Source organism: Megascapheus bottae, chromosome 9 (assembly GCF_031878675.1).
Source record: "Megascapheus bottae isolate mThoBot1 chromosome 9, mThoBot2.hap1, whole genome shotgun sequence".
In the NCBI taxonomy this organism is placed as follows: Eukaryota; Metazoa; Chordata; class Mammalia; order Rodentia; family Geomyidae; genus Megascapheus; species Megascapheus bottae.
In genome coordinates, this window is record NC_143517.1 from 67,099,376 (window position 1) to 67,167,045 (window position 67,670).

The 67,670-nt window shown below is 58.3% G+C and overlaps 3 protein-coding genes across 5 annotated transcripts; 2 read left to right on the plus strand and 1 right to left on the minus strand.

Moving 5' to 3' along the window:
• The first annotated feature begins 639 nt into the window (after positions 1–639).
• On the plus strand, positions 640–7,343 carry Ptp4a3 (protein tyrosine phosphatase 4A3). Of its 2 annotated transcripts, none has more exons than XM_090338736.1 (5): positions 640–998; positions 3,241–3,333; positions 5,189–5,322; positions 5,895–5,969; positions 6,803–7,343. In XM_090338736.1, the coding sequence occupies exons 1-5, from the start codon at positions 894–896 to the stop codon at positions 6,918–6,920; spliced, it is 525 nt and encodes a 174-aa protein (XP_090194862.1). In that variant the 5' UTR covers positions 640–893; the 3' UTR covers positions 6,921–7,343. The 2 variants fall into 2 exon arrangements, with proteins under 2 accessions (XP_090194862.1, XP_090194863.1); XM_090338737.1 differs by having other exon boundaries at positions 5,192–5,322.
• Positions 7,344–9,177: 1,834 nt separating this feature from the next.
• Positions 9,178–46,995, minus strand: LOC150059301 (maestro heat-like repeat family member 5). Its single transcript, XM_090339480.1, has 30 exons — positions 46,851–46,995; positions 42,483–42,667; positions 40,974–41,119; positions 40,117–40,245; positions 38,617–38,776; positions 38,151–38,194; positions 35,581–35,688; positions 35,280–35,396; positions 34,839–34,958; positions 33,861–34,007; positions 33,516–33,638; positions 32,802–32,881; positions 31,051–31,186; positions 29,635–29,730; positions 29,258–29,362; positions 28,132–28,261; positions 27,766–27,932; positions 27,042–27,191; positions 26,558–26,712; positions 17,879–18,035; positions 16,983–17,161; positions 14,711–14,848; positions 14,236–14,350; positions 13,269–13,412; positions 11,387–11,563; positions 10,634–10,789; positions 10,063–10,185; positions 9,838–9,940; positions 9,673–9,747; positions 9,178–9,291 (listed from the first exon to the last, which is right to left on the minus strand). Exons 1-30 carry the CDS (start codon positions 46,928–46,930, stop codon positions 9,191–9,193), a joined length of 3,846 nt encoding a protein of 1,281 aa, XP_090195606.1. The 5' UTR covers positions 46,931–46,995; the 3' UTR covers positions 9,178–9,190.
• A 3,471-nt stretch (positions 46,996–50,466) lies between these two features.
• On the plus strand, positions 50,467–53,231 carry C9H8orf90 (chromosome 9 C8orf90 homolog). 2 transcript variants are annotated; one of them, XM_090338738.1, is made up of 2 exons: positions 50,467–50,546; positions 52,750–53,231. In XM_090338738.1, the coding sequence occupies exons 1-2, from the start codon at positions 50,483–50,485 to the stop codon at positions 53,229–53,231; spliced, it is 546 nt and encodes a 181-aa protein (XP_090194864.1). In that variant the 5' UTR covers positions 50,467–50,482. The 2 variants fall into 2 exon arrangements, with proteins under 2 accessions (XP_090194864.1, XP_090194866.1); XM_090338740.1 differs by having other exon boundaries at positions 50,468–50,538; positions 52,739–53,231.
• Positions 53,232–67,670: the final 14,439 nt, after the last annotated feature.

Sequence of the window (67,670 nt, forward strand, 5' to 3'; positions counted from 1 at the left end):
GCCACCTGCCAGCCCTGGCCGCTGATGCTCTCCTTGTGTGCACAGATGGGAAACTGAGGCCCAAGGGGGGGCGTCTGATTCTCTTTTCCCTCCCAGACAGTGCCTGCGATTGATGGCGCGGTGTTGGCGGGCCGACTCTGAGTACTGCCAATCTCAGCATTGCAGCTGCGCCCGGTGCTGAGAAGACCCCGGTGGCTCGGGCTCTCGCCATCTCCCCTGCCTGCCTGCCTGCCTGCCAGCCTGCCTGCCGATGGTGTCTGCCAGGCCTAGGACCAGCTCTGCCGCCTGAGCCTGGGGTCACCCTTCAGAACTTGCCCTACCCCGATGGGATAACCTGATAGAGGCCGCCCGCTGCAGCGGCTGCCTGTGACCTGCCCCAGGGCTCAGTCTTCCTTTGGGTCCTGGGTGCCTTGGACCCCAGCTTTGGGCGAAGAGGGCTGTTCGTTGTCTGCCCATGCAGAGGGGGCACTGCAGGGACACTGCCTCACTGGACACACACTGGCAGCCACAGTCGCTTTGGGGTTTTTGTTTCGTTTTTGTCATTCCTTTAACTTTTTCCCCTTTTGTAATTACCAGCTCTGACACGGGAGCGTGAAACTGCCCAGTCTGCCGTGGGGTTCCTTTGTTCCCTCTCCTGCGCGGTTTAGCGGGGCTCCCTTCAGAATGATCTAGCCCAGGGCAGCGCCCCCTCCCGCTCCCCCCAGGAATCTCCACAACAGTTGTGTGGCGGTGGGGATGAGATTTTAAAAGAGTGATTCTTTTTGTTTTGTCTTTGGACAAGCACGGGGCTCTCGTTCGACTCCGTTTGGGGGGCAGGCGGGCCTCTGCAGGCTCGGGCCCCCGGCCTCTCTGCAGCCCCCGGCCTGCCGGCCCCCCACCCGCCTGGAAGAGCCATGGCCCGCCTGAACCGCCCCGCCCCGGTGGAGGTGAGCTACCGCAACATGCGCTTCCTCATCACGCACAACCCCACCAACGCCACGCTCAGCACCTTCATCCAGGTGAGGCCCCGCCAGGGCAGGGCCCCTTCCTGTGGCGGGATCTGGGTGCTTGGGGATGGGGCCTGGGGGCCAGATGGGCCCCTAGAGAGTGATGGGGTAGACTGTGGGCCCCGAGCAGTGAGTGCCCGGGCCATGGCAGCGGCCCCTGCAGAGGCCCTGCTCTGGCTGCCTCCATGGAAAGCCCCATAGGCAGGTGGAGAGAAAAGGTCAGCTACACAGCCAGTCAGGCTGTAAGGAGCCCTCAGGCTCTGGGAAGCTTTGGGTTAGGCCAGGCAGCAGTGGTTCCAGGCTCAGAGGTCAGTGTGAGGACCCAGGCGAGAGTCACATATGGCCGTGAAGAGGGTGCTGTGGAGAAGGGCATGGAGAAGAGGCATCCTGGAGAGGCAGTGGGTACCTCTGTCTGCGGGCCACACCTTGCAGATGTGAGCAGATGTGTGTGTCAACCCTGAGCCGGACGGCGACTGACACTGCCGGCAGGGCCATGTGGGGTGGCCACTGTGGGACTCCTGCTGGCTGGAGGTGGAGGCCTGCAGAGCCTGAGCTGTGTGGGGCGCCCAGGGAGCTTGTCATCTTCAAAGCAGGGAGAATGATACGGAGGAGGGAGAGCGCATCCCACTCTTAGGAAGCCTGGACCCTGGCCAGTGAGCTGAGGCCCCGCAGAGAAGGAAGGACTGCACCTCCTGCTGATACCTTAGAGGTTCCAGCTGGGCTGGGAGGCCCCGCAGCGAGAGTGACCACACTAGAACTGAGTGTAACAAGGATGGAGGATGAAGGCTCAGTATGTGATATGCCAGGGCTCAGAGTGTTGCTAGGATGAGGAGAGCTCAGTGCGTGAGCAGAGTCAGGGCTCAGAGTGTGAGCAGGATCAGGACTCAGTGTGTGAACATGGTCAGGGCTCAGTATGTGAGCAGGGTCAGGACTCAGTGTGTGAGCAGGATCAGGGGTCAGAGTGTGAGCAGGGTCAGGGTTCAGTGTGTGAGCAGGGTCAAGACTCAGTGTGAGCAGGATCAGGGCTCAGTGTGTGAGCAGAGTCAGGGCTCAGAGTGTGAGCAGGGTCAGGGCTCAGAGTGTGAGCAGGATCAGGGCTCAGTGTGTGAGCAGAGTCAGGGCTCAGAGTGTGAGCAGGGTCAGGGTTCAGTGTGTGAGCAGGGTCAAGACTCAGTGTGAGCAGGATCAGGGCTCAGTGTGTGAGCAGAGTCAGGGCTCAGAGTGTGAGCAGGGTCGGGTCAAAGTGTGAGCAGGGTCAGGGCTCAGAGTGTGAGCAGGGTCAGGGCTCAGTGTGTGAGCAGGGTCAGGGCTCAGTATGTGAGCAGGGTCAAGGCTCAGTGTGTGAGAGGGATCAGGGCTCAGTATGTGAGCAGGGTCAAGACTCAGTGTGAGCAGGATCAGGGCTCAGTGTGTGAGCAGGGTCAGGGCTCAGAGTGTGAGCAGGGTCAGGGCTCAGTGTGTGAGCAGGATGAGGGATCTGAGTGTGATCACAGCTGGGGCTCAGTGTGTGAGCAGGGTCAAGGCTTAGTGTGTGAGCAGGACTGGTGGTGAGTCGGGCAGGATGGTGTTTCCTCATCCGAAGGCTGGGGAGGTCAGTGCCCTGTTCCCTGCATTCTCAGAATACTTGGGTTCTGGCCTTGTGTCCGGTGTCACCATCGCATGACTTGCAAGGCCAGTGATTTCTCACCACTCCCAAAATATCAGCCCAGAGCAGGTGGGGTGGAGCTGGCCTGGGCCATGGGGTATAAATACCCGGTGTCTGGCTGTGAGCTGCCTGACCTTTTGCTTCCATACGGGGTTTCCCCAGCACACAGGGCCCCACTCCCCGTGACCCCTGCGGCTGCTGCTCTGCCTGCTGAGGCCGGCCGCTTGGCACCATGCAGGACTGTGACGGGCCAGCCCTCCAGTGGAGCTTGGGAGGGGCTGCAGACACAAGGCCCGCCTGTGGGGGTGTCCTGTTTCTGTTGGGACTCCAGAAGCTTCTGGAAGGAAGAACCTTGCTGCTGAGGCCCAAGGTCCTGAGCCATGGGAGGAAGGGCACAGGAAGGGGCTCTGTGAGCCGTGGAGCTGTGGGTTGGAGTGAACGTAGGTGAGGGGACAGTGGCAGCAGCCCCAGCAGCCACCATGCCTGTAGCCCAGCCTCCGTGCCAGCATTGCCGGGCCACGGGCCTCCTGTGGCTGAGGGAAGGCCCAGCAGGCCCTGGTCCCAGTCCAGAGCCCCTGCCCAGCCCTCTCCTTCCTGTCACCCTGCTAGGACCTGAAGAAGTATGGGGCCACCACCGTGGTGCGCGTATGTGACGTGACCTATGACAAGGCCCCGCTGGAGAAGGACGGCATCACCGTGGTGGTGAGGGAGCCGGAGGGCAGGGCCGGGGGGGTGGAGGGGGCAGGGCCGGGGGGGGGTGGAGGGGGCAGGGCCGGGGGGGTGGAGGGGGCAGGGCCGGGGGGGCCCTGGCTGCGAGCCCTGGGAGTGCCCTCTGTGGTTAGATTCCCTCGCCCTGGGGTCACAGGCATGTGGGCACTGGGAGGAGGCGAGCTGGGACCCAGGGCCTGGAGCACGGTGCCCCTCCGCAGGCCTTTTCCAGGTCTAGCCAAGGAGGTGGGTCGCCCCCTGAGTGAGTGTTGGCTGGACTCCTGAGAGCCAAGCCTTCCCACGCTCAAGTGCAGAGGGCCTCCCTGAAGAGTGTCCTCCAACGGCCACGGCCCCGCTGGTGCAGAGGGCCTGAGACGTGGCCAGCGCTCGCAGCCATCCTCCGAGCTGGCACTGGCCAGCGCTCGCAGCCATCCTCCGAGCTGGCACTGGCGCCTGGCTCCTCTGTGCTTGGCGTGTCCCAGGGGCCTCATCTCAGCCTCTCCGCGCCAGCTGCCTAGAGCCTGTAGCTGGGCAGCAGAGGGCATCTGGGGAGGCCCTCCGCGGAGGCTGTGAGGACGGCCCCTGGGGCTGTTTCCTTGGCATCCACGGCTCTGGGGATGAGGATGAGGCAGCTCTGTGGGGTGGGCGGCAGGCCTGGAGGCACCAAGCTGGCTCCGAAGGGCCTGTTCTAGCCTGGTACATGGGGCCCCCTGGCCGCAGGCCCCAGCAGCCTGGTGTTTAGCCATTCCTGTGTAAGGACCCTCTTGCAGTCGTAACCAACCACTGCTGGGTGGGTTGGGGTCAGCCAGGTTGGGCCGAGTCCTGCCTCAGGATCCTGGTCTCGTGTGGGAGCTTTGAAAGGTCTGAGATGCAAGCACCAAGTGCCTCTTAGCGGATACCTTTCCTTCCTGTGCAGCAGGACGGATTTGGGCTAGAGTGGCAGACCACCACAGCACCTTCCTTCCTTCCTCCCTCCCTCCCTCCCTCCCTCCCTCCCCTCCCTCCCCTCCTCCTCCTCCTCCTCCTCCTTCCCCCCTCCCCCCCCCCCCGCTCTCTGTTTAAGGAGTCTGATTGAAACAAAAATTTTATAATCCAAATTACGTTTCCTCGCATAGTTATCAACTCTGTTACTAGAACTGACATCCTGAGTTATTCTACAGTAAAGAGTTATTAAAATTAAAGAAAGGAATGATAGCACATTTCTTTTTTTCTTTTCTTTTTTTGCCAGTCCTGGGGCTTGAACTCAGGGCTTGAGCACTGTCCTTGGACACTTTTTGCTTAAGGTTAGCTCTCTGTTACTTGAGCCGCAGTGCCATTTCCTGTATAGGTGGTACCGAGGGATTGAACCCAGGGCTTCGTGCATGCCAGACGAGCACTCTACAACTTAGGCTACACTTCTGGCACCCTGACAGCACATTTCTGTGTTCTTGCTGACCCAGAGCCTCCTGAGCTGCTGCTGGTCCACAGGAGAGACTGAGGCACCAAACCCACAGGCAGGGCAGGTGCTAGCGTTTCATACCCATAATCCTAGCTACTCTGGAGGCTGAGATCTGAGGAGCCAAGAGTTCAACACTCCAAGTGGGGTTCAAAGCCAGTTCAGGAAGGAAATTCTCTGAGACTCTTATTTCCAATAAACTACCAAAAAACCAGAAGTGGAGCCCTGATTCCATAGGCAGGTGGCCATGAGGCTCTAGAGAGAGTGGGGGGGGGGCAGGAAGGACCCCAGAGGTGAAGGAGACAGGAAATGAAGAGGGTTCTGAGGTGCTTTGTGTAGCTTGGTTCTGGGGGCCCTCACAGGGCCTGAGCATGGGCACCCGGACTCGTCCCTCTCAGCCTCTTCGTCCCTCAGCAGGACTGGCCCTTTGATGACGGGGCACCCCCACCCGGCAAGGTGGTGGAAGACTGGCTGAGCCTGCTGAAGGCCAAGTTCTGCGATGACCCAGGCAGCTGCGTGGCCGTGCACTGCGTGGCAGGCCTGGGGAGGTGAGCTGTGGGTGGGGCTCAGGCAGGAGTGGTGGGTCGGAGTGAGCAGGCACTGGTGCCGGAGTTCACACTGAACCTGGCTTCCCATCCACCCGCCTTCCCGAGTCAGATGCCCATACTCCAGGCTCCCGGCAAGCCCTCGCATAGCCTGCCAGGGCCTCCAGAGTCTAGCCTCACTCCCTTCTGCCCCTCCCTGGACACAGAGTCCCCATGTCCCCCGAGCTGCGCCAGCAGCCCCCAGCTGGCTTGGATGGAAACGAGCCAGGCTGGAGAATCACCCATTACATGGAGGACCAGCAGTGTCGTGAGCGCCCAAGCTCTCCTCCCACGCTTGGCCTGGACATGGGTCTAAGCTTTCTCAACAATTTACCCGCAAGGCGTGGAGGCACAGAGAGGCTGTGGCAGCCAGGAGGGAGAAACCCTGGAGGGAAGCTGGGGTTTGGTCTGGGCCTCCCTGGGGGTGCTTAGGGAACTGAGGAGTCAGAGCCCTGGAGCACTGTGTCCCGCGTCTCCAGAGGCGGTGTGTTGGAGGGCTCAGGGCTCAGTGACCAGCCCTTGTCACATGCCTGCAGGGCTCCTGTCCTCGTGGCGCTGGCCCTCATTGAAAGTGGGATGAAGTATGAAGATGCAATCCAGTTCATTCGGCAGTGAGTGCCTGGCGGTGGGAGGGGTTGAGGGCCGCCTGGCTGTGGGGTGTGGGGGTGGGTACAGGAGTCCGTGTGTGCCTGGTGGTGAGAGGGGTAGTAGGGGGCTCAGGTGTAGGTGTGGGGTGTGGGGTGGAAGGGGTTGAGGGCCTGGGTGTGGGTGTGAGTGTGGGGTGTGGGCACAGGGGGGTGGCATCTGGCAGTGGGAGGGGTTGAGGGCTCCAGGGTGGGAGACGGCAAGGCTGTCAAGCCACTCTGCCCTCAGTGCTCCATTGCTTTTGCCTCTGTGGTTCCCTGGCCTGAGGCTACTCAGGTTGCCTGGTGACTCAGTGGCTCATCCTCTGCAGATGTCCTCCAGCTTCAGGGTCCCTTCACTGGGCAGGGGGATGGATCCTAGCAGCCTGGCCTGCCTCTTGAGGGGCAGAACCACCTGAGCTCCACCTCAAGGCCTCCACCCTCGGGGACACTTTTTTTTGCCAGTCCTGGGCTTGAGCTCAGGGCCTGAGCACTGTCCTTGGACTTTCTCAAGGCTAGAGCTCTACCACTTGAGCCTCAGCACCACTTCTGGCTTTTTTTTTTTTTTTCTATGTATGTGGTACCGAGGAATTGAACCCGGGTCTTTGTGCATGCTAGGCAAGCACTTTAACCACTAGGCCAAACTCCCTGCACTGGCTTTTGAGCTACTCAAGACCTCTACCCCCTTGGTAACCCGAGCTGCAGCCACCAGCTTCTCAGCCTGGTGCCACCTCCTGTGAAACTTCTAGGCTTCTTGTCTTATGGCGGCCTCATGTGGGGACTCCATCTGTGACCCCCTCTGCCTATCTCCCTCTCTGCAGGAAGCGCCGTGGCGCCATCAACAGCAAACAGCTCACCTACCTGGAGAAGTACCGGCCCAAGCAGAGGCTTCGGTTCAAAGACCCGCACGCACACAAGACCAAATGCTGCGTCATGTAGCGCAGGACCCCGGCAGGCCCAGCTCCGAGATGGCTGTGCCCATTCTGCGCTCCCGTCCTGGCCACCTGGCGCCTTCCCAGTCTCTCCTGGGGCTCCGCGAATGAGCCTATGTCCGGGGAGGCCCTAGCTGGGTGCGGCCTCCCTGCCCTGCTGTCCGTCCGCAGCTCTGCCCGTGTGCCCCCAGTGTCCACAGCTGCCTCTGAGGCCGGTCGGCCCCGTCTTGGACTTGAGGGCACCCCCTAGCTGCAGGTTACCCTCTTTGGCCTGCTTGTTGTGGGGCGTAGTGTTTTGTTTTTTATTTTTTGTTTTTTACCACTGGGCTAGCCCTTTTTGGCGACCCCTCATCTGTTCTCGGCACCTCATTATTGGATCCTGGGGCGTCAGATGCTCTGGACCTTTGAAGGCAATAAAATGGGAGCCGTGGCTGCATGTGGATACTGGAGGCAGGGCCAGTTGGGAGTTGGGGGTTGGTGGTCCTGGGGTCCTGGGAGGCCACTGCTCTAGCTGCTGTGTGCTCCCACAGCGCCCCTTGGTGGCAAGGCCCAGCCCTACATGCCTTGGCTGTGTGTGGTAGGATGGGTGGGCTGTTTGCCCAGGGCCCCTGGGGCTGGTCCTTTCCTCTTGGTGGCATTTTAAGTCTTGGACAGGCCCAGGAAACCACCCACCAAACCCTGACTCTGGATTACCCTGGACACTCCTGTCCTCCAGGCCCACCTGCAGTGGCACAGGTCACCAGGTACCTGCAAAGGTCCTTCTGAGTCCCTGAAATCTCCATTCCTTCCCCTGTTGGACATTCACCAGAGGCAACATCCTGCCCCCAGGCCTCTGCCACCTACACTTGCCTCAGGGGTCTTCGGGTGGCCTGGGGAGGTGGCAGCTTTCTCAGGTCCTGGAAGGGGGACAAAAGGGGACACAGCCCCCCTTTCCATCCCAGACCTGCTTTGTCAGGCCTGGCTTGGCCTGGTGTTGTTTTGGGTGTCTGAGTACCTACTAAGTGCTACATCCCCAGGGTCTGCCTGTCCACACAATTGGGCAACACTGTGGTGCCTGCCTCAGAGTCAGAGGGGCCAGGCCTGCCCAGGGCCAGGCTTTTGTGAAGTGTGATACCAGAATGGTGTAGATGGAGCCACAGGTGGGCCTGCTGCCTGTGGCCCAGGGCACTGGAGGGCAGCCAGGGGGGCTAAGAGCAAGCCCACTCCGAGAGACCACTCTATTGTGCAGACAGCCTTGGTACCACTGCTCCTGGATCCAGGAAAGACCCCGGCCAGGTGCCCAGCAGCAGGCTTGGAGGCTGGTAACCGTGAGGTCAGCGGTGACCCATGGGGAGGCAAGAGTACCCCAAAAGCTCTCAGGTAGCTCTGCTTGAGCGACAGTGTGAGAAGATGGCAGCCACCCACATTGGAGTGCTGGACGAACGAGCCCCACTCGTTAATTTCTTGAATGTGCCTAGGAACTGGGCCACTCCTGCTGTGTGGTTTGGAAGGCCACTGTGTGTACTGTCCAAGCCCCAGGGCCCAGGCTGGCTCTGTGCAGTGCACCCGGGCACCGCAGAGCAGTCTAGGGAGGGAGGCTGGGCTGGGGGTCCGTCTGTGCAAGGAGCCAGGGTCTCTGTCCAGCAGGGCTGTTACTGGGCCTTGGCGAGGGGTGGGGATGCTTGGGGGTGGGGGAAGGCTTTGCTGGGGTGTTGTGCTAGGGAGAGCTGGCTGGCCCATCCGGCTTGCTGGGTTCTTGTTAGAAGCCTGGTGGGGGGACACAGACAAAGGAAGGAGCTGCCACGCCCCAGGAGGAAGCCCAGGCCGAGGGACAGCACCCTCCCCTGCACTCGGTCCTTCGTGGTCAACCCAAGGTCATTACCCATTTTACAGATGGAACCGCTGGGGCCCAAATAGCCAGGGCCATGGTCTCAGCCACACAGCGTGGCTAGGAGGGGCCTCGCCTGCCGGCTCTTGGGGCAGCCCTGACCACTCAGGAGGGGGGAGGGGTTGTGGGGAGACCAGCCTCCGCATAGCTCCAAGGCTGAGGCAGAGCAGAGGTGGGGGTGCCGTGGGGGTCACTCAGAGTTGACCTTCTCTCTGGGAGTGGAGGGGCTCACGCAGACGTCCCACCCTCACTGCCCATGGGTAATGGGATGGGGGCACAGACGACAGTGGACAGGTCCACAGTTCTTTGTTGAATCTAGACTTTTCTTTCAAATGGAAAAATCTTGCGCCCCCAAGCTGTGGTGAGTGGTGTCAGGCCGGGGAGGAGGGCAGGGGGGAGGCGCCGGGAAGTCAGTCCTGGGGTTTGGCTGACACCTCCCGGAAGAAGGAGAGCAGTCTTGTGGCAAATTCCCGGATGCCTGGTTCTGGGTCTTTCCTCATCTCCTCGAAAGCTCCAAGGAGGGAAGAAGAGACAAAGTCAGAGGGGACCTGGCTGTGGAGCGGCCCCATGACAGCTCCAGGGAGGGGCGTTGAGGCAGGTCACCAGACCTGGCTGTGGAGCGGCCCCTACAGCCTGGCAGGGCAGGCATGAGCCAGCACTTACACCCCAGTCCCCACTGTAGCAGGAGAGGCCTCCCTTGTATTTACCAGCTTACTCCTCGAGCCCTGGCACTGTTGGCAGGGTTCAGTGTGTGTGTGTGGAGACCTGGTGGGAGGCCTGGGTCCCCGGCTGGGGCTGGGGAGGCACTGGAGGAGCCTCTGATCTCTGAGGCCTGGCTTTTGCCATCTGTGAAATGGGTCTTGGCACGGGGCGTTAGGATGGGACTGCTTACTGCAAAACAGTAGCTTTCCGTCGATGTCATTTGTCATCTGGGACACAGCCTCGGGGTGGTAGCAGGTGGTGTACCCTGTGGGAGGCCGTAGACAGCTCTTGGGGGCTCATCCTCCCGTCCCAGTGTCCCCGGGCCCCAGGGTCCCTCCCCAGCGCCCACTCCCACCTATGAAGAGTGCAGCCCACGTCTTGATGTGGTGATGGCGGCTGTGCAGGTAGCTGAGTGCCTGGGACAAGTGGATGCTGAACTCCTCCTGGCTGCGGGTCATCTGGCCACAGGAAGCCCGCTTGTCACTGCTGGGCTGGGGCTGGCCTGGCCTCCCCAGGACAGGGAGGGGACAGTGTGGGCAGCCTGAGCCCCCACACCCAGCCCGGCACCCTAGCCGCTCACCAGGCAGGTCCAGAGGAAGTGGCGGGCGCTGAGGCCGCGCTCCCAGGCCAGCGTGCAGAACAGCGTGTGCTGCAGCGGCCAGCGGAGCAGGACCGCACAGCGATAGAAGGCGAACTTGGCTTCCTGTGGGGCCAGCCGGGGGGCATGTCACCATTGCCCTCCGGGTCTGGGCCTGGAGTCTACCTCCTCCCTTCAGTGACCAGAGGCTGAGATCCTGCCAAGTCCCCCAGCCTCAGGCTGGACTGTGTATAGCTCTATCTTGGCTCCTTCCAGCTATGTAGTGAGTGTGTCCATTTCCTAGATGACAGGGAAGCCACCAAAGCTAGGCATGGCGGGGAGTGTTCTAGCCTGTGTACAAGCTCAGTGTCTCTGAGCCCTACGCATGCCACGTACAGGGAAAGGAGAAGACAGGTCTGGCCTGCCAGGCTAGCACGGCCCCATAGCATGTGTGCACATAGGTAGGAATTTGTGTGTGCAAATGTGCACACTCACATGGGTGGGTGCATGAATCCGTCCGTCTGTACCCTTGTGCGTGTGCGCGTACACGTCACCACCTGCGGCCCTCACTCACCGTGACGACGGCCGGGCACTGGTCCTTCAGATGCAGCAGCAGAGACAGCATGCTCTGGCATACCTGGGTCCGGAGGCCTCGCTGCTCCCTGCCTGTTGATGTCGCCACCAGATCTCCAAACAGTGCCATGGCCGCTGCTCGAATCTTGTCCCGCTCCTGTGAGGCAGGGGCTTGGAGGAGGTCCCAGTGTCCCCTAACTTGGGGCCTTCCCGTCTTTGAGTTCCCTTGGCAGGGATTTCCCAGCCAGGCCCAGAACTCCGGGGCAGCATCACTCTTCCCACTCATGCAGGGGCCCTGGGCAGGGCAGGCCTTCCCCTCTAGACAGGGATCCAGAAAAGCCAGGCCTCCCCAGGGTCAGGCAGGGCCCCAGGCCATGGTACCCCAGGCCGTCCTCATAAACAGGGCAGCTTGTTTTCCACACCCAGTGATTGTACCCTTTCAATCCAGTGTCCCAAAGCCAGCTGGGTACAGAACTTACGCTCCACTGCCCCCACCCCCATTTTCCTCATGAAAGGAAGACAGCTTCTCCAAACATAGCTTGTCTTAGGGGACTGCAGAGGTGGAGGGGCTGGAGAGCGGCTGGATTGGATGGCACTCAGCAAGATGGGTACCTAGCAGGCCAGCCCACCCAAGGCCTGGGGGTCTGCAGCTCCCTGGCCTCAGAGCCCCCCACAGTGAGAGGGGAGTGGGGCTCCTTGGGGTCGAATGGGAGGGCCAAATGGGACACCCCCCTCCCGGGCCCACGCTCCTCACATCATCGAAGAAGGAGCGGGCATTGACGGCAACACTGAGGCTCGGGGCCCCGGCACCCTGAGCTCCCAGGCAGTGCAGCACATCGGACACGGTTTTCATGACGCCCACCACCATGGGCTCGCTGTTCTGGAAGAAGCCGGTCAGGAACGATGGGATCTGTCTGCGGAGCAGGCTTCTCTGTGGACCAGGGGGTGAGGGTGTGGGGCTGGAGGGCACCCGCCCTGTGCCTACATCCTGGCATCTCTACCCCTTCCCCTCCTTGTCCACATTCTCTAGATCATCACTGGGAAGCACGGTTGGCTGCCTCCAGCAGTTGTGCTCTTGATCAACCATGTGTCCAAACCACGTTAACTTTTCTTTTCCTTTACAAATTTTAAGCAAAGACCAATGTCCTGGTGCATTTGGCCCCTACAGGTGTCCAGGAAGAGTGTGAAGAGGTGTTACAGTTCGATGGCTCAGTTGCTGAGAATGGACTTAATTTTTAACATTACGACATCAGTAAGATCCGCCCAAAACTTGTCTAAACAAATGAAAGCACGTGCTAAGCAACACATGATGATGGATAGGTGGATGGATGAGTGAGTCGGTATAGGGACGAATGGGTGGATGGCTAGATAGGTAGATGGACGGATGGGGATAAATGGACAAATGGTGGATGAGTTCGTAGGCAAAGGAAAGGATGAATGGGGTAGAGGAAGGATGTGAGGGTGGATGGGTGAGTGGATAGGTTGATGTTGGGTATATGGGTATTTGGGGGTGGGGAGAATGAGTTTCTAGAAATATGGAGAAATGCTAAATGAAGGGATAGATAGAAGGTAAGTGGATAGTGGATGGGTGAAAGGATGGGCGGTAGATGGAGAAGTAGACGAGTGGATGGGTCCGTAGAGGTGTGTGTATACATTTATGGATGGATGGATGGATGGATGGATGGATGGATGGATGGATGGATGGGTAAGTGAATGGATAGGTGGGTGAATGGATGGATAAATGATTATGTGGGATGATAGGAAGATGGAGGATGTATCTATGCAAGGTTGGTGGACGGCTGAGTGGATGAATGGATGGGTAGGTGGATGGATGGAGGGATGTGTGGGTAGATGTACATGGAAGGTTGGTGGGTAGACGGAAGGGTGGCTCGTCAGTTGGTGGGTGGGTGAATGGAAACACTGATGAGCAAATGCTGTCCGCACCTCAATTCTTGAGTGCCTACTATGGGCGGCGTGCAGTGGGAAGGGTTTTGCTGACCGGGAGACCCTCATGATGGGCTCGTCTAACTCATCTGGAGATCTACAAATTAAACAGCAGTGGCATGAGCTAGACTGAGGGTAAAGAAGCTTTGGGTTCTCTCTGGAAACTGTCCCTGTATGGCTCCCCTCATGACCACACACTCCTGCAAACCCCGAAGAGCCAGTGTTTCTAACAGCTTCCACAACAGCAACAGAAATGGGGGCTGGACATGTCTCCCCCAGATAGAGATAGCAAAGTAAAGCTCTCCCTTCCCTGACAGTGAGGACGCCTCTGACTAGCTGGCTTTTGACTTGTGAGGGTCACTGCTGTGAGGGTGCCAGAAGGACACCACTGTGCTTGAATTGCAAAGGGCTCAAGGCTGACTGCAGGCTGGTACAGTCTCTGTAAGAACTCATGTCCTATCTATTGTAGAGGCACAGAGGTAGCTGAGTCCCCTTATACTGGGGTCCAGTCTGGGCCTGGTGTGGGGAGCCCACCAGCTGGCTTATTGGTGGGCACCTGGAGGTCTGTGACAGGATGGGTCCCTGGGGAGGAGATACTGGCACCCTCGAGATGCCAGGCGTCTCCGGCCACAGTACTAGCTGGAGGGGATGGAGAGGGCATGCCGGCCCAAGGACCCGGGCGCCCTGCTCACCTTCTCCGGGTGGAAGAGGATGTTTCCGAGGCCCTGCAGGCTGAACACACGAACCTTGGGGCTGGAGTCCTCGAGGCCTTGGGCCAGGATGGTCAGTGCCTGCTGTCTGGAAAGCACCTCCAGCAGGATGGGGCTGTAAAGGAACTGGGGGTCCCAGAGGGCGGTGGCTCAGACTCCATCCTCTCTCCCGGGAAGCTGCACCCCTATTAGCGGTTCTGGGGCCACTAGCTGGGCGGTGTGGGGGACATTGGCCAGCACCCCCTGGGGTCGCAAACATTTGAAATCTACCTGTCCAATCCTTCAGGTACACTTGGAGAAACAGGCCCAAGAGGGAAGGGTCTAGTCTATGTTACCCAGCAAGGCCAGGGCCATCTTATAGCAACAGCTGGCTGTGCCCAGGGAGAGGGCTCCCCAGAAATCTTGCTGCCTGGGTGGGAGCTGGCAGGAGGTTCAGGCTTGGCTGAAAAGCATCTGGTCACCAGTGGCTGTTACGAAGGTGACCCCCACCTCTAAGCCCTGCAAATGCCCAGAGCTTGCAGTGGAGAAGCCACCATGCCTCAGCCCTGCCTGCCTCCCTTGCTGCGTTTGCAGGCCTGGGGATGGTGGGGTGAGTCATGTCAGGGCAGGACAGGGCTTCATTTGTGTTCATCTGTCTGATCTGCACCCAGGGCCCCTCAGCCAGGTGGAGAAAGGATTCTCAAATTGAACCAGGCCGGGCCTGCTGGGCTCTTAGTCACGAAGTGTCTTAGTGGGGATGGGGAGGGTGTTAGCTACAGGCTGAGGGGATCTGGTGGCGCTGCCCTGGACAACAGTGAAGTGTGTGGAATGCTGCAGAGCTGGGGGCCGTCTGGATAGCCTCTTGTTGGAGGGAGGTCTGGGCGGGGCGGGGGGTGCAGTTCTGGGGTTGCAGAGGCTGGAGGATGAGTGCTAGGCTGTTAGAAGGCTCCATGCCCATATTCCACCTTACCTCAATGAAGATGAAGATGGCTGCTTTCCTATCCCGCTCCTCCTGGCTCTGCAGACTGGGCAGCAGGTGGTCCAGCAATGCCTTGATCTGTTTGCACTGGTTCTGCACCATGGCCCTGCAGGAGCGGGGACTGGCTTGCAGTCCCTGTCCAGCCACTCCCAGCACCACCCAGGTAGGTGAGGATGGGTGGCCTCCACCTCTGTGCCAAGTCTGGACTAGGCGTGGGGCAGAGATGTAGGCACAGGCAGACGCCATCCCCAAGGAGGTCAAGGCCGGGGTGGGGCGGGGAGGAACCTGAGTCTACAGAATGCAGACCAGGGCTGTGGGCCTGTGACGGGGGCTGAGGGCCATTTGCCAGTCTGAGGGGTGGTTCACACACTGCCCTGTGGGGGCACCAGTGACCCAGATGGGGCCCCGTTCCTGTGGCCTGCTTGTCCACAAGGGCCTAGGCTCCTGCCCCTCTCCCCAGGGGTACCTGGCAAGGAGGCCCACGCCCTGTGCGTAGGTATGGATGGAGGTGAAGTACTTCCAGATGTCCTGCAGCTCCAGGTAGGCGAAATCATGCCAGTGTCCCGTGGTGGACAGCAGGCTCTTCAGTGCCTCCACCGACGTGCTGTGGTAGAGTAGGGAGCTCAAGGTCTGTCCAGGCTAGAGCGCTCACCCCAGCCACCCCTGCCCCTGGGAGCTGGGCCTGGGCTGGCTCTGACGGTGTGACTTCCTCCTGGGACGGCAGGTGCCTGCCCTTCTACCTGGTCTAGAGTAAGACAGGACAGCACCGAGCCTGGCAAGTCACGCCAGCCAAGCCCAGGTCCTGCTTGAGCCAGAGACTGATGAGAGCCCTCGGGCTCTGGGGGAGGCAGCAGCGCCACAGGGGCACCTGGAGGAGACTAACTGCCAGTACGGAGTTCAGAGCGCAGGGCTGGGGAGGGGCACCCGGCCAGTGGAGGCCCCCCTGCACCTGGAAGTGTGGACTGTGAGGAGGTGTGGCTGGGAAGGGCGGAGGAAAGCACTGTGGAATGCAGAGGAAGTTTCTTTCCAATCCTGAGGCTCTTCCCTCAGACACGGACAAGCATGTGTGTGACACGAGTGGCCCAGGGTGGAGAGTCTGCTGTCTGGTGGCAGGGTGGGCTCAGGGTCAGGGGAAAAAGGACAGGCCTGGCTGAGAAGGACCATGGTGGGGAAAGCCCCTAGCGCACAGGGCCGTTTATGAGTCAGGGAGGTGACAGAGGGACTCGGATCTGCCCTGCCTGAAGCTCCGCTCCAAAGCTCAGGAGACGACTCACTGATGGGAATCAGAAACCATGAAAGTGCCACTGCCTCAAGGCTGCCATCCAGCATCCTGGGCACCAGGACAATGGCCTGCTCCACAGTGGGAGCTCAGACCCCCTCTGCCAGCCGTCGAGACACTGGACCATGATAGCCTGAAGGATGTCACATGGACCAGCTTCTCCCTGGGGCTGGGGAGGCTCAGGCCCAGCCAATCAGATCCTCCAGTGCTCTTGCTTCTCAGGGATTGGTTCAGGAGTGGGCATGTGACCAGAGCTGGGCCAATCGGAGCCAATGTACTTGGGAGGGGGAGCACTCCTGTGTTGAGGAGGACCTACCCGTAGAGAAGCCAGGGGAAGGAGGCCCGGTCAAGAGGGATCAGAGCTGGCTGATAGGGCCGGGGATCTGCTCAACCATGCCTGAGCAGAAAGCCACCCAGGGGCCCCAGGCAACAGGCTCTGATGAATGGGGGGGGGCTGTCACCCATGCATGTGGGAGGCACAGATGCCCCTGGGGTATGGAGGGCCCAGGAGAGATGGACAGCCCTGCCCTTTAGGACCTTCTGTTCCTGGAGTACAGCAGGGATGCTTGGTGTTAGCTAGCCATGGCTCCGTGCAGTGGAGTGGGGGAAGGCAGCCTGTATGATTTATGGAGGACAGGGCTGGGGGTGGGGTCACTCGGCAGGTGAGCAGACACCTGTGGGCAGTAGGCATGGAGAAGAGCTTTGGGAAGGGAGAGAAGCAGCCAGAGCTGCTTTGCTTTCCCTCAACCCGCCCATGCTTTGGGGGAGGAGAACATTTTATTAGCTTATTAGGGAAGATTCATGCATTTTGCACAGCTGATCTGAATAAGAAAAGGAACTTCACGCACATTGGAATTCCGAGGCAATCGAGAAGCAGTGACATTTTCAGTGACAAGCCTTGGGGAGAGCTGTTAAGACTGACAAATTGCATGAAGCACCTCATAATACAAACAAATGAAAAGCCCCAGCCCCAGTGGCTTGAAAGGCTTGCTTATTGGATTTCAGGAAATATGACGGAGCAAGCAGGGAAGCTCGGAGAGCTTGAGCTGTTCCAGGAGAGGATGCCACAGGCTGTCTTATGTACTCTGCTTTGCCCACCCCGGTCCAAGGGGACAGGGCACAACGTTGATGACATTGCACAAAAATGTTCCAATGGCTCCCTAAGTAGCCCAGGGCACCTGTGGCAGAGTGAGTGAGAGTCAGGTAGAGGCACATTTGGACCCAGACATCGGGGGAGCCATGGACAGACAGCAGAGGCTGAGGGTAGAGCCTGGCCTCCAGGCATGGCCAGGAGGACCCAGATGGGCTCTCCCTGCAGGCTTCAGATCTGGACGTCTGGCTCAGGCCAGGAGACAGGAGGGGGTGCGTTCCTGCTGTGCTGGGCCTCTTGGTGTGCAGTACTTGTTAAGCAGCTTGGGCCAGGCATGTCGGTAGGGCTGGCTAGCGGTGCCGGGCTCACCTCTGTGGACTGGGTGTGGTCCCGTCTTCCGGCCGCTGGGCCTGGGTCTCAGTGGGCAGGTTCAGCTCCAGGACATAGTGCACCTGCGTGAGGAGCGCCAGGAATAGCTGGGGGTAGGCTTCACGCACAGCCTTCTTGAACTCACGGGCAAACTGCAGCTCGTGCAGCGTGTTCATAGCCTGTAGGGGAGACAAGGAAAGGGGCCTGGGCTGCTGCCCAGGGGACCCCGAGGACTTCTGGGTCCCAGCCCATAGGGGTGTTGGTTCCTTGACACGGCTCTTGTTCTGTTCGGGGGGATACCGCTAGGGAAAGGGCAGCAGTGACACTGTGCAGGGTTTGGGGGCTGGGACCATGCCTAGAAATGGCAGGTAGGGTGAGGGACGGCTTCTGCCTTGCTGGGGTCTGGCCAAGAGGTAGAGGGCGTCAGGAAGGCTTTGTCCCCAGGGTGACACGCAGGGCTGGGCTTATGGACAAAGCAAGAAGAGGTTCCTCAGGGGGTGGGGGCTGCTTATGTGTACCCCAGAGCCCGTGATTCCCCAGAACTTCGGCACAAGGGGGAATGGAAGGGATCCCCCTGCCTGAACTTTGTCTCCAGGGCTCTCCTGAGACTACTCTGACACAGTGTGGCACACATTGGAAACTGAGTCAGTCCTGGGGGTGGGCTGTGGGGAATTGCTTGGGTCCAGACCCAGGACTGGGGGCCCAGAGCCCTGGGCCAGGAAGTGGGAGCTAGACAGAGATCCAAGCTGTGTGGCTGCTTGAGGTCCTTTTCCTGCAGGGTGGGGCTGGGCTGGGCTTCTGCAGCCACTGCAGTCCACCCTCCTGAAGCCTGGAGCACTGATGCACTCGCTCACAAGGCCAGGCCTGCTGGGGCTGGGGCTGGGGCCCAGACTCACGGCTAGTGAGCGCAGGTAGGACTGCTCCTTAAGCTGAGGACTGCCGCGGGTGCTAGAGGGCACAGGCCGCAGCCGGAGCCAGGTCACCAGCTCTCCCACCACCAGGCGGCTTATCGACTCTTCTGCCCCTAGGGCCCGCCACAGGCGGAAGTCGTGGCTGTGGGCAGAGCGGGCTGTGAGGCCATGCTGTACCTGGGTATGCCAGGCTAGGCCCCCGGGCCCCATGGCCTGGGTCTGGGTGCCTGGCAAGAGCCCTAGGGGAAGGTCTGCTGGGCCTCAGCTACCCGCAGAACTCTGGATTTGGTGCAATGCTTTTGTGCCCACTTCAGAGGGCCCTAGGTCTGCAGAGAGAGGCTTGTCCCGTCTGGGTTCTGGGCTAGGCCTGGTCACTCTGACCTTCATAAGGGCATGGTGCTATAAGGCCAAGGAAGGAGGGACGTGAGGCCATGACCGCATGGGCCCTGTTCTCTATAGTGTTGGGGGCTGGGGGCTGGCCAGAAGGGCTCCATGGAACAGGGCCAGGGTGGGCTATACCGGGGGTGGTATCTGAGTGAGCGTTAAGGCAGAGCCAAGTCCTGGCAGATGCTAAGGGAGTGCATGACTCCAGGAGATTCTACAGTGTGGCCTTGCCTCAGGAGATGGTGGGGCTCTGAAGGCAGAAGCAGCTGGACTGGAGTCCCGCTCTGCCCTACACTGACTGTGTGATCTTTTACAAGGCACTCAACCTCTCTGGGCCTCAGATGGCTGACTAAAAGTGAACGGTGACAGTGGCCCCAAGGGTGGAGGGAGAGGTCGACCTGTGAACACTGGTGCCTGAATGTGACGTTTCTGTTCACTCCCTGGGCCTGTGGGTGTCAGCCTGTAGCCCAGCTGCAGAACCAGCAAGGATGCCCTAGTGGGGGCAGCCCCAGTGAAGCAGGGAGGGGAGAGAAGGGAGGAGGTGGAGGAGGAGGAGGAGAGAGGAGGGGACAAACGGGAGCAGAGAGGAGGGAGGGGAAGAATGAGAGGAAGGAGCAAGAGGTTGGGGAGAGGGAGCCAAGGTGACAAGTGCTCTCTGGAGAAGGCGACAGACGACTGAGTGAAAGTCCATGGACAGCGCTTGTGAGGTGGGGCAGAGGCCTTGGAAATACAAAGTGACCCAGACAGCTGATGGCAGTGACAGTGACAGAAGTGTGACCCAAACAGGCTTACAGGGACAGAAGCTACATGTCAACAACCAAAAAGACCATTCACAAGTGACCAAGTGCTTGAACAGACCTTTCTCCAGGGCATGTCTGCAATGTGTGTGCAGCAAGAGACCAAGGCCCTGTCAGCAGGCAGCCACGGCAGAGCTTCACAGCCTCTCACCCCCCGGACAGCCACCGTCCAAGCAACGGAAGGGCTTGGGAAGCGGAGCCTGGCTGGTGCTGGCAGGAACGGGGTTCGTGGCTGCCGTGGCCAGCACCTGGTGATGCCCCATGGAGTCAGACAGAGCAAAGCCTCAGAGCCCAGTGACCTCACAGCTGAGTAATTAAAGAACAGACACCCAGCTGTGGCCCGGGTTCCAGGCCTCGCTTGGACATGGAAATCTGTGAGCTGTGACAACATCCACGGGTCTCCTGTGTGGCACACAGTGGCATCACACTGGGTGGCCTAGGGGACAATGACAATCTGCATAGGTTCAACACAAAATGCTTTGAACCTGCCGATGCAGAAGCGGTGGATTCAGGAGGAGGATGTGTGGCCAGATGTGGAAGGTCACACCTGGGCACAGCAGAGGGCACATGGAGAGGTGAACGCGTGGACACTGCAGAAAGGACCATGAGACACGTCAGCCCTACAGGACTAGTCCAGAGGTTCAGGGCCTGACTGGTGTATGACACCCCAGGTTCAGCCCCTAGCACCACACTCTCAAAATGCACAAGTCACCTGTTTGAAGTGACAAAATTCACCAGGACTGGTGGCTCACGCCTGCAATCCTAGCTACTCAGAAGGCAGAGATCTGAGGATTGTGGCAAGAAAGTCCTTGAGACTCCTATCTCCAATTAACCAATGAAAACCCAGAAGTGGCAGCGTGGCTCCACGTGGGAGAGCATTAGCCTACCACTAGCAAACCAGCTCTGGGACAGAGTCCACGCCTACAGTTCAAGTCCCACCACTGAGAGAAAAAGTAACAAACAAAATTCATTGCACTGTGGGCTAGTGGCAGAGAGCTTGCCTGGCATGCACAAAGTCCTCGGTTCAATACCTCAGTACCATATGCATCGAAAAGCTGGAAGTGGTGCTGAGGCTCAAGTGGTAGAGCTCTCGCCTTGAGAAAGCCCAAGGACAGTGCTCAGGCCCTGAGTTCAGGCCCCAGGACTGGCAAGAAAAATGTCAATGACTCTTTTACAAGATAATGTCATTTTAAAATTCTGTTTGCTGGGGCCGGGAGTTTGGCCTAGTGGTTAAAGTGCTTGCCTAGCATGCATGAAGACCCGGGTTCGATTCCTCGGTACCACATACATAGAAAAAAGCTGGAAGTGGTGCTGAGGCTCAAGTGGTAGAGCTCTAGCCTTGAGAAAGTCCAAGGACAGTGCTCAGGCCCTGAGCTCAAGCCCAGGACTGGCAAAAAAAAAAAAAAAAAAAAAAAAAAGCTAAAATTCTGTTTGCTATGCACAATATAAAACGTCCTATAGACCAACTCTGGTGACTCACACTTGTAATCCCAGCTACTCAAGAGGCTGAAATCTGAGGACTGTGATTTGAAGGCGGCCTGAGTAGAAAGTCTTTGAGACTGTTACCTCCAGTTAATGCCGGACGAGCAAAAAAGCCATGTGCGTGTATGAGGCCCTGAGTTCAAGCTCCAGTACTATGCCACTAAACAAAGCTCCCAAAGAGCTACTCAGTGAGACAGCCACAGCCCGTATCGGCTATATTGTTAGAATGAAAACATGCAAAATCTGAAATGGAAATTCAGCAGAAAAGATTGACATCGTATCAGATACAGCTGTAGAATTAGTGAAACAACAACAACAACAAAACAAACCCCATCAGCCCTTTCCAGAACCCTAAAATCCCAATGTGGGGGTAGAGAGAGAGGGGCGGAGGAGAGAGAGTGAGACAGACAGACAGACCCAGGAGAGGTGGGGGAGAGATGGGGAGAGAGGGAGAGAGTTACATAATAAACATAAGGACAACTCCACAAAGGGCATGACAACTGACTTTTCGTAGAAGCTGTGGAAGCCAGAAGACAATGTAATGCTATTGATGCTGCTGAAGAAAATACAGATTGTCCCCACCCCACACCTGGCTCGGGACATGTGCCGAGTCCACATCTGGGCAGTGGACGCCGTGAGGCTTCACCACGCTATCCAGATGGTACTCGGATGGAAACTCACGACCTGCCTTTTTCTCTATTATTTGCCATTTCATATTTTTGTGGTTGACGGGGGGGGGGGGGGGTGGGGGGGGCTGATGACACAGATAAGAGAGACCACTGTCACCTGTCCCCTGGAGTTGTACACCCAGGGACACACTGAGCAGGTTTGTGGGTGAAGGATTCCTGAGAGTTGCTCACAGCTGGGGACCTGTAGGAGCCCAAGGAAGGGGCCAGCTTCAGAAAGGAACCAGGGGCACCGGGAGCAACTCCAGGGGGGGCCAGCAAGAGACTTCCAGGCATGTGGAGTTAAACAGCAAAGGCATTAAGAGGAGAAAGTAGAAATTCATCTGAGGATTTTGAAAGTTCATTTTTTTTTTTGGTTTGGAAAGAGAATAAAACAGACTTTCAGTTTTATTAACTGTGAATGGAATAAGCACACCAATTAGACAAAGGTTGTCTGCCCAGAAAACACAATAAAATTTTGTTTATAAATGAAGGCTCAGAAACAAAAGAATTCAGAGACATTAAAAGTAAAGGCCTATGACTGCGAGCTCACTCCTGTGATCCTAGCCACTCAGAAAGCTCAGATCTCAAGACTATGGTTCAAAGCCAGCCAGGGCAGATTCCAGATAATTAGCAAAATTAACAAGCAAAATTCCAGAACAGGAAGCATAGCTCAAATGGCAGAGCAACGGATATGAGCAAAAAACCAAAAACCAAAAAACCCAAACTGAGCAAGAGTGTGAGGCCCTGTCATGACCCAGTAATAGTACATACACACACACACACACACACACACACACACACACACACAGCAGAGGTATAAAAAGCATGCCATGGTAAATGTGCAAAAGAAACTGGTGTGGTTAGATTAGTAGTAGATTTATCCTTAGTATTGGCTGAACCTCTGATGAGGTGGGGGGGGGGCTGGGGACCAGCGGGGATAAAGACTCCGTCCTAGCTCACGTGGGGGTGTCCCATCCCCCCAGGCCTTTACTGTGCTGCTAACACAGTCACCGAGCTAAGTAAGGAGCCAGGTGAAAGGGATTCATGTAGGTGAAGCGACTTGACTAAGATCAATTGAGTAACTTATGATGGCTCTGGGGAGATCAGTGAGGAAACCGTTTGTCACAAGCTAAGGTCTGCAGCTGATCTAGTTTTGTGCAATTGAGCATCAATCAAATTAAAAGAAAAATAGTGGTTAAAGGAGGAAAATAGAGAAAAGGACACTTGGAAAGCGGATTCTGAAAGTTCTGTGGAAATGCAAAGGGCTAAGAGTGGCCGAGATGACCTCAGGGGAGACAGAGATCGAGGCCTCTCAGTGTCAGGCGACGATGGCGCTGGGAATTAGCCCTCCAGGACTGGCCCTGGGGACAGAGAAGAGGGCAGCCTGAGAATGCAGAGTCACAGCACCCGCCCCCTCCCGTGATCCGAGAGTCAAGGCCAGCGCGCGGCGGTCAGTCAGTGCTCCATGGAAGTGGAGCTCTCCCTGGCAGCACACAAGAGAATGATGTTCAGGGGGCTGGAGGGTGAGGTGTGAGAGGCAAATCAGAGAGGCTTTGAAAGACAAGGCGTGACCGTGCTGCGAGCCAGCATCTAGCAGATGAAAAGCGATCAACAAGGGGAGGGCATGTGGCCTAGTGGTAGAGTGCCTGCCTCGCATGCATGAAGACCCGGGTTCGATTCCTCGTTTACCACATACATAAAAAAGCCAAAAGTGGTGCTGTGGCTCAAGTGGTAGAGCTCTAGCCTTGAGAAAGCCCAAAGACAGTGCTCAGGCCCTGAGCTCAAGCCCAGGACTGGAAAAATAAAACAAACCCTAAAACAACAACAACTACAAACATGAAAGGCAGGCCACTGTATGGGAAAAACTACTTTTAGTTTCGATGCCTATGCTGGGGCTCAAACTCAGGGCCTAGGTGCTGTCCCTGAGATACTTTGCTCAAGGCTAAGGCTCTACCACTTGAATCATAGCTCCAACCTCCATCTTTTTAGTAGTTAATTGGAGATAAAGAGTGTCCTGGACTGGCTGGGCTGGCTTTGAATCCTGACCCTTAGATCTCGGCTTCCTGAGTAGCTAGGATTACAAGTGTGGGCCGCCACTGGCACCCAGCACAAAGCCGGTGTTAATATCTGGATTTATACCCTAACGGGGCCCCCAAATCCTTAAGCAGAGACGTTCCCGTGTAACGACATTGCAGGTTGTAATGTCCAAGATCCTGGTGGGAAGTGATATAAACTCAATCCAGAGACACCCCTGGTGCCGAGCGCATTCTGATTTCCCTTAATCTGGGAAATGTATGTATAGAATGGAGGAAATAGGAGATAAATTCTAGTTGTAGTGGAGTGGCGCTGTGAACCTCCAGGCAGCTGCAGAAAACGCTGGCTGTACAGGCACTCATGTCTTTAAAGTTTCAGGCACCCACCTCCCTGTATTTCTCCACATTTCCTTGAAAAATAGTGAGAGCCAGAGGGAAAGCAAAGCTGTGCAGAAAGGCTGAGAGCCAGCCCAACCCTCACCATGACTGGAACAAGAAGAGACAAAATTATCTTGGCGAGAACCAAGATAATGTTCCCGCAGCAACAGCCACAAACGTCTCTAGATGATATAACTGCAGGACATACCAAGTACCTGGGAGAATTAGCTGAGGGCTATGAACTCCAAGAAATTTCTTGGTGGGACAGTTAGATGTCAAAGAATCCAGGCAAAATACTAACTAACTTAGAAAGGGTATATGTGTGGGGAACCACCGTAAAAAAGACCCATGTGAGACACCCAGGAACAGTGTTCAGAGACTGCTTAACCATAGCAAGTCTGAGCCAGTCACCGGTGGCTCACACCTGCATTCTTAGTGACATGGAAGGCTGAGATCTGAGGATCCAGGTTCAAAGCCAGCCTGGGCAGGAAAGCCTGTGAGACTCTCACCTCCAATGATCTACCAAAAAGCTGGAAATGGCACTGTGGCTCCAAGAGGTAGAGCACTGGCCTTGAGCCCAAGAGCCCAGTGACACCGCCCAGACCCTGAGTCCAAGCCTCTAGACTGGTGCACACACACACACACACACACACACACACACACACACACACACACACAAGCAAGTGTGAGCTAGGATTTTAAACCCAGCTAAGCCATCTTGCCAATGCCAGCTGTCCCCAGGGAGGAATGGAAATGATTCCAGAAGCAAGCCCTGCCCCTGCTGGAGTCTGCTGGGAGATGTCTCACCTCCAGGGCCAGGGGCTCCAGTCCAGAGCAGGATGAGGGTAGGTGCCGTGCGCACACCAAACAGGAACAGCACGCTGAGGGTAAATGTTTCCCATTGTGGCCAAGTGCATTGTGGTGCCAAAACTGGATGGGGGGAGGGAGAGCGACCCGAGGTGAGTCCAGTCCAGGTATTTTGGATGCCAAAATGGGACATCTGTGCACCACGGATGCTAATAAAAATGTTCAAAAAACAAACTAAATGTGACAAGCTTAACTAATAAAACAGGCCGCTGAGAGCATTGAAAGCAGGTATCAAAAGCTCAAGCCTGCCACTCGCGTTATTCAGGAGGTGAGATCCCGGGAATCATTCTAATGATTCCAGTGCATGAGACTCCATCTCCAAGAATCATCCGCAAAAAGCAGGGTTGGAAGCATGGCTCAAGTGGTAGGGCACCAGTGACCAAGCAAAAGTGAGCAAGGCTGTGTCTTCAAACCCCAGCACCAGCAAACGAGACAGCCAAAAACCTACGCATGGCCCTGGACTCCATCCCCAGCACAAAATAAAATGAGTAGGTTATAGACATGAAAGTACCAGAAAATACTCACTATCCTTCATAAGTTAACCTTAGAACACAGCTCACAGGAAAAAGAACAGAAAATCCAGCAAAACACATCTGTCAGTCATAGCAAATATCTTCTGATATCAGTGTGATTAATTCTCCTACTAAAGAAAATTTCCAATCTGAGTCACAAATCAAGATCAAACTTTACGCTATGTATCAGAGGCCTACCTAAAACAGAGGGCTCTGACAGGCGGAAAGAGGGCTGAACAGAGGCACACTGGAAATGGAAACGAGCAAGATGAAGACCCCAAAGCGTGAAATGTCACAAAGCAGAGAAGCTTTTAATGAGAAGTCACAACTCATAAAGATACAGCACTGTGGATGTGTAATGTACCAACTACAGGGCGGCCACATCTGGGAAGCAAATACACGACTACAGGAGATGACGGGCTAAAAACACCCAGACAAAATATCCCTACCAGCCGGGCACTGGGCTGTAATCCTAAACTACTCAGGAGGCTGAGATCTGGGGGTCACGGTTCTTAGCAAGCCTAGAATGGGAATCTATACAAAGCTCCACACCTGATGGCAGAAAATGCACTTAATGACCCATGGGATATTCCGATAAGTAGTTGAAAAGATCAGCAAACTCCCTAGAGTGGAGATTACAGAGTACAGTCTGATCACAGTGTAATTTACAACCAGAAATTGCTCACAGACATGACAGGTGCTTCCACAGGGAGAAGAGAACTCTTCCTTGGAGAGGACTCTGCTGCTCATAGTAGGAGAGCTCTGTCCTGGGAGCTCCCGAGTGCCAGGGCAGCAAGGCCGGTGTGGAGGGCAGGGGTGTGTGTGGTGGGATGCTGGGTGCTGGGAAGGAGGTGTGTGAGGACGGTGAGGGCCCCCGCCCCCGCCCTTCCTATGTGGCAGAGGGAGGAGGGAGGTGACGGTGGAAGGATCCTGTGTGGGGAGGCCCTTGTATCCTGGGATGGACAAGGTGGGGGAGGAGGGGCAGGGTGGCCTAGAGAGACCGAGGTCCCTGATGTGGGACAGGCCATTAGGCACTAATGTGTCCCCAAGCCAGGCGCGGGACACACGAGGCTGGTGATACAGACTGGAGCTGGGTTGCGCCTGCCTCTGGTTCAGGGTGTGGGAGAGAAGGCCAGCCCTGAGCTGGAGGCTGCTGTAGCTGTAGGAGGGCTCTAGAAAAGCAGGAAGAGGAGGAGAAACGGGAGAAAGTAGACTAGAGGGAGGAGAAGGAAGAGAGGGAAGAGGCAGGGGGTGAGGGCGGAGGAGGAAGGGAGGCTTTGCTGATCCACAGTGAGCCTGGGAGTTGGCTGACGTCTTTCCAGGAGCACTTAGGGTCCTGGAACCCCTTTTCCACCGGTGATGGGGTGACCAAAGCTGAAGAAAATGCTTCATGTGAAATGCCACAAGACTGTGGTCATCAGAGCCTCCTGTGCCTGCCCCAGGAGGTCTGTGCCAACGTGAGGGAGTGCAGGCTCCTCCACGTCTGTGGGCCTCGAGGGACAGATAGGAGGGCACAGGCTGTGCCCTGGGGTGGGGAGGGCACCTGTCCAGAGGCATGGAGAAGTCCAGGAAGGCAGCCACCAGCTCGGGGGCGTGGTTCTGAGCCAGCAGGGTGATGGCCTGCAGGGCCTGCTCCTTGGCGGGGGGGTTGCCCATGACACACAGGTGCTCGTGGATGGCCTGGCCCATTTCTGCTACCTGTGTGAGGACGGAGAGGTCAGATGGGGAGGCCCCAGCCTGTGTGAGGTAGCCTGATGGGGGCCTGGACTAAAAGGAAGCCCTAGTCTGCAGGACACAAGCCTGCGACCTGGAGAGCTTGTGCTCTGCCCTGAGCTCTGGGTAGGCACTTCAGGGCTCGGTGGACATGCCTCTTCCTGGGACCCTGGCACTCTCACCCTCCATCTTTTCATTCCTCCGGCTGCTTGGGCACCGGCCTGGCTCAGAGCAGGACCCTGGAAGCTGAAGGCTGCCTAATCCTTTGCTTTGCCCTCCCCGGCCCAGCCCTGGGCAGGGCCCTGAGCCCTCACCGTCTCCAGCTTGGCCCCGTGCTCCTGGACGACAGAGAGCAGCAGCTGGGCGGCCGCCTGCACGCGGAACGGGCTGACAGAGCCCAGGCTGTCAATGATGGTCCAGAGGAGGTCTGTCAGCTCTGCCATGGTCAGGTGCCCTATGATCACCTGTGGGCGTGGGGAGGGAGGTGCCTGGCGCTTGGTCCCCCACTCCCTGCCACCATTACCACTTCACCCTTCTCCTCTGTCCAGGATCCCCAGGTCAGAGCACCTACGCCCCAGGACCTGCACGGATGAGGTCAGCGTCTGTCCCCCCACATGGACCTGCTCGGATGAGGTTGAGGGGGTCTCTGCCTCTCATGAGGAGGCCTCTAGGGTGCCTCCCTGCCAGGTGTTGGACGCTGTTCCCGGTGGTCCAGTCACCTTCACGGTGGCTGGCAGTCAGGGTGAGCCGGGTCTCCCTGGCCTGCCCTTGCCGCTAGCCCAGGCACTCCAGTGTCAACTCGGCTTTTGAGGGCCTCAGCCCTTGGCTGGCCTACTGTAGCAGCTGAGAACATGGGCCAGATTTCACTGGCACTGGACTGTGTCCCTATGGGGCACTGGTGAACCTCTTAGCTTGGTTGGCCTCCATGGGCATTACCTGAAGACCAGCAGAACCGCAGGTCCTGCACTTGACTGACCCCTCATGCAGGGGTCTGCCTTGCTCACCTCCCTCCTCTCCCCAGACCCTCCAGGCATTGACCTTGATGGCATAGGAGCTCCCCAGCTGGAAGATGTGCTCCTTCTGGGGCGCTGGGCCCTGGGGAATCAGGGCAGTGGCCTGGTCTCCATTGCTCCAGAGGGTGCCTCTATCTGTGTGGGTCTGGGAATTCTCCTGTGGGCCCTGGCATTCCACCTTTGGCAGCTCTTCTGCGGGCCAGGGTAAGGATGAGGAGGCAGGACAGGGATGTGTTAGAAGCACTTGGGGCAGGCAGGTGCCCTGTCTGAGGACGGATGGGGTCTGAGGGCGGAGGTCACTGTGGGGCTGAGATTGAGGCAGGCTGGGGCATGGTTAAATTCAGAGATAGTGGCGGAGCTGGGGTTAGGGGTCTGGAGTGGGCCCACATACCTTCCTGGCACATCAGGAGCTGGTAGAGGTGACCCACTGCCTCCAGGCTGTGGTACTGGGTGGTTCCATCTGGATCCTGGCACAGAATCCCTAGCATGCCCATCAGCTGCCCGATGCGTTTGAAGTTCCCCTGTCAGTTGAGAGCACAGAGGATTGTGGATGGCACAGCCACCAGGATTCCCAGGGCCGTGGACACCAGCCTGGCCCCCTCAAGCCATGCGGCAGAGCTGGGACTAGGGAAGAATAAGGCACAGTGGCTACCATCAAGAGAAATCATGCGACTGATGCAGTATTGAGGAAAATAAAATTGAGCCCGGGGGGGTGGGGGCGGCTCACTTCCCTCATCCTAGCTACGCAGGAGGCAGAAATCCAGAGGATGGAAGTTTGAGCCCCGCCTGGGCAGACATGTTTGAGACTTGCAGCCCAAAACCAGACTGGGAGGCAGAGTCCAAGTGGTAAAGCCTTGCCTACCAAGCTGAGGAAGTGCAAAGCTCTGAGTTCAAGCCCCATAAAGATATGCAAAAAAACTTTCTGACCAGCCAAGTGTTAAAATCTTAAGACAGAAGCCAACCTTCGCTCTTCTTCCCTTGATGCAAGATGTGGTTTCAGTACAACCCTTATAATAGGGGCCAACTCATGTGTTGTAGTCACACAAATCATATAGCTCATGAAGCACAGTGAAGCAGGGTTGTCCTGATGGAGCTCTTTTGCTCTCCCGTAACGTTTGAGTACCTTCCTGTGTGTGCAGTGCCAGCACCTCTCACCACCACGAGACCAGGCACCAGGCCCCGGGCCCAGAGCTGCCCCTCCCTCCCCACCCCCTGAGCAGTCAGCCCTGATTCCTGCGAGAACACCCTCATCACAGGCTGTCACTCCACGAGTGGGTGAAGGCTGTAGGCCTGGGGTTGTTCCACGTGTGGCCACTTCCCTAGGCCAGCCTGCCTGGCTGCAGTTGACCAGCGTCGCCGGGCCTCGGGCTGCCTGTCATGCTCTCCCCTTCTCATCTGGTGAGAAGCAGGGGCAGAGCTCTGCCTGGCTGCACAGTCCGTTTCCCATTCCCTGGGTGCTGGGCTCTGGGGCTCCGGGGCAGAAGGCCTACCCTGATGGCATGGGAGCCGGCACTCACGTCCAGGTAATGATGGTTGTTCACGAACTCAAGGAGGCACACACAGCTCTGCACGGCCCGCTGGCGCTCGTGCGCCTTCTCTGAAGCCAGCCAGACATAGATGTGCTGGGGAGGGGGGGAAGTTGGGGGGGCGTGGGTGGGTGGGCCGGCACGTCCCTGGGACGTCCAGAGACGTCGGGGTGGGGTGATGCATCTCTGGGCCCCCCACCTGAGGACTGTGCTTTGCCCTGCTCTGCTCTCTGCCTGTGGGCCCTTCCTTGCCCAGGGATGGCCTCAGTCCTCACTGGTGGCTTTGTGGTGAAGTCCCACTGGCCCTGACCTCTGACCTGGGTGGAGCCAACCTCCAGCTCTGGGCCTGCAGGGGGCGGGGCCCTCACCGTCAGCAGGAGGTGCAGCTCATCCGAGGTGGGGTTCTGTGTGAAGAGATTCTGCAGCATGCGGTGGAGGGCCTCCACGGTCTGCCGGTACAGGGCCTATCCGGAGGCAGGAGGGTCGGCTACACTCCAGGGTTAGAGGAGCTCCGGGGGTAGAGGGGCTCGTGTCTTCCACAGCACCCACCTGTGCCATGCCTGCCAGCCTCCCACCACCAGAGTCCATCGCTGGGCCCTAGAAGTTAGGGGCCCATCTGGCAGATGTGAAGGCAGCAGGGAGGCTGGTAGAGCCCACGCAGGCCCACATTTCCTGCTTTCCAGGGGGGCTCATTCCTAGCAGGACATGCCTCATGGTGGGAGCGGGGCGGGGGGGGGGCGCTGGTCCCCTTCACAGGGCCCTAGGCTCACAAGGCCTGCATTTGCCCTCTCAAAATTCTTAGAAAGCCAGCATGGATGGCCCATGCCTGTAATCCTACCCGAGCAGCATGATTCTGAGCCAGCCAGGGCAGGAAAGGCTGTGAGACTTTAATCACCAAAGAGCCAGAAGTGGAGCTGTGGCTCAAAATGCTAGAGCATTAGCCTCGGGTACTGAAGCTCAAGGACAGCACCTAGGCTCTGAGTTTAAGCCCCAAGACTGGCACACACAAGAAGAGTTCTTAGAAACTCTTAAGACAAAGGCCCAGGTCTTCATGGTGTGTTATGCCCCAGTCACTGCTGCTGGCCGAGGGCTCACCCTCTTACAAGCCCCAGCACCCTTCAGTGCCCAGCCACCAGCTGCAGAGACCCTGAGCTCTGGCCTTTGTGTGGGGGCCAGCTTCACCTCCCCAGCCCGAGTTCCTTCACGAGAAGGTGGCAGACAGGGATGAGAACCAACAGGACCCCAGCTTCAGTGCGACCCAGAGTCTGATCGCAGGGTGCTCTGGCAGATTTGGGGGGCTGCCCTGAGTGGAGGGACTTCACTCAGTCACTGTCTGTCCAAACACAGCCTGGACCTCGCTCGCCTTGGGAGGGTGCAGCAGCAGCCTCAGAGGCTGGTGCGGAGGACTGAGAGGGGCCGGCCTCAGTCCTCGGAGCAGGGAAGGGTGGAGAATGTCTGCAGAGGGCCTGGCACCTGCTGGTGGTCGCATGACAGGACCTCCCAGCCCTTAGCCCTGATAGCCCAGGTTGCTGTCCTATTCCAGCGCCCCCTGGTGTCATCCATGGGACACTGCAGGCATAGCGACTGAGGCATTTTATCCAGCTTTCCAGCCACAGGGCACCACCAGCCCTATTGTTCTCATCCTCTTTGGTTTAGGAACTCTGGGATCCCCATCCCAGCCTGTGGGGTGGCCAGGGGCCCTCCCACTTTCTCCCAAGTGGACAGACGGCAGACAGAGCCTGATGCTCTGCCCAAAGGCCTCCAGTGCAGCATGGAGGCCTCACCTGAATGTTGTGTGGCTCCCTGGAATGGCAGGTGTGAATCCCCAGGGTGTCCGGCTGTGGCAGGACAAACACACTGTGGAGGCAGGTGGATAGCAGCCGTGATTTCCGGTCTAAGTCCATGGGGGGTCTCAGCTCACTGTTGGGAAAGCAGAGACAAGGGAACAGAGGGATCTCTGTCAGGGAGACCCCAGCAGTGGGCAGCCAGGGCCACAGGCTCCAGCCCCACGCATCTACCCCTGGCAGTGTGCACTTAGCTCTCTGCCCCTCACAGGCATCTGCTTTTCTGGTCCCTGTGCTGCCAGCTCCAGGACCTTTGTTCTCGCTGTCCCTTTAGCGAAGTGCACACAGGCCTCACTCTCTCATCCTTCCAGGACTTTTCTCATTGGCCCTTTCTGGTCAGCCTGACACTGTGTCCTGGAACCTGGAGGAGGCCCTGGCTCATGGGCTACCCAGCCAACTTGTATTTGCCTATTAGCGTGGCTGGTCCCATGCAGAGCCGTGTGGAACACAGCCCCGTGTGGATTTCTCTCCCTTCCCGGACTCCCTGCTGGAGACAGCCTCCTCCAGCCTTGTCCTCAGCCTTGGGTGTGGTCTGTGTGCTGGACACCCCTCCCTAAGGGTGCCTGCTGGCTCAGAACTAGGCCCCCAGAGCCCAGGCAGTTCCTGGCACACAGTGGGTGCTCAGTAGCCATCTGAGTGATTGCTGAATTTAGGAGACAGGGGCTCAGGGAGGCTAAGCAGAGGGTAGTAGCGGGGTTTGAACCTAGTCTTAGTGGATCCAGTTGCTCCCACCACCTGCCTAGGTGCCGCCTGCCTGTACCCTCTGTAGTTAGCACGGGGCTTCTTTGAACTCCCTGGGCATCAGGTTCCTGGTAGCCAGGTGCTCCCCCTTGTCTACCACGGGGAGTTGAATCAGGACCTGCCTCACTGACTTTGGGTTCTGGAGATCCTATGTTCTAGCCTTGTGCTTTCCCTGGGCTCATCTGGGGTCCAGACTCAGTGTTTCTTGTGTACCTGTCTCTCCAGATGCTGCCCGCCCAGGGCCTTGTAAGGAGTCATTGCTTTACTTTAGCATCTGGGTGCTTAGCATCAGGGAGTGGCTGCTGAGAAAGGCCCTGGCAGGGTGTGCAGGGCATGGCAGGGTATGCAGGGCATGGCAGGGCATGACAGGGCATGGCATGGCATGGCAGGGTGTGCAGGGCATGGCAGGGTGTACAGGGCATGGCAGGGTATGCAGGGCATGGCAGGGCATGACAGGGCATGACAGGGCATGGCATGACATGGCAGGGTGTGCAGGGCATGGCAGGGTATGCAGGGCATGGCAGGGCATGACAGGGCATGGCATGGCATGGCAGGGTGTGCAGGGCATGGCAGGGTGTACAGGGCATGGCAGGGTATGCAGGGCATGGCAGGGCATGACAGGGCATGGCATGACAGGGCATGGCAGGGCATGACAGGGTGTACAGGGCATGGCAGGGTGTGGCAGGGCATGGCAGGGTATACATGCATGGCAGGGTGTACAGGGCATGACAGGGTGTGGCAGGTCATGGCAGGATATACAGGGCATGGCAGGGTGTGCAGGGCATGGCAGGGCATGGCAGGGCAGGGCAGGGTGTACAGGGCATGGCAGTGTGTGGCAGGGCATGGCAGGCCATGGCAGGGTGTGCAGGGCACGGCAGGGTGTGCAGGGCATGCGGGGAGTGGCAGGGCACAGCTGTGAGAGGCCTCGTGGTCTGGGCAGGAGAGCCTACCAAAGGTTGGTGATGATGCTGATGGCTTCATGGCGGCTGTGGGAGTGTAGCACGTCCTGGGGCTCCTTCTCCATCAGGACCTGCAAGTCCCGGGGTTAGGCCCGCCAGCTCTGCTGGGATACCATGTCTTGTCTCTGCCCTGGGACCCCAGCGCCCCGCCACTTGGTGCTCCCACCCCCAGCACGTGGTCTCGGGTCAGACAGGCCAGGTCTGAATCCTGGTCACCACTTGCCAGCTGCCAGGACTTGGGCAGTGTCCAGACTGCGCTGAGCTTCCCCTGCTCTGCGCCTCGTGACACCAAGCCGCACATGAAGCAGGGTGGGCTAAGCCTAGGCCTTGGTGCCCGCAGGAGCCAGGACCACGCAATGCTGATTCTTGCTGTGGATCCATTGCTCAGGCTCTTTGTGTTTCCCCAAACACCCTGTGTGTGTGTGTGGTGGGCGGGGGAGTCAGTGAGGCCCAAATCCCCCATGGGCTGGGCAGCCTGGCCAGGGTGCAGAATGGATGGTGCTGGCCTCTGCATGCCCTGGTGGCATTGTCTGTAACGGCTGGCAGCTCAGGGCTGCTGCGAGAGACAGTAACTGTGGCCATGGAAGGTGACAGCCTATCGGGGGTTTGGAAAAGCCCTAGCGATCCACCCAGCACCAGCCGCAGCCCAGGAAGGTGGCACGTGTGAGGGAAGGGGTCCTTGTCTGCCCAGGCCCTGGCACGCACCGTCAGACACTGGAGGAGCTCTCCGGTCTGGGTGAACTCGTAGCTGTGGGCACCCTCACTCCGACTGATGGCCCCGAGCAGCATGGAGGTGGCAGTCAGGAAGCTCTGCTTTAGGGTGTCATCCTACGGGGGGGGGGGCCAGGCCGGGGCCAGGCCCAGCCCAGGGCCAGCCCAGGACAGGGGGCCGGTCAGACTCAGGCAGGAGCACATGGGATGAGGTTTTGCAACCCTAATGCATGGGTGAGCCCAGGAGGGCCTGGTGAAGGTCTGGGCCCTGCAGCCACAGGGAGACTGCAGGGCCTCTCCCCTCCCCCCCTCCACCGGGCCCACAGCTGGCCACCATACCCAGGTGCTGGAGCGGAAGTAGAAGATCATTCGAGACAGGATGTTGTCCACCCAGGGCAGGATGTGGGTCTTGGCTTTGGCTGCCACCTGGCCGTAGGCGAGGAGGAGGGTGCTACTGGCCCATTTCCACTGCGGGTCCTCCAGCTTCTGCATGTGGGGGAGCATGGCTGTCAGGCACCCTGAGGGGGTAGTCGGGATGGGCCATGGACAGGTTGCCAAGGCTGGGAGCAGGGCACCCATCTGTGAGGGCTCCTCATCTGTGAAGGAGTCTACCCAGAGAGACGGCTTGCCACCTCAGTGACCCCAGAGACTGCATGGATGGGCAGGACAGGCTGCCTCCTCTTCCAGATGTCACTGGGGACAATTATGTTCATTGCCCAGTGACTGGTGCCCTCTGTGGATCTGCCATGGGGGCTGCAGCACTTTTCTGCCTCTTGTCAGCTGGTGGCCCTAGCTTGGTCACAGTTCTGCCCTTGAACAGACCCTGAGGAGAGTGAGGGGTCCCTTTTGCTTCTGGGGTCCAGGAGCAGAGGGGAGTACCAGTAGGAGCATCCCAGGGAGGGTCCCCCAACACTGAGTGCCCTCAGGGACTGCTGGGAGGTGGGGGGGGGTGCAGCTGTGGCCTGCCACAGGCTTTACCCAGCCTGGCCCACGTCTCGGCCTCCACCAGAGCCAGGCATCCAAGCGCTGGCCTGCAGCCCACAGCCCTGTCAGAGCCACTGGCTGGCATGGTAGACTGTGGCTCTGCGCTGGGCTCTCCACGGCCTTGGTTCATGTCAAGCCCCTGCGGGCCGCGAGGACAGAGCGGGAGACTGAGGCGCAGAGGGGCCACGCTTCAGGAGAGGGCTTCGGCTGGCACTGGAGTCCGGGTCCATGACCCCACGCCCCGGCCCCTGACTTTGTCCCTGGATCCCCAGTTTAGGCTCTGGCCTTCATGGAGGTGGGGTCCCGGCCCCAGCAGAGGCTCCTGGTGGGCACCTTTGAGGAGAAGCTGTGGAGGCTCCACTTCATTGGCGTGCTCTGCCCGAACTGGTCCAGAGTGGCCCAGACATCGTCCAAGTGGCGCACGGCCACCAAGCCTGTGGTGGCAGCAATGCCCTGCAGGGGAGAAGTGGGTCCGGGAGGGGCCCCACCACAGCGGGCCGGTCCCAGGCCACCTCCCCGATGCCTGCAGGACTGGAGACTCTGAGCCCCAGGGGCTGTGGGTGAGATCGGGGCTTTCTACGACAGGGTTGGAGGTCAGGCTCCGAGCAGGGCTCGCCGGTGTGACCAGGGGCTTGGCCTAGCTGGTGACGAGGATCAGGACTCAGCTTGTGACCAGGTCAGAGCTTGGCTGGTGACCAGGGCCCTGGTGTCTGTCGGTGGCCAGGCGCAGCCCGTGGCAGGCTGTCACGGGGACAGGGAGGGGCAGGTCCTCACCTCCCTCTGCTTGGGCCACTGGTGGGATGTCTGCAGGAGGGCCCACAGGTGCGTCCTGATGATAGTACTGTCCTCCCCTGCTTGCAGGATCAGGCCGTAGAAGGTGAACAGAAAGGCCTGGTGGAGGGTTCGCATCCTGTCCTGAGCAGACCTCCGGGCCTGGTCTGCCACTTCCTCTGAGCAGCCCCCCTGACCTCCACAGTGCCCTCCCTGCCCCGGGTCCAGAGGAGCCCACCCAGGGTGTAGTAAGGGAAACCGAGTCATGCTGCAGGTAGCAGGGCTACCCCGGGGGCAGGCTCACCTTCTCTGGGGGCTGCTCCTGCTGGGTCCAGCCAGGTCTGGTGAGGGCCTCTAGCATTTCCTTGAACCACTCATCTGAACTCAGGAACGGCACTGACTTGAGGGCTATCTGTTAGCAGACGGGGAGGGGCCGGGCCGGTGGGAGGTGGGGGAGGGCCCGGCCACCACCACAGGCCCCCTCCCCTGACTTGCTCCCCTGGCTCTCTAGAGCCCAGCTCCCTTGTCTGGCCCTCAGGTCTGAACTGGCCCAATGGATCTGTTTGGGGTATACAGGGCACCAGAGCCCAGAGGTGGCAGGGCAGGTACTGACCCACCCACACCAGACTGACGCTGGCTGGTAGCTGACAATGGCCCTGCAGGGAGGCCCCAGACGGGGCTTTGTTCCTCTGCTTGCTTTCCCTGGCACCTGGCACGGTGCTGGGTACCTAGCGCTCTGTTAACATTTCTGATCAACTAGCGGATGAACTGCCCCCCAGAACTTGGGATTCTGAAAGTTCTGATGCGAATAGATCATGACTTTCATTAATGACTACTGCAAGATCCCTCCATTTTCAAGCTTCCAGATCTCACAATCCAGCCCGTCTCAGATTCATGCTCCCGAGATCCTTGCGTGGTATGGGATATTACTCCTAAGCCTTCAGATATTGGAGACTAATTGTGATAAATATGTAAAGAACTTCCTTAAGCAAAGCCACTAAAACTTACATTGAAAATATATAGATTTTTCTCTATCACTTATGGCTAAGGCTGAATATTCACTTACAAATCAGTAAACAAAACAGCCCTCTTCAAAATGATGGAGGGATACATACAGAGTCTACGTCTAATGTTTAAGAAGTGGGAACCAGGAGTTGACACCTGTGATCCTAGCTACTCAGGAGGCTGAGATCCAGACACTCTTGGTTTCAAGCCAGCCCAGGCCAAAACCAAACCAACAAAAAGTCCTGAGATTCCTGCAAAAAACGCCAGGGTAGAGGCGTGGATCAAAGAGTAGAGCAGTGCCTGTTGGGCAAGCAAGCTGAGCAGGCACAACGGTTTAGAATGTAAAGTGCAGGCCGAACGTCCCACGGCGAAGAGTCCAGTCCGAGGCCACGCAAGATGGGACAGTCCACGACGGCCACGGCCTCGTTAGATTGGCCTGGGCTTTGCTGTGCCTCAGCGGCAGCGGCGGTGGCTGAGGAAGCACACCTACTGGGTCCCGGCGTGGCAGCTAGGGTTATGCGCGGCATGTTACCACGATCGGTGGATGCCTTTGCCTGTTCTTTGGATCGGTCATTTAGGGTGGACTCCTACTGATAAAAGTGCTCGCTGCCCACAAAGTCTGTGTTTGCTCGCAGTCCCTTCATACATCTTAAGTCACCACGTCAAGAGACCGCACTGGAGACTGGTGGGACCTCAAGTGTGTATTCAGTGTGGATGTCCTCTAACAGCGCCTGGCCCCCACGTCTCAGAATGACCCCAACTTCCCATGACTTGAACAGCAGGGGTGTATCTTTGGTTTCTCTACAGAAGGGGTGGGCTGTGCTTTCCATTGTCTTCATACTGGTGGTGAACAGAGGTTTTGATTTTGAGGAAAGCCGGTGTGACGACTGGATTTGCTTTGGTAGTGATAACCCCGTGATGGTGAGGGTGATGAGGGTGATGATAACGGATGGTGGTGGTGGTGAACGTGAGGAGGTGATGACGTGGTTATGATAAACCTGGGCTGGTGTATATTATGATAGTTGAGGTGATATTGAAGATACTAAGCAGAGTTTTGCATGTGTGAGTGAAGAAACTGGGGACAGAAGTGTGAAGCCGGTCACTGCAGCTCGCCTACCGTGGCTGTGTCCCTCTTGGCTGTGTGAGCCTGTCACTTGGGGAGGGCCAGAGATGGGCCGACCTGACACTTCTGGGCTGTGGCATCCTTGCTCTAGCCCAGCCAGCCTTCTTCCTTCACAGGTCCCAGCCTGGCGATTGAATCTTCTTAGGTTCCCCTAGCGCCAGGAGGCGGGGGGTGGAGCTATTTGTGTAGACAAGTGTCTAGACTGAGATTCAAACCTCATGCTCTCCAGCCTCCAGTGTCCACCTCTCCCCTGCCATGTGATGTGCAGACCTCTAGTCTGGGAGTCTGCCTTTCCACATGGCTCCCCTCTTTCCCTCTGTTTCGCTTCTCTCCCTGCTTCTCCTCCTTTCTCTCCCCTTCCTTTTTCCTGTGCTTCCTTCTCTCCTTTTCCTTTCCTTCACAGCCTCCCCCTCCTCCTCTCCCCCTCCCCTCCTCCTCTCCCCCTCCTCCTCTCCCCCTTCCCCTCCTCCTCTCCCCTCCCCCTCCCCCTTCCCCTCCTCCTTTCCCCCTCTCCCTCCTCCTTTCCCCCTCTCCCTCCTCCTCTCCCCCTCCTCTTCCTCTTTCCCTCCTCTTCCTCCTCTCTCCCTTCCCCTCCTCCTTCTCCCCTCTTCCTCCTCTCTCCTCCCCCTTTCCCTCTTGCCACTGTCTTCCCTCCACTCTCCTTCCTCTCTCACTCCCACACTCAGCCCTGCCCCCTCTGGTTGGTACTGGCCTCCAGGAGGAGGCCCCCCCGGGGCCCTCCCTACCTGTGCCAGCTGCTCTTCCCAGCGTTTCCTCTGACCCTCATCCTCTGTGGGAGAAGGAGGGTTACAGGGCCATACCCGACAGTCTGTTGACTGCAGCCATGCTCTCTACAGTCCCGAAGCCTAGAGTCATGATATAAACAGTCCCGGACCTACAGTCCCGATGTCTTTAGCCCTGATATCTAGTCCTCACGTCCACAGTCCTGCTTCTGCTTGCAGGAGGAAGCTGATCAGGCTGTGGCCCTGCCCCCTTCCTGGGGGTTTGCCACTTCCCTGAGCTCTTCCAGCACCACTGCACACAGAGAGTGAATAAATGAACAGAGGTGGCAGAAGCTGGGTGCAGCTGGGGTGGGGGGCTGGCTCTCTGGCCTCGCTGAGCTGGTCTCATCTGCCCTGGTCTGGGGGCCCCTCCCAGAGCACCCCTGGTCCCTTTCTGTAGCCCATCCCCCCCTCCTGTGCCCGCACACACCCTGAGCTGACAGCTTGCTCATCACGTAGAGCAGGCTGCGGTGGGGGAAGGCATTGTTCAGGAGCTGCTTCTCCAGCTGCTGGGTCACCGTCTGCCATGAGTGCCGGAAGATGGCCACCAGTACACGACTGGCTGCGTCCTGGTACGCGTCCTCCAGCTCCTGGGCGGGGACAGAGGTGGGCGGCAAGGAGGCCGCAAGAATGGATCGCATTGAATAGCTCATATCAGCCCACTCTTTGCAGAGGAAATGGAGGCTGCCGGTTTTCCCACGACTGTGCTAAGCCTCCGGCCAAGGTCATGGCTGTGCTGCCCTCCATGCTGCACAAGACATGCCACGTTCTTTGGTCCCTTGTCACTAGGCTCTGGTGCCTAGTCTAGCTGAGCGGCTCTGGCCTGGCTGGGCCCCCAGTGTGTGCAGTGTGCCCGGAGAGGCGCGGTCTCCATGCTTAGTATTCTCTCAGTGCACGCACTGCTGTCTCTCCAGCTCCTGCTCTGAGCTTCTGCTGCTTCCCACTGGTGGGGGGCCTGGGGCGGGGCAGCAAGGCTCTGCCCCCTCTGGCGGCGTCGGCAGGGGCGGGTGGCCCAGGCCTTCCTCCCATGATCGCATCTTCCTGTGACACCAGCATGCCAACAGTGTCAGCAGCGTGGCCACAAGGGCTTCTTGTGGAGAAGGTGACCTCAATCTGATTTTTGCTTTCAAAAATCTCCCTTGTCTGCAGAGTCTACATTTAGAGCTCGGTGTGGGTGGTGTGAGCCGTAATCCTAGCTACTCAGGAGGCTGAGAGCTCGGACTGTCGTTCAAAGCCAGCCCAGGCAGGAAAGCCTTGTCTCCAATTAACCACCAGAAAACCAGAAGTGGTGCAGTGACCAAAGTGGTAGAGTACCGGCCTTGAGCAGAAGGGCTCAGGGACAGTGCCGGGCCCGGAGTGCAAGCCCTACAACGGACAAAACCCAGAAAGGAGCCTATGGTCATATACTGGAATCCAGTCTTAATCAAGCAGCAGGAAGAGCTGAAAGCGACCACCACGCTGCTCCAACCCAACCCAAGAAGTAAATAAAAGAGGAAATGATGTGGGTACAGTCCTGGGGCCCCCCAGGAGTGACAGTCCCCCACTGTCCCTCACACCCAGGCCCCTCGGCTTCCCTGAGGTTCAGGAGACTGGGAAGTCACACTTGCTCTTTACCAGCCAGCGTCTCCTGAAGCCAAGCTCCTCAACTGAGCCTTGGTCTCTCCAGTAGAGCAGGGGCTAGGAGTACCTGTGGGGAGGGCACATGAGGCCTCTGCCCTCACTGCCCTTGACAGCTGCTGCTCCCTTAGTGGCTGCTGAGCACATCCACAGGAAAGAGCAAAGATCTCATTCCTCGGCGACCTACCCCGGCCAGCCTGGGTCCCCTTAGGGTTCTGGGACTTGCCTGCTTAGCTCCTGCTTATGGCCCTAAGTCTAGAGGCTTCGTCCAGAGTGTTCACTGCCCCGTGAGCGATGCGTTTTGGGGGCTCACCGTGGCCTTGGTCATGTTCTCCAGGGCCAACTGCGTGAAGTGTTTTTCCCAGACCTCTCCTAGGGAGTCACTGGCTCCAATGACAGTCTCTAGGACCTGGAACAGCCGGAACTTGTGCCGGTTGGAGATCTGTGGACAGCACAGAGGGGTCTGATGGTACAGGCGATGCCTTGAGGAGCACTGGTGCCAGGGGTTCGGGAAGACCAGAGGCAAGAATCCTAGGGGTGCAGTGCCATGTGCTCAGTGGTAGCCTGTTAGGCCTGCCTGCCTGCTTTCCTGCTGATCCCAACACAGCAGACCTGACGGGAACAGTGTCTTCAAAGGCAAGACAGTCATTTGTCCACCCGCTTGTCCATCCGTCCATCTGTCCATCCATCGATCCATCCACCTGCCCATCCATCTGTCTATCCATCCATTCTCTTAAGCTTAGGCCATCAATCTTTCCATCCTTACACCCGTCCATCCATCCATCCATTCTCTAAAACTTAGGCAGTCTTTCCATCCATCCATCCATCCATCCATCCATCCATCCATCCATCCATCCATTCTCTAATGCTTAGGCAATCTTTCCACCCATCCATCCCCTCACCTACCTTCCTCTCTACCCTCCTTCCTTCTCTCCGATCATATACCCCCTACCTTACCATCCATCCATCATTCACCAACTCACCCATTTCTGTACTAGACAGATCTCTTCTCTCCTGCGGGGATCAGAGCCTCTCCCTCAAGTGGTCTGAGTGTGAGCAGGGGCTGGCCCACCCTCCTCCCTTTCCACTCCACCTGTTAGCATAGGAGGCGATGACGGTTTGCCCTCAACGTCTGCAGCTGTTGTCTGTAGGAGCAGGGCCTGAGCTCACCTCGGGATTGTCTTTGAAGTAGTCGTGGATGGTTTCCATCACCAGGTTGGGGCACCCCTGAGCCATTTTCTTGATCTTCTTGATGACGTACTTCAGGTGCAGGGGATCCGAGTTGCTCATGTCACGGAGCATCTTGTAGCAGATGGCTGAAGGCGGCAGGGGAAGCATGGCGCAGAAGGTGTGGGCGGCAGGGCCCCGTGGCCGGGCAGGGAGAGCATGGCGGAGGCTGGGCCGTGAGAGGACGCTCGGGGCAGCAGGGCCCGATGGGAGGACAGGGCAGGTTTAGGAATGGCAAGGAGGGAGCTGGAAATGAGAGCTGCAGAAGTGGAGCCACGGGCAGCCCTGGGCCTTTGCTCCGCTGGTCCTCGTGAGGTTCAAGAGGAGAGCCAGTGCGGGCTGTGTCTGTCCCCGCAGGTACCGGCTGTGTTCCCCCATTCCTATTCCATCCACACTTCTGTCTGTCTATTCAACTGTGTGTCTACCAACCCAGCCAGCCGGCCACCTGTTTGTCCATTTTAATATCCATCCACATGAAGACACATCCATCCATCCATCCATCCATCCATCCATCCATCCATCCATCCATCCATCTATAAATCCATCTGTAGATTCCTATCTTCCTCCATCCATTTTTTTAAAAAATCCTTCCACCTTCCAGTAAATCATCCAACACTCCTTGGTGTTTGAACAGAGAGCAAAGAATTTCCAGGATGGGGCCAGGCCTGCGCTGGGGTTCTGAGGCGTGGAGCTGTGTTGAGGGGAGCCTGGGGTGTGTGAGGGGGGCCAGGCCTGTGCTGGGGTTCTGAGGCGTGGAGCTGTGTTGAGGGGAGCCCGGGGTGTGTGAGGGGGGCCAGGCCTGTGCTGGGGTTCTGAGGCGTGGAGCTGTGTTGAGGGGAGCCTGGGGTGTGTGAGGGGGGCCAGGCCTGTGCTGGGGTTCTGAGGTGTGGAGCTGTGTTGAGGGGAGCCTGGGGTGTGTGAGGGGGGCCAGGCCTGTGCTGGGGTTCTGAGGTGTGGAGCTGTGTTGAGGGGAGCCTGGGGTGTCTGAGGGGGGCCAGGCCTGTGCTGGGGTTCTGAGGCGTGGAGCTGTGTTGAGGGGAGCCCGGGGTGTGTGAGATGCGGACAGTCATCTGGTCTGGAGGGAGTCTCGAGAGGCAGGGGACCTCTGCCCATCGCCAAGTTTCCCGCAGCCCCTGTGGCCCTGAGGTGTGCCCTCCTCCTGGGATGGCCGCAGGCAGGGGAGCCTCCGGGGGCACCCCAGACCCCCTCCAGGGCCCGAGCCCAGGGCCGGTGAGCACCTGTGTTGTAGGCAGGGGAGCCACCGGGGCACCCCAGACCCCTCCGGGCCCGAGCCCAGGGCGGTGAGCACCTGCGTTGTAGGCAGGGAGCCTCCGGGGCACCCCAGACCCCCTCCAGGGCCCCGAGCCCAGGGCGGTGAGCACCTGCGTTGTAGGCAGGGAGCCTCCGGGGGCACCCCAGACCCCTCCGGCCCGAGCCCAGGGCGGTGAGCACCTGCGTTGTAGGCCTCCTCCATGAACTTTTTGTGCTCCTGGGGCACCAGGGCCGCCTGGCTGCTCCGGGACTTGCAGAGCAGGATGGTTGTGGGCTGTGTCCGCCGGTCCCAGCAGACGTAGTCCTCCGGGACTCTTGGCTTGCCTGGTGGCTCCTTCACGGATGTGTCCTCATGGGAGGAGGTTCTGAAATGGCAGAGGACTCTGGGGTTGGCATCTGTGTGCACCTGTGAGTGCGGGGCTGTGGAGGGAGGCACAGATGTGGCAGTGTCCTTCCACGGCCATGCTTCTATCCAGTGGTTGGCCGAGTCCCTGGGCAGGCCGGGGCTTCGGCGCGTGCAGCACTGCCTGGGGGCCTGGGGGGGCCTGGCTTCCTGGAAGGTGGTGATGGACGGGGGGGACACAGGTGCTCAGGGAGCCGCATCCCTCGTGCTGGCTGACATGGGGGCACTTGCAGCCTGGCTCTGCAGGATGGTACAGGCTCCTGCGCTGGCCCTCTGGCTGCCCCGTTGTCCCAGCTGAGGGGAGGGGCTGTGGGAGGAGGTGGGGCAGGAGGGGGGCAGGTGCTGAGGCTGTGTGCCCCCTGCCCCTGCTCCCCTCCTGACGATGTGGGGAAAGGATTCCTTCAGGCTGAGAAAGAGAGGGTGGGTGGGGGAGGGTGCGGTTACCAGGCCAGCTCCGGCTCTTGCTTCCCCTGCTTCTGGGGGTGAATCCTGTGGCAGGGAACCCGAGGTACACCAGCATGTGGAGATGCAGTGGGAAACGGTGTGGCACTTTAAAATGTTTACCTCCTTCGTCTGTGACCCGGCCCACAGGTCCCTGCACCTCCCAGAGGGAGCCCTGGACCCTGTCCATGCATCCTGTGCCACCCAGAAGAGAGTCCTCAGACCCCGCCCAGGGTCCACCCTGTGCCACCCAGTTCCCCAAGAGTGATGCATGAGGCCAATGCCCCCAGCCTTGGGGGAGAACCAGGATCAGATTCACATTCTGCCTCTGGCAAATAAAAAATGTGTGTGAATGTGTGAGGATGTCTGTGTGTGCCTGTGAAGGCTCATGTGTGTGCCTGAGAAAGTGTGTGGGAGGGTGTGAGTGTGAGAGGGTATTGTGTTAGTGTGTGAGCTTGAATGTGTGTGAGAAAGAATAACACCTGAATGGTCCCCAGTTGTGGTGGAAACCATAAATGCACACACAGGCAACTCTGAGTTCCAAAGTACATCAAAATAGAATTGCCCAAGACCCACGAGAAAGGAGAGTCCTGGAAAAGCCTAAGGGAAAGACACACGAAAGGATAAAGGACAGCCTGGTAGTGGAGGGAACAGAAAGGGCAGGAGATAATGGTAGGAACACAGAGAAAGGGGGAAATCCAGCTGCCTGCCACCTCCAAGAAAATGCCCTAAATGCTTCAGGAGAGAGAGAGTTCATCCTCAGGCCACCACTCAGGGCCATCCAGAAGACCTGCTCAGTGGCAGAGGCTGGACTCCAGGTGGACACATGGAGCCACACCAAGAAATGGGGAAGGCAAAATAATGCTGTAGGTTTATAACAAATACAGAACAATAGCGGCACAAGACCAGAGAGAAATGACCTGAAATGTTAAGGTTCTGGTGCTCAGAATGACACAATCCAGCACGGTATACTACGAAACCTCAACCAATGGCCAAGAAATAAAACACCACCAAATTAAAAAAAAATCCAACAGAGGACAGAGACCAAGTCACACCAGATGCATCCCTTCAACTATAAATGGCTTGAAGGCCCAAAACAGCAAGACCCGAATGTGCACTGCCGATAAAGCAAGATGTACGTGCTGCACACACCGTGGCACGCTCGTAACCCCAGCACTGAGAAAGACGATTTCAGGTCTGAGGCTAGCTGGGCTCCAAAGCAAAACCTTGTCCTATAAATAATAAACAAAAGGGCAACAACAACAGTAACAACAAAGCAGCTCAGCAGAGCCCAGTAGATTAAAAACACATGGCTGGAAAAGGGAGTCCCATACCATGCGAACAATCATCTCAGAAAACTGGTATTGCTTTGTTCATATCAAATGAGATATATTTTATATTAAATACTATGACAGCGACAAAGGAGTAGTTGATCAAGATGATGTCATCATCACAAAGGCTCATGCACTGCCCAGCAGAACTTCAAAATAAAGCAAAGAGTGCAGGGCCAGAGGAGAAGCAGATGCAGCAACTGGTAGAGTAGGTGGCAAGATAACCTGGAAGGACACCAGAGACAATGTGACGCTGCTGGAACGCCGTCCAGTGGAAGAAACCCTGACCTTACTGATGCTTGGCACATTTATGGATAGGCCTCATTCTCTGCTGTGAAGAGACTGACTACGTTTGTAAAAATTCAAGTCAAATAAGAACACAATTTCATGGAATTAAATTAGAAGTCTGTAACAGAGAGGTGGAAAGTGCCAAGGACTTGGGAACAAAATATGTCATATTTTCAAATAACCCAAAGGTCAGGAGAGGTCATCAAGAGGGAAATATTTTCAGAATAGAAACCAGAATGTCCTGGAGGAAAATTGTTAGTCTTCAACACATATTAAAAAGAAAAAAATGTCTGAAAATGATGACAGGATTCCATCTTTAAAACTAGAAAACAAGTTAAACTCAGAGAAGGAAAAGAATAAAAAGTATAGCAGAGTTCAATAAAACAGAAAACAGACAGAAGAAAACCAAATGGAATCAAAAGCTGGTTCTTTGCAAAGATTAGCACACAAGATCACCCTGCCAGCAGCATTTGTTGGGGGAAAAAAGAGGAGATAAAATACTAATACAAGAATGGCTCATTATTATAATATACTTGATTTAATAAACATTTTAAAAAATGTGGGGTTTTTTTTGAAAGATATCCAGGAAAATGGAGGAGACAAGCTGTGGACTGTGAGGGAATGCTTGTTTGTAAGCCACGTATCTGGTAAAGGATTCTATCTAGGACGCACTCAGACTTCTCAAAACTGAGCTAGCCAGGAGTGGTAGCTCAAGCCTATAATCCTGGCTATTTGGAAAGGAAGACGTGGTAGGGAGGATTCAAGGCCTGCCCGGGCATACAAGTTTGCAAAGCTCTGTCTTACTCCATGGGGAAACTGTAGGGAAGGGGAGGACTGCAGTCCGGGCATAAAAACAAGGCAAGATAGGCTCCTGTAGCTCACATAGGAGGATGAGATCTGAGGCCTGAGGGTCGAACCCAGGCTGGGCAGGAAAGGCCATGAGACTCTTCTCCAATGAACTGCGGCTCAAAGTGGTGGAATGCTACCCTTGAGCACAAAAACTCAGGGACAGCACCGAGGTTCTGGGTTCAAGCCTCAGGACTGACACAAAAAAGGCAAAAAGGCAAGAAGGAGATATGGCTCAAGTGGTAAAGCACCCACAGAATACACATCAATCTTGACTTCAATCTCCAGTACTTAGAAAAACAAGCACCAAATCGACCCAAACCACAGACATCTGAATGAAGCACAGGTGATGCTATGCAGAGACACTGATCACAGGAGAGAGACAGAGGCCAGTGTGGATATTCCCCTGCTATCCCGGGAGAGCTTTGTGGCCCCACTCTGGTACTGAGTTGGCTGCTCTGGGCCTTTTGCTCAGGCACCACTTGTACTGGCACACAGCCCCCTGCACAGATGCAGAGCAGTGCTTGGACTTATGAAAGCCACAAGCACAAGGCTGAGGCGTCCTTCTGTGAGAATGGCCACAAAAACAAACAAAAAATCACCACCTACAGCACAGCCAGACCTGAAATCGACCCCCCCTGCCCCCGCCTCGTGCCGTGTGAGCTTTGTAATTACCTGGCGGGCTTAGCTGCCAAATCGTTTTTTGTAAAAAATGGGACCTGCCCACGGTCCCATCCTTGTGGCACTGACTGGGCCTCATAAGGTGACAGCATGTGGTGATGCCACCCGTGTGTGTGTGTGTGTGTGTGTGTGTGTGCGCACGAGTGCACCGTGTTTACCTCTAAAAGCTCAGCCCCACGGAAGCTCAGGCCTGCTCTCTATCAGCCTGAAGGTGGAGAGTACCCACTGTGCTGCTATTAAATTGACTCCTAGCTTGGTTCACTGAGGGCTGGTGACTCTATTGTTAGGGGGTGCAGGGTCCCCCAAATGGCTGGGCTATTACAAGCTTGGCATACTACCTGCCACCACCTCCAGAACAGCCACAAAAGCAAATTGCCTACAGTGCCCTCCCCCTGCCAATTCCCCCGCCCCAAGCCTTGTGCCCTGGTATCCAGGAACATGGCAATGCTCATTTCTTAAGCGCTGGAACCGTGGACTTCTAACAACAACCCTCACTGAAAGGAATTGTCCGGTCACCTCGCTCCGGCCCTCCCCAGCCCAGCAGGACGCCGGGCGGACCTGGGATCGTGGGTCATGGCTGGTGAGATTCTCTCAGCTGAGGCGTGGCTGTGCAGGCTCTTAAAATGCTGCCTGTCCATGCTGGTGCGAGGGGAGGACCCACAGAGCCCTGTGCCAGCTCTGTCCTCACACCCGGTGGGCCAGGTCTAGCTCTGGGCACTGTCCCTCCTTTGCCCTGGCCGGCTCTGACCTCACTCTGAACTCACAATGGCTCCAGGATGTGGGCACTGGGGTGGGGCCCCAGGGAGGCCTCCATCCACGGACTCCTCCTCTGGGCCTCAGCTGCCCCTGGCTGAGCGCAGGAGGCCTGGGGCCCCCCTCTGGGTGCCTGCAGGCATGTGCCTGGGGTCCCCTTTGCTTTAGAAATGGGACCAAGGGCTCCGAGAGAGGCTGATCAGGGCGCTCCCCCTGAATCACAACCAGCTCCTCCCCCGCCTCTGTGTCCTGGGGCCGGACACAGACTCTCTGTGTGCCTCAGTCTCATCTGTAAAATGGGGGCCCAGCTACCAACTCCCCGGCTGTAAAGAGGCTCAGTGCGGAGCTGGAGAATCCCAGCAGTGCCCAGCAGATGGGGAGACCTTGTGATTCCAGCGCTAGCCCCAGGGCAGGCACGGCATCCCTGTCCTAGCCAGCGCATCTGCCAGGGGACAACAGTGTCCCTATGGGCCGATGGTGGCATCTGGAGTCTTGGTGACGCTGAGGTGGGGGGGGGGCAGGGGCTCCTGAATGCAAAGTGGGAGGCTGGGTGCGCAGGGAGGGACATGGCTGCCTAGCAGTTTGGGATGTGGGAAGTCCTGAGGCAGGTGGGCACGGGCCATGCCGAGGCCTCGCCAGGGCCTGGGGCCCCGGCCAGCGGTGGAGGGGAAAGCCAGGTGTGGCCCACGCTGTGCCCAGGGAATTCCATCTGGACAAGGCAGGGGATGTGGGAGTGGGCTGGCCAGGCTGCCGTGGACAGAGATGGTCGGGGACCAGCCTGGCCTGGTCAGCGCTGGGCCCTGGACGCTGGGTCCTGATCTTCAGTGCCCCAGTGTGTGCCGCTGTGCGCAGGCCCCGCGGGCTGTGCCTCGGGGTGTGTGTGTGTGTGTGTGTGTGTGTGTGTGTGTGTGTGTGTGTGTGTGTGCGCGTGTGTGGAGGGAGATGAGCCCAGTGCTGGAGGGAGCCCGGCCGGTGTGGGGATGCCCAGGTGCCCAGCCTGCCACTGTCCAGCACTATCTTCACCAGCTCTGGGCTCCCCACAGCCCTGGGCACCGTGGAAGTCGGCTCTTTCCCTGGGAATTATGGGGGTGACCAGGAGGGAAGCTCTGGGCTACAAGTAGGAACCGGGGAGCCAGAGAGGGCTTTGCACGTCCTCTGGGGTGGGTGGGAAGGGACAGCCTTGGAGAGGACGTGGGACACTGCTGAGGCCTGGGCTGTCCCCTGCCCTCACACCACCTGAAGGTGGTGGCACCAGGGTGACAGGGCCCGCTGTGCTCCAATCTCCCCACGAATCACCCGGGGAACCAGTGAGTGACTCTGGCCTCCGCTCGACCCAGGCTGCCTGCCTCCGGTCATCTAGAAGCCCGCAGTGCCTGTGGCGCTGGGGTTGAAGCTGCGAAAGGGCCACACCCCAGCCCAGGCCAGACTGCAGCCAGTGGGGAGGAGGGAGTGGTGGAAGCAGGGCCCATCAACAAACCAGGGTGAGAACAGGTCCCAGGATGGGCTGGTACCCTCTCCCTGGGATCTGGGCAGACCCCTCCCACCAGTCCAGACCCTGCTCCCCTCCCCTCCTAGCCGGCAGGTGGTACTGTGGGCCGAAGTAGGACTGGTGGCCTGGTGGCCAAGGGCGCAGTGGGAGATGTGGGCCTATGACTGGGCAGAGGGTCTAGGATGGGGAGGGCAGAGGTCTGGCATCCTGCCACTCAGGGTGAGCGTGGAGGGGCTGGGCTCTTTCCTCACGCCTCTCGGGCAGTACGTCCTCCTCCCTAAGGAGACTCCTGGCACTCTCGTCCCTGGAGACCTGGCCAGGGCACCTCCTCTGTGAAGCCTTCCCAGAGCCTCTGGGCTACGTGGGTATTTGCTTGTGCTGGGCCCCTCGGGGAGGGAGGTCCCCAGTCCCATCCACTGGCTGCAATGGGAGAGGCTGTGTCCCTCTGCCCGCTGGCCCTGCCATCCATGTGGCAGTGTCTGGGCGAGGCAGTGACGGGCCCCGTCCCGGCCAGGGGTCAATAGGCCATGTAGTAACGTGTTTGTTTTGTTGCTTAACCCTGGTGACCCCCGGCCTGTGGTCCCATCCTTATGGACTGGGCATCGTAAGGTGACATCATGGGGTGACGATGCCCCCGCCCTGCGCGTGGTTAGGACAGCCTGCCTGCAGTCCCGTCCTTGAGGTGACTGACCATGGGCAGTGGAGGTGACTGTCACCTGGGTGTGGTGCTTACCTCTAAAAGCTCAGCCCTGCAGAAGGTCGGGCTGCTCCCTATCAGCCCAGAGGAGGAGAGCAGTTGCTGCACAGCTATTAAACTGAGTCCTAGCTCGGATCACTGAGTGCTGGTGACTTTATTACTGGGGGGGTCCATGTCGCCCTAAAATGGCTGGGGTATTACAGGCAGAAGGTGGAGGCCATCTCAGAGTCAACACAGCCACCCAGTCAAAGGTGGGCAAGGGAGAACGGACATTTCTCCAAATAAGACAAACAGCTACAGGCCTGGGGACAGGTGCTGGGTGTCACACACCACCTGGGAGAGGAGAGGGATGGAGTCATGGTTAGGCATATTTCTCTCCTGCTAGGATGCTACAGAAGACTCGCAAGGCCAGGGGATGTGCACAAAGGAAGCTCTGCCTTGCTGGTGGGGTCCTGGCACCGGGCAACTGGAATAGAAAAGTGAACACCAGCGATGCTGCGGTCCAGCAGCCCACCTCTGGGCAGACATCTGGAAGAATCAGCAGAGTCTGGACTAGGCGACCCCAGCACAACCAGGAGCCGGCACACGGGAGCAGCCTCGAGCTCCACACTGGATGAGTGGACAGGGAAAGGCAGAGCGCGGAGCGGAGCCCAGCTCAAGAGGGAGAGCTGCCGTGCTGAGTGTTGTTGAGCCAAAAGGCTCGGCAGGTAGATGCAGCCTGGTCTCGTGTCTATAATAAACCTAAAGTCTTCCCTCACAGCAGAGGAAATCAAGTCCCACTCACCTTGCAGGGCTCAGGCGGGGTGGGGACGCACGGCACTGGAGTGACCAGCTTGTGCCCATCTTATTCTTGAGCTCCTGAAGGGCCTAGTTCTTTTGAGTTCTTTTCTGTTTTGTGCTAGTATTGGGATTTGAACTCCAGTCTCTTGATCCACTTGCTGGCTTGGTGTTCCTTAACCGAGCTACACCTCCAGTCTATAATTTTGGCAGTTAATTGGCACTAACTAAGAGTGTCTCACACTTTCTTGCCCAGGCTGGACCTGAGCCACAGACCTCCAGATCCCAGACTCCTGAAGCCAGGATTCCAGGTGTGGGCACAAGCCCCAGTTTGACCCCTTTACTTATCTAGTGCCTCATCCAGGCGGTTTGTGGGTGGGGTCCCTTTAAGCTCAAGGTTCTTTGCTGCACAGAAGGCTATTCCAGTCTCCGGGGCAGCCAGGTCAACAGAGCCTTGACGCCCTCTCTGCTGACATGGCTTCCCCCTGCTCTGGGGACCTCAGCCCTACAGGTTTGCCCCCTCCTCCCATCTCGACAGGTGAGACCCGTGGGCAGGTTGAGGGAGTCTAGAGGCAGCGGGGGCTTCCAGCACGGGAGGGAGTGGTCAGGGAAAGTGGATGAGCCTCTCTACAGCAGAGAGGCAGCAAGGGGAGCAGCTCTCTCTTCAAGGACCCTCCCAGGAGACAGGCTTTCCCCACCCTGCCTTATGGCTCAGACCTCAGGCCCCCAGGCTCCTGGAGACTCCACCCTCCCTGCTCCGTCTCTTCACTCACCCCACCTCTCCCTTTCTGGCCTGGATTCATCTCCTCCAAGAATCTCCCCTGCCCCAGTTCTCCCCCTTTGGAGACCCAGTGGCCCCCAGACCCAGCTTGCCGCTGCCCTGCTCAGCCTGCACCGCTCCCAGCACCTCTCCCCCTCCACCTGTCGGCAGCCCCCGGTGTTGCTGGCCCTTCCTTGCCCACACCCACAGCTCAGCTGCAGAGCAGGGCTCTCTTCTTCCACTGCTGGCACCTGGCATCTCCACAGGGGGCTTCCTGCCACCCCTGCCCACCTTCTCCTAGCCACAGACTGGCACCTCCTCTCTTTGTCCCCTCCCTGGCCCTGGCCACCATTTAGAGATGGGGGCAGCTGAGAGAGTGGCAGGCGGGGCAGGAGGGGTTGAGAGTTCAATTCCGGGCGGGTCAGTGGCTATGGATCAGCAAGGTGAGTGGTGCAGAGGGCAGGTGTGGGGGGTCCTCCCTGGGACACCGCCGAGGGGGGAGAGGGAAGAGAAGAGGCTGGGAGCAGCGATGGGCCCTCTCTCCATGCCAGCCAGGAGTGAGGAGGAGGCAACCCAGATGGGGCGGGGCGGGGGGGCGGGGGGAGCTGGTCATGCGCTGACCTTGGGCCTGTCCAGTGGAGGCCCGAGAGCTGACCTCAGACCAGCACCGAGGAGACCCAGAGTGACCCTGACCGGAACCGCTCCAGGGAAGGGCTGGAAGTGGAAGCCTGATTGGAGTGGGCTCAAGAGCAAATGGGAGGAAAAGGCAGGGCAGCAAAGATAAACGACCTTCTGGCGGAGTTTTGCTCTAAATGAGGAGCAGGGAACTAGAGCAGGCGCTAAGAGGAAGTGGGGTCGAGCAAGAGGACATGACATTGAACTTTCATGCTGCTGGGATGGTGGAGATGGCAGAACGGCCTGGCAGGAGGGGGAGCAGCGGGAGGAAGAGTGGATGCAGGGTGGCTGGGGGGTTGGCCTTGACTGGGGATGGGGGCATGGTGTGGGATCCGGGCTCCTCAGTCCTCCCCGATGGCCTCTGTGTCAAGGACACAGAAGGGCAGTCCAGCTCCTAAAAGCGCACGTGGTTCAGCTTCAAAACTCAATCGTAATAATTCCTCCCCCTTGCCCTCCTCCCCAGATGCCTTCCCCCCAGATGCCCTCCTCCCCAGATGTCCTCCCCCCAGATGCCCTCCTCCCCAGATGTCCTCCCCCCAGATGCCCTCCTCCCCAGAGGCCCTTGCCCAGATGCTCTCCTCCCCAGTTGCCCTCTTCCTCAGATGCCAACCTCCCCAGATGCCCTCCTCCCCAGATGCTCTCCTCCCCAGATGTCCTCCCCCCAGATGCCCTCCTCCCCAGATGCCCTCCTCCCCAGATGTCCTCCTCCCCAGATGCCCCCCTCCCCAGATGCCCTCCTCCCCAGATGCCCTCCTCCCTAGATGTCCTCCCCCCAGATGCCCTCCTCCCCAGATGCCCTCCTCCCCAGATGTCCTCCTCCCCAGATGCCCCCCTCCCCAGATGCCCTCCTCCCCAGATGCCCTCCCCACAGACGCCCTCACTTGGACCCCTGTCCCGAGGCTCGCTGGCCTCCCTGCTGCTGCCCCCGTCCCCCCAGGACCAGGACCGTCCTCACGGGTCGCAGTCCTCTTGTGCGGGGCTGGAGGGCGTGGGGCTGGCCACAGCTTCCCCTTTGCGTGTGTGTGTCACTCTTGGGTCCTGGACTCGGGGCCTGGTGCTGTCCCTGAGCTTTTTCGCTCAAGAACGGCACTCTGCCGGTGGAGCCACACTGCGTTTTTCTGGATGGTTTATTGGAGATAAGAATCCAGGGACTTTCTGAGTCCTGCGCCCTCAGCCTCCGGACAGCTGGGGAGACTGAGGCCCGGGGAGGGGAGAGGGCAGCTGCGGCTGTCCCTTCGTGCGCCCGCGGCCGGTCCGGGGCGCGCGTCTCCGCCCCCTGACCGCCCCCTCCCCCCCGCCCGGCCAGGCCCCGGGACGCCGGCCGCCGCCGAGCCCCGCTTCCCGGACATCTACGGCGGGGACGCGCGGCGCTGGGAGGCGCACTTCCGCGGCATCGGGCGCGCCTACCGCGCGCTGGGCAAGGAGGACGACTTCGCCATCCGCGTGCTCACCGAGGACTTCACGCTGCCCTTCCCGTTCGCCTGGCCGCCGGGCCCCGAGCCGGCCCTCGGGCCGCTCTTCTACGACCCGCGCGACCGCACGGGCTTCGACTTCCTGCTGCGGGGCCCGGGTGCCGCGCCGCCCGCGCTGCTGCGGCCCCTGCACGCCACGGCGCAGGCGGCCGAGCGCAAGCGGCGCCTGGAGCAGCTGGCGCTGAGCTACGCGGGCGCGGGCGCGGGGCCGCCCGGCCTGCTGCTGCTGGCGCCCGGGCCTGCCGGCGCCTTCCCCGGCCCCGAGCCCGGCCGCCCCGGCTGGCCGGCGCCGTCCCCGGCCCGGGACAGCGAATAAAGCCCCTGCCTCGGCCCCGAGCCCGGCGAGTCTGCGGAGCGCCGCGGGGACGGGGCGGGCGGGCGGGACCTCCGGGCCGCCCTCCAGGGCGCCGGGCAGCGGCGGGGGCCTGGGAAGCGGCCCGGTGGGAGCGCGTCCCACCCCGGGCCTGCCACCCCGCAGCCTGGCCCCAGGAAGGACTGAGAACCCGCCAAGCCCCCTCCCCCCGGGGCTTGGGGTTCCTGGTGAGCAGAGCCCGGGTGGGGTGGGCTCGTGTTTCTGCCCTCGCCCCCTTCCCCTGGAACCCAGAGGTTCTGCTGAGCTCCCAGGGCTGGAGAGAAGACTTCCCCGGCCCTTTTTCTTTTGGCTTGGCTGAGAACCTGCCGGGCCCTGGAAGGAAAAAGGTGGGCAGCCACTGGTGTGGGCTAAGGAAGGGGTGACGGTGTCCCCCTCGGCCGCCCCCTCTCCCTGTGGACTTGTCCACCCAGTCTTAGGAGGATGTCCACACCACACAGAACCAGGCTGCTGGGGCCGCCGCCATCGTCACAGTCATCCAGTGTTAGTTATCTGGGGTCTCCAAAGCCATCACAGTCACGAAATTCAGCCCAAGAGGGTCACTTGGGGGAGGAGGGGGGTCACCCCACCTGGACAGGAGAGAGAGAAGTGAGACAGGCTGCCCTGCAAGCCATCCAGCTGTGGGGCCCCTGCCTTCTGGAAGGTGGCAGAACGAGTGACCACTCAGCGGTACGTCGATTTCACTGACTCACGAGAGCCTGTGCTTCTTTGAGAACTTCATTTTTCTAGACATTCATTTTCGAAGTGTGAGTGGGTGGGCCTGATCCCCCCACTGGTCTGAGAGACCCCCCCTTTTAAGCTGAGTGGCTGGGCATCCTGGAGGAGGGAAAGGGTGAGGGTTATGACTTCAGGGCTCTGGTAACCGGGATGTCTAGGATCAAGCTTCGGGGAAGGTTTGACCTGGGGGCCCAGTGTGCCATACAGGCCCTGCCTTTCCCCATGGCATCACCAGCAGTAGCAATGACGGTGACACCCCTGCTGCTTGTCCACTGTCTCACCTTATGCAGGACCCCCCCTGGTTTCCAGGAAGGGTGTCAGAAGGAGCAGCACCTGGCCTGCAGGCCTGGGCAGAAAACAGCACTCCTCAGTGCATGGTGTGGCAGGGTGGGGCGGTGGGAGGCAGGAGAGAAGATGGGGGTGGGGCCTGGCTACTGGGACCCTAGCTGGATAGTCCCCTCTGCTCCCTCAGCACACAGGCAGGGCTTGCGTTGCCTTTTTGCCATGGCTGCCTGGAGGCTCAGAGCTCAGTTGCTCAGGAACATTCCCCCACTCCCGGGGGGAGCTTGGCCCTCTTCCCCTTCATGTTGGCCCCTCTAGCTGCCTGGCTTCTAGGATCAGGTATAAGCACGAGGCTTCAGCTACTCGGGGCTGCATGACAGGCTCTGCCATGGCCCCTGCAGCTCCCAGGAAGTAGGGGGTGAGACTACTGGAACGCCCAGGTAGCTGTGGTTGGTCTGGCTGCCGCCAGGCATTGCAGCTAACTACGCTGGACTGGGCACTGCGTCCTCACCCTGCCTCATGGCACCCTGACCCTGCCTAGGACTCTCACCTCACCTCTGAGCAGAGGGGGGACATAGTGGGCCACTTCCCCTTGGGGTGGGCGCCCTGCACCCAAGGCGGCTCCAGGAGACAGGTGACCATCCTTCCCTGGGCGAGACGGGCCCTCCTTTGATTCCCTGGACTGCGGGGCATGGGTGGGCTGGCCTGCTCCTCCAGTTTCCTCAGTAATAGACTCCAAGGAGGAGCAAAGATGTTTAATTAATTGCAATTACAATCTTCAAAGGACGCCCCGAGTTGAAAGTTGTTCCTAATTCCTGTTATGTCAGCCAGCTCCCCACATTGTGGTAGACTTTCTGATGGAGGATCATCTGCAAGGACCCATTTTGCTCCCCCCTCCCCCACAAGGCATCAGAGAGCTGGGCTGGGGGGTAGCAAGGGTGGGAGCTGGGCAGCAGGAGACCACAGGCAGTCGTCCTCTGCTTGTCCTGGTGCTGGGCTGGGCCTGTGGCGTTGCGGCGGGCACGGGCAGGCTGGCTGCAGAGTGAGAAGTAAGACTCTGAGGCCTGGGGCCTGGCTGGGCAGCTCAGCTTCCCCTGATGGCTTGGCAGGCTGGCCGGCTCTGGCCCACGTGCTACACGGATGGAGCGTGAGGATGGTCTTCGCCGGGGGGCACTGAGCTGTGCACCTGGGCCCTTGGTTCCTCTGGCCTTGTCAAGGTCTTCCTCCGTGCCTTGGTTTCCTCATCTGTGAAGCCTGTGGGCTGGGGCGGGTGAGAGCACACTACATACAGCCGTGAGGGGATGAGTCGGGGGGCCTCTGCTCCTCCTGACCTTTGCTGACTCGGGGACAGCTCCTTCCCCGACGGGTGGCCCCCACAGCCCCTCATCTTCCTCCTCTTCTTCCTCTCACTCCTCCCCTCCCCCTCCCCCCTTCCTCCTCCTCCTCCTCCTCCTTGCTTGGGGCTTGAACTCAGGACCTGAGGACTATTTCTTAGCTTTCATCTCCCAGGCTGGCACTCTGTCACGTGAGCCACAGCTTCCCTTTCCCCAAGTACTTCCTGTCCCCAGGAAATGATCCAGGATCTCTTCCACCCTAGAGGCAAACACGGGGCCCAGGGGTGAGCCGGATGCCTCGTGAGAAGGGGCCTGGAGCAGTCAGTGCGCCCCAGGGTGGGAGCTGAGCGTGAGTCCAGGAGGGAACTGGAGGGTGGTGAGGGAAGATCTCCAGGTAGAGGCAGATGGAGTCTGGACACGGAGGCAGGCGGGAGCCAGGCAGGACCGGCTACGACAATGAGACATGGTGAACACCAGCCAGAAGTAGAAAAACGCAGCTTAAAGCAAAAAACAGAAGCCTCATCAGCACCCATCAACTTCCCCTAAGGTTAAGGGACCAAAGTGATTTGGGGAAATGAGGGTAGAATAGGGAAATGAGGTCTGGTGAAGGCTAGCCAGGAATTTAGGAACTATCCAGAAACCAGAAGCAGCGGCGTCTGGGTTTAAATCCTCCTACTCCTTCATAAGCTGTCGTATTAGCATGAGGGGAAGAAAAGAGCGAGGGCAGCTTTCTCCATCTGACCTTGTCTGCTGCCCCCAAACAATTAGTGTGCTCTAAAAACTGAGGACATCAGAAAAAAGATGTGTGTCCAGGAGAAGCAAACACTTGGGAGAATGGCGCCTCTGGCGCAGAGAGCTTGTCTGGAAGGGTAAACATCTTGGCAGGATGCTTTCTATCTCAAGGATAAATGCCTGTTTTCAAATAGACGACTCGACACATTGCATGCTGCCCCGGAAGGAATGCCCACACATAACGGTGACATATTTAGAGTGCAGGGCAGCCTCAGAGCCCCCGAGCCCACGCCGCAACGGGCAACTCCAGGATGCATTAGAGCAAAGACCAGTGCCTGTCTTCGTGCCTTTAAGTCAGCCCTGCCTTCGTCCTATCACTACCCCATGTCAAAGGGCCCTGGGGTCGCCCACTGAGAGCGCCCACACTCTTAGAGAATGCCCCTGCCTTTCTGCTTGCTCAACAAAGCTCTGCCAAGTGTTTGTCCCACTGGGAGTTGTCCAGAAATTCTTACTCTGCCACCCAAGTCAAGAGCCAGAAGTGAAGAGCCCCACGGGACCAGGTGTCAGCGAGAGTGGGAGGGGTGGGTCAGGTGCTGCTCTGGGCCTGCCTGAAGCTTGGGAACTGAGGATTCGGGAGGCACAGGCTCCGCCCTGGGAGGAGGAAGCTTTCCAGGGCTGACGTGGCCTGGAAGGTGCAGAGGCAGGGGAGGGGGACTTGTGGGGGTCTCAGGACGTGGACCTGGGTCTAGCGAGGATTGAGGACGGTGTGCTGGGTGGCTCATCTGTGAAATGGGCCCATAGATGCCTGGTGGGGCGGCTTCCTCGCTCAGGGTGGCAGCTGTCCTTGGAAGGAGATGCTGAGCCCATCGGAGGCCTGATTGGCTGGGTGGTTGCCATGGTGCTAGAACGCTTTCCCAAGAGCACTAAGGGGCCCGGAAATTAAATGAAGAGGAGGTGACAGTTCCCTCTGAGCTGTTCTGGAGGAGGGGCAGGGCGCCTGGCACCGAGGGGGGCTGTTGCTCCAGGTGGAATGTGTGCTGGTACGCTCCCCAGGGGAGACAGAGGGATGGTGGGTGCTGGGCATGCGTGAGAACCCCACCAGTCCCAGACCCACTGGGGTCCACACTCTGCCCTCGCACTGGTGCTGTGGAAACCGAGGCACACATCACTGATAGGAGACGGGCTTCCAATGCCAGCTTTGTGCCCTGGCTGGCTCTGTGGGCCCTCTGAGTCCGGCTGTCCTGGCTCCCACAGCCTGCTGGACCTCACGGTGCCCCAGGCCTGTGACTGTGATGAGAGAAGCCACGCTACCATCGTGCTTTGGCCCATCCCGGGCCCAGAGCTTGGGAAAGTCCTGCCGCTCCCTGCCCGTCCCTCCAGGGAGCCCTTCCCTTCCTTAGCCTTAGTGTGCGGCACATCTGTTTCTTAGCCATGAATGTAAGAATGTCGCCCACCCCTCCCCGCCTCCTCTACCACAGACTTCTACATTAATCACGGCTAATTGCTAGCAGGAGCCGTTTATGTCAAGAGCCATTATTCCTGGGAATAAAGAGAAATAAAAGGCAGTTCCTTCCAGGAAGCTGAGTTTGGCCGGTGAAGGAACAATTCCAGACCTGGAGGCCCCCAGTCCGGCCCGCTTCCCGGAGCTGCAGGCCCCAGCCTGGCCTTTCCTGAATGTGGCAAACCGCTCATCCATCAACTCCCAGGCTTCTAAAGTTGTGAGCTTCCTTGAAACCACAAAGGTTTTCAAAACTGCTTTCCTTTGTGGACAGCAATGGTGGGGACTGAGTGGACACTTTGTGAATGCTGCCACTTACCCCGGGGTCTGGGGGTGGGGAGAGGGAGGCCTGCTGGCTCCAGGGCCCCACCCCATCCTCCTGCCCACCCACTGTGGGTCCTTGGCAGCCCCAGGGCAGGTGGCCCCATCCTGGCTTTCAGGCCATCGGTGGGGACAGCAGAGCTGTCCTGGCTGGAGCCGATCGGGGAGCAGAGAGGAATGTCTGGGTGTCCCTGGATGTAGCCCTTTCCACGTGCTTTCACCCCCTTGCATGCGGTCTTGTAGCGGGTGCACGTACAAGGGGTCAGCACACACATAGATGCATGCGTGTGTGGGGGTGTGTGGTGCCCGTGCCTGGGTGGGTTTTGTGTGCACATAGTATGAAAGCATGTGTCTCACACTCCATTCCCACAGTCCTCTGAGCACTGTGGACCTGCGGAGACTTGAAGTCTGCACACTGGGACTATGATCCACAGGCCCTGGGAAGGCGTGAGGGGTGCTATGAGCACCAGACAGCAGGCCGGACCCCTACCCGGAGGCCCCAGCACAGCCCTCACCCCTGCAGACCCCCACCCTGGGTCCCTGGCAAGCCTCCCTGAATTTCCCACTAGGTCCTGTCAAAGGTTACCCCTTGGGGCGGGGAGTTTGGCCTAGTGGTAGAGTGCTTGCCTAGCATGCACGAAGACCCGGGTTCGATTCCTCGGTACCACATACATAGAAAAAAGCCAGAAGTGGTGCTGAGGCTCAAGTGGTAGAGCTCTAGCCTTGAGAAAGTCCAAGGACAGTGCTCAGGCCCTGAGCTCAAGCCCAGGACTGGCAAAAAAAAAAAAAAAAAAAAGGTTATCCCTTCTGTCCCCCTGACTCCGAGGCCATCCCCCTGGAAGCCTGGCCACTGGAGAGGCCTGGCCTCCTGCCATGAGCCTCCAGGCCCTTGCACGGCCCAGTTAGCCCAATGGTAAGAGCAGCAGGAGGCCCTTGCAGGGCTCTGCATTCAGGTTCTGTGCCCTAGGGTGCCCTCCCGTCTCTCCAGTTCACCCCCTCACATTTACACTCCCTCCAGGAGGCTCCCCAGGCCCTACCCGCAGCTCACATTGGGACCCTGCTGCTCTGCTGTACCTGCGCTGAGCTTTGGGTGCCTGGCATACAAGGAGGACCTTAAGTTTAATGTCACTCAGTAAATAAAACAGAACCTAAGACAGAACTGGGCCAGGAGCGTGGCCTAGTGGTTAAGTGCTTGCCTAGCAGGCACAAAGCCCTGGGTTCAATTCCTTGCAACCACATGCACAGAAAAAGCTGGAGCTGGTGCTGTGGCTCAAGCAGTAGAGCCTTGAGAAAGCTCAACCACAGTGCCCAGGCTCTGAGTTCAAGCCCCAGGACTGGCAAAAAAAAAAAAAAAAAGAACCCGTTGTCTTGGATATAATCATTGTCAGCTAAACCCCTGTCCCGCATCTCTTTCAGGCTTACACGGACACTTCTAATAAAAGCTCCTTTTCACAATAAAAGTCACTTTTCCCATAGAGTGTCTACTGAATTGCATGATTGCATTTTCTTACCCTTCCACCCTCCCTTCTGCGCGCTCTTTCATCCCCCACCCCGCCTAAGAAGAAAAGTCTATTTATCTACTGTACTTCCCTTTGCCAGTTTATTCTCCTTTTCCTGCTCCTGTCTAATTTTAGGCACTGTACCCACAGAACAGAGGAACATCTGGAACTCTCTCTGCAAGGAACAGGAGGGGCACTGAGCCTGGGCTTCTCCCAGCCCAGCCCTGCACTCTGTGCTCAGCCCTCCCCTGGCTGTACATAGGGAGGGGACAGGGCCCTGTGCGCCTGTGTGTCTTCTCACACAGGGCAGGGCCTGGGCTGGCCAGTGACTGAGCGTGAGGAGGGGAGGGGAGGGGATGTGGAGTGGAAGCAGAGGAAGGGGTGCAGAAGGTAGGGCATGAGGGACTCCCCTGGCCTTGTGTGCTTCCTTCCAGGGCCCCCCTCTGACTCAGAGGCTGGGGTGGAAGGCAGAGCCACGGGAGCTACCGGATGCTCTGCCCAGCAGTTCTGGAGCCTGGAGAATGGGTAGACATAGCCTTGCCACACCCAAGGCTGAAGGCCCTTGGTGGATGACCGGAGAGGCCGGGAGATCACCACCTCTGGCTCCACCAGTGCCCAGCTTCCCCAGAGACAGCCTGGCACATCGTGGTGGTGGGGGACTGAGGCTCATATCTTGCCTTCCTTTTATGTCCCCATCTGCAAAGGGAGAGCCAGGAGGTGACATGGGCCTAGAGCCTGAGAGGCAGAGGGGAACTCAGCCTCCAGGCTCCCAGGACCCAGGGTGGGTGGGAGTCTCCAGGTTCCAGGCCTGCTGGGCTACCTTGCCATGCTTCCCTGTCTCAGCCAAAGACCAGATGGTGTTTTGAGCATTTTAATAAGAGCTATTTGCAGTGTTGCTGCCATAAAAAAAAAATTCGCGCTTAATGAGCAAATGCACGTCGGTAGCAAGTTAAAGGCGCGTGGATGTTTTAAATATTATGTATGTCGCATTCGTGTTAACAAACCTGATTTTTAATTACACCCTCTCTTGCTGCCTGGCTGGTCCAGGAACAGGGAAGGGGAGGAGACAAGCAGGCAGACAAGCAGGGAATGCGTCAGAAGCCCCAACCCGTTTCTAGGGACTCCCCTCCGAGACCCTGTGACAGCTCGCACTCATGTATGCACACACACACACACACACACACACACACACACACACACACACACACACTGACCTGCAGCTCTGCTGGCTGGAAGTGGGAGCTGTGGGTGGAGCACAGGGGAGCTCTGCTCCTAGTTGGAGTGTGGGAGTGAGGGGTCCATAGAGCAGTCCAGGGACTGTCTCCTCCAGGTGAGTAGCCCTGGAGGGCGCCCAAGATGCCTGCTGTGTGAGAGGACCAAGTCTATGCACCAGTTTCCCCCAGGCAGCCAGGTATGCAAATATCACCCTTCTCAAGGTGGCCTGCTCCAAGTTTACATTCTCCTCCACCTATCTCCCTCCTTCCCTCCCCCCCTCCCTCCCTCCCTCCCTCCTTCCCTCCCCCCCTCCCTCCCTCCCTCCCTCCCTCCCTCCCTCCCTCCCTTCTCTCCCTCCCTTCCTCCCTTCCGTCCTTCTTTTCTTGCTTTTTTGCTTTCTGCCAGGCCTGAATGCTGAACCTGAGCTTCTTTGCTCACTTGGCTTTGTTATTGGTGTTATTGATTGGAGATTAAGAGTTTTCTGTTGGGCTGGTTTTGAACCAAGATCTTTAGCTAGCCTCCTGAGTGGGTAGGATCACACTTGTGAGCCATGAGCACCCAGGCTATCACTCACATTTCCCCCCCTCACATTCTCTTTCTCTGTCTCTCTGTGCCTGTCTGTCTCTGTCTGTCTGTCTGTCTCTGTCTGTCTGACTCTCTCTCTCTCTCTCTCTCTCTCTCTCTCTCTCTCACACACACACACACACACACACACACACACAGAGCAGTGCACATACAGCACGTCCCAAATACCCCCACACAAAATTAGTGCACCAACACGTTCTGGTGTGTGTGTGCCCTGCCCTCTCACACGTACACTCACTTGGACACACGTGCACAGCACAACATACCCAGGTGCACACAGCTATACAATGCGTGTGTCCTGGTGCCGGATGGCTGGGCCCCAGTGACCCAGGACCTCCTGGCCGGGGCTCCCATCGGCTGTGGGTGTGGATGAGCCAGTGACCTGGCAGTGCCTTCCCTCTGACCCAGGTCTTCTAAGCAGCCAGCCCTGTGCCTGGTGGGGCCCCCACCAGGGATGGATGTCCTCAGAGCCCTTCCGAAAGTCATCGCGTTTGGAAGGAGCTGGAATCGGGCACTGGCCACTGGCACTGCCCAAAACATCCATTTCTAATTGAAGTAGGGATGAATCCTCCTCCCCAGAGACCTGCTATCTCCAGGCCGATGAACAGAAGTTCTGGGCAGCTAACTAGTGTTATTACCCATTAGCTTTATTTACATAAGCAGATATAATTCATTCACATTTACCCTGTAAGTTCCCTTATGGGGAACTTAAAACAAACCCAACTTTTTAAAGTTAAAAAATGTAATTACCTTGATCCTCCCTCTCATGTTTTAATCACAGGCTTGCAGGGGGCTCTTTGTGTGGGTCCCCCAAACTGCAGGGATGTTCCTTTGATCTACTGGGCACTACTTCCAGGGAGGGAGAAATCCTGGAAGGAGTGTTGTGTAGGGGCGGCAGACATGAAAGTCCAGCGCGATGTGATAATTACTTACCGTTTCCTGCGTTAGGTGTTTTTGTGGCCCAGTTAAGCAGATTCTAAACACCACATTATGATCTTGAAAAGTTCCTGGCAGATTAATAAATCACACTCACTGCGCTGGCAGTCTGCAGGGTTTCCAGGGTGGTGTGTGTTTGGGATGCGTCCTGCGTGCCTTCAGGTGTTGTCTTGGTGAGGGGGCGGGTAGGGGGATTTGGGGGGGGGAGACCCTCTCCCTGGCTTCTGAGAGGAGGAGCTGGCCAGATGTGGAGGCCAGGCCTGCCCAAAGGCCACCATCTCTGGGACCCTGCCTTCTGAAAGCCCTTTGCACTGTCTGCTGCCACTGTCTCCAGTGACAGCGCCATGGCTTCTGTTTTCATCCTCTCTAGATTACCTTCTCCCCTGGGGAGTCAGTGTCACAGTGTCCTTAGTATTCTGCATGCCAGGAACTATGGGTCAAGCCTGTGAGGGGTCTGACCCCCTCTCGGCCACCTTGGGGGACTCGGGAGATTGCAGCTCCTCCCCGTCCTGGGCACAGACCTCGTACCTCAGTCTCCACACTTGGGAAGACACAACTACCCCAGTCTCTTCATTTCCCATCAGAGATGGCCGGCTCTTGCCACCTCCCTGCCTTTGATCTGGGGGGCCCAGGGGCTCTAACAATCCCTGGGAGGGGTGAGGACAACAGCTGGAGAAAGGACAGAGATAAAAGTCTAACTTGGCAAGCTCACCCCCCCCCAATCCACCACTGCGAGGAGCAGATGCTCGGAGCCTGAAAGACTTTCCTCCCCACACAGCTCCGGGTGTGCGCTCCCCTCCTTGGAGGGAGGAAGAATGGTGCTGAGTGGTGAGTAATTACTGAAATTGAGGCGGAAGTCCATGGTGAATGGGAGAGAAATGAGGGCCAGCCAGGAAGTGCCCATCTCCTGGCCCCCAGCTGGCCTGCTGCCTGCCACCTGTGCCCTCGCCTCCCTGTCCAGACGAAGGGCTTCATCCTGGGCCCCGGTGCTCCCACAGGCCAGCCCCTGCACACAGGCCTGGGGAAAGCAGAGCAATCCTCCTTTGCAGGTGGGCGGGTCTGGGGTAGAAAGATGAGCTGAAGAAGCAAAGCGAGCTAGAGACCACCTCAGCCTGCCACTCAGAGGCCTCCACACCCTTCCACCTGGGCCTTTCGCTGCCCGGCAAGCACATTACTGTGGGCGCTTCATGTTAACACAGCAACTGGACGGCCACTGCACGATTTAGTACTATGTGGCCTCCGGGATCTCTGCTGTTACTCTGTTCAGAGCTTTGAGCACCGGGGGCAGGGGTCTGCCATGTGATACCGTGGTGTGATTCGAAGGTGGCAGAGCCACAGGAAGTGATTCTGTGACCCCTGCCCTGGGAACAGCAAGTATCAGGGTCAGATTGCAGAGACAGACCGAGCCTTGAAGGTGCAGAGCCTCTGAAAACTCCTTTCCTCAGAGGATGCCTGCGCTGTGGGCTCTGGGGCCTGGAGATCCTCTGCCCAAGTCCCTGCAGCACTGAGGAGGGCTGTCCCCAGGCCCGGCCCCCTGGCCTCTGGTGCATCATGGTGGCCCCAGAGGCTTTGGTTTGTGACCCTGAATGGGCGGAGAACAGGGCTCAAGGAGTTGTTTTCAGGCCCATTGCTTGTGGTTATTTCACCTGGCGCAGATGGCTGCCAAGGCCCTGAGGCCCCAGGGTGCCAGACCCTGCTGCCTCTCTTGCTTGGGTGTGGAGAAATGTTGGTTTCCAGTGTCTCTGATGCCTGAAGGCTGACATCAGTGGAGCCATGGCCTCCCACAGGCCAGGCTACAGTGCTCTGAGTCCAGGTCATATCCTCCTCCTCCTCCTCCCCACAGAAGATCCTGGGGGAGTGGGCCCTCACAGCACCCCAGGGCTGGGCTGTGGCTCGTGGGCTCCATCATGGGCAGAGGCAGCTTCCTGTGCAGCCGTGGGCTTCCTCAAGGGAGCTCGTGGCAGCTGCTGCAGCAGAGGACCTGGGGCAGGTCACTGTCAGGAGACCCGGCCGCCCTTCTCCGTCCCTTCCTGCTCCTGTGCTGCGGGACTGTTCCCTATGTGAATTCTGGTCCCATGGACTGGACTGGCATCTTTGTTGAAACTCATGTCCAAACCAGGTGGTGCCCCAGGGATCTGACCTTTGGGGTGCTCTCCAGCCTGGTATGGGGAGCAGAACAGCCCAGGGACACTCGGCCCCATTGGTGGTTGCTCTCCAAAGCAGGCACTCAGGTTTGCCAGAGCTCTTGAAGCCAAGTGGCCAGGGTTTGTGGAGTGAGGGAGCTGGAGGCAGCCACTCCCGGTCCCTTCCTCACTGTGTCACTCGTTTGGATACGGGCAGCTCCTGCCTTGGGCACCTGGGCAGAGAACTTTCCTTCCTGGCCTGCTGCTTCTCCCAGGCCTTTTATGTGACCGATGAGAACCTTTCTCCATTATTTCTGGGAATGTTTTCATGTAGCGTTCATCTTGGCATTTTTTGTTGACATTCCAAGAGTAGTCAAATAAGATAAATGTGCTGTCTCTGTGAGCCACAGGACACTTGCTTCTCCTCGCTGGAAATTCAATCTACCTAAAACATCAGGGCGGCTGTGGTGGAGCTCAGGGTGTGGAGACTCAGCGCTGACAGGGACGAGAGCCACAGCTGCTGGAGGCAGATAAAACCCCGAGACCAGATGCAGCTGCATGGGCAGAGATGAGTGCTGGCCCCAGGAGACAGGGCTCTGGCGCCGTCTGCCCACCCGGCTCTGCCAGCGTGGCTGTGCCAGCCTAGGTGATGCTAGCCATGGAGCAGCCTGTGCTTCAGACGTGGCTTGATGCCCGACTGCGATGGCGCTGTCATCGCTCTCCGCAGGTTCTCTCCGCCTGTCGGTGACAGGCAGGGCAGTCAGCGGCTCCAGACATGCAGAACCAACAGGGCAGTTATGAGCCACAGAGAGGGATGGGGTGGGTAGAAAGGCAGCTAGATGACAGAGACGGGGTTGATGGATGATGGGTGGGTAAGCCAGAGATATTTGATATAGATGGGGGAATGGCTGGGAGATGACTGGGTAGGTAGGTAGAGTGGTAGATGGTGATGGAGGGCTGTGCCTGTCTGATCTGTGGGCCAGTTAAAGAGAGGGCCCTCCGATGGACACAGACTCCACACACAGCACAGCTGCCCTCTAGAACTCACCGGGTGACCATATCCTGGCTCTGTGCTGAAGGCATGCTCACAAGATCCAAATTCCTCCAGGCCAGTCCGCGTCTTCCCTTGCTCAGGAGGGAGCGTGGGTGGGTGGGGCTGAGGGAGGGGTATCTAGAGCAGAGTCAGTGTGACCACCTTTAATTTAGGCAACTGAGCAGACATACTGTGGCCCTGGAGCCCTGTGCACGCCCAGTGTGGTCAGTGGCTGGTAGAGTACCATGACTGCCCGTTCAGTGAGGGCCATCCGCGCTGCAGCTCACTTCCAAGAGGGAAACTGAGGCTCCGAGGTGTGCCGCCAAGCCACGGCCACCATCACCTGCAGGTGGCTGCCTGCACTGGACATTGCCTGAAAGTTTGGTGCTGTCTGATCTCAGAGGCCCCGAGGCTCTGAGGTGCACTGGTGTCTGATTCTATGGGGCCTGGCGGCGGTGGGGGGCCAGGGGGGTAACACCAGCTGTGCCTTTTCTGGTGGGCTTCTAGGTCCACCAGCATGCGTGTGGGCCTGCCACCCCCAGATGCGTCACATACATGCACACACACTGACATGTATGACTCCCAGGCCCTGACGCACAGGCGCATGCACACAGCGGCACACCAGCCTCTGTGTGGGGACATTGCTGGTGGCCCTGGTGTGGCCTGGCCTTCTGGGTCACGTGACATGCTGGGGGAGGAGGGGCAGTCCTGTTGTGGAACCTTTGGTGTTTCCCACACCCTGCCTGAGCATTAGACACGTCCCTGGTGAGGATGCCACCTTCCACAGCAGCCGCAGGGCTGGAGGGACTGGATGCTTCTCCCCCACACTCCCAGGTGGCCTCCCAAGCCCTCCCACTTGCCCTGTGGCCACTGGGTCCTCTGCAAGCCAGGCTGCAGCGAGCTGGCAGCCGACATGTTTATTTGCCCAGCGGCATGGTGGGCGGGCAGGCGCTAAGGTAATTGGTACATTTTGTAAGCAATCATCTCCTGGCACCTTCTGCCTCAGCATGTGGGCCGCCCGATCCGTTAATCACGGGCCGCAGGCTGGGCCCGCCGCCTGACAGCCTCCTCTCTCTCTCTCCTGGAAGGATGGAGCAGCTCTGCCTCTCTAATGGTGCTATCTGTTATTCCTGGACACAGCCTCTCTCTTGGCATGTAGACACAGCCTGGCCTGGGCACGGGGGTCTGGAGCTGGGTGAGAGGGCAGGAGAAACCAGGAACAGCACTGAACCAGTGCAATCAGCCCTGGGCCGGGCCGAGCCTTTGCACTGCCCCACACCTGCTTCACTTGGGGAGGAAAAGGTGTCCGTGCTGGGGCCGGCAGGGATCCACTCCAGTTGGGACTTGCTGTAGAATGTGAGCTCACTGCAAAATGAAAAGTCAGGGCTCATTATTTACAAACCGATCAGCTCTATGACAGCATTCAAACACCAGGCCCCCAAGAGCTCGGCCCCGGAGCAGGGCTGTGCAGGCCACATATGCATGAAGCTTCGTCCCATGCTGTGACACAGAGCTGTGAGATCACACAGACATCTTATGTGCACTTGCATGTGCCAGCATAGAATCAGGAGTGCTGTGGGGTGCAGTGCAGGAACCCCAGCCCTCAGCATCCTGAAATCCCAGGGACCCGGGACACAGCTCAAATCTGGGCTGCCGTGAGGGCCAGCAGGGGGAGCTGGCGGGCGGCTTTCAAGTCAGCGCCCCACAGGGAAACAAGCCTGGCATCCTAACTGATGCTGTTCTTAATGACGGTGATGATGGCCACATAGAAGAAACAAAGTAGCAAATTCATCCTTAGATGATTGGTGAGAGGCCCAAAGTGTGATTAATTCCTATGTCTACCTCACTGCACTGCCTCACAAGCTGGCACACAGCATCTACTGCACACCAAGACACAGCAGGGTACTGATGGGATCCCTTAGCCCTATTCCCGGCCTCAGTCAGATCTTTGTTCTAAGCCTCCACTCATGCAAGCATCCATCCATCCATCCATCCATCCATCCATCCACATATCTATAAATCCATCCATTTGTCTATCCCACCCTCTGTCTACCTATCCATCTATCTACTCACCTACACATATATTTCCATCTACCCATCATCCATCCAT

What these genes read in the sequence shown, in the direction of transcription:
- Ptp4a3 (XM_090338736.1), top strand. Translation starts at nt 894, where the DNA reads ATGGCCCGCCTGAACCGCCCCGCCCCGGTGGAGGTGAGCTACCGCAAC. An exon ending in CGCTCAGCACCTTCATCCAG is followed by an intron (nt 999 to 3,240) that starts GTGAGGCCCCGC and finishes TCACCCTGCTAG; the next exon opens with GACCTGAAGAAGTATGGGGC. An exon ending in GCAATCCAGTTCATTCGGCA is followed by an intron (nt 5,970 to 6,802) that starts GTGAGTGCCTGG and finishes CCCTCTCTGCAG; the next exon opens with GAAGCGCCGTGGCGCCATCA.
- LOC150059301 (XM_090339480.1), bottom strand. Translation starts at nt 46,930, where the DNA reads ATGGACAGGCAGCATTTTAAGAGCCTGCACAGCCACGCCTCAGCTGAG. An exon ending in AGCATCATCACCAACCTTTG is followed by an intron (nt 31,187 to 32,801) that starts GTAGGCTCTCCT and finishes CTTTCCCAACAG; the next exon opens with TGAGCTGAGACCCCCCATGG. An exon ending in AGCTGCACCTCCTGCTGACG is followed by an intron (nt 29,363 to 29,634) that starts GTGAGGGCCCCG and finishes CCCCCTCCCCAG; the next exon opens with CACATCTATGTCTGGCTGGC.
- C9H8orf90 (XM_090338740.1), top strand. Translation starts at nt 50,483, where the DNA reads ATGGCTTCCCCCTGCTCTGGGGACCTCAGCCCTACAGGTTTGCCCCCT. An exon ending in GGTTTGCCCCCTCCTCCCAT is followed by an intron (nt 50,539 to 52,738) that starts CTCGACAGGTGA and finishes CCCCCTCCCCCC; the next exon opens with CGCCCGGCCAGGCCCCGGGA.